Source organism: Panicum hallii, chromosome 1 (genome assembly GCF_002211085.1).
Source record: "Panicum hallii strain FIL2 chromosome 1, PHallii_v3.1, whole genome shotgun sequence".
Lineage (NCBI taxonomy): Eukaryota > Viridiplantae > Streptophyta > Magnoliopsida > Poales > Poaceae > Panicum > Panicum hallii.
The window spans coordinates 52771195-52838912 of NC_038042.1; the positions used below are offsets into that span (position 1 = coordinate 52771195).

General features: G+C 52.6%; 7 protein-coding genes and 2 long non-coding RNA genes across 11 annotated transcripts in view; 4 read left to right on the top strand and 5 right to left on the bottom strand.

Moving 5' to 3' along the window:
• Positions 1–1265, bottom strand: part of LOC112878768 — a 3436-nt gene extending 2171 nt beyond the window's left edge. The window contains exon 1 of the long non-coding RNA XR_003225864.1: positions 845–1265. This is a non-coding gene — a long non-coding RNA (uncharacterized LOC112878768). The remainder of the gene's footprint in view (positions 1–844) is intronic.
• Positions 1266–15971: 14706 nt separating this feature from the next.
• Positions 15972–17024, top strand: LOC112902850. Its single transcript, XR_003230681.1, has 2 exons — positions 15972–16201; positions 16308–17024. It is a non-coding gene; the product is annotated as an uncharacterized LOC112902850 (long non-coding RNA).
• Positions 17025–21190: 4166 nt separating this feature from the next.
• Positions 21191–22993, bottom strand: LOC112877314. The gene is made up of 4 exons (XM_025941570.1): positions 22774–22993; positions 22462–22665; positions 21931–22146; positions 21191–21805 (listed from the first exon to the last, which is right to left on the bottom strand). The coding sequence occupies exons 1-4, from the start codon at positions 22822–22824 to the stop codon at positions 21530–21532; spliced, it is 747 nt and encodes a 248-aa protein (XP_025797355.1). The 5' UTR covers positions 22825–22993; the 3' UTR covers positions 21191–21529.
• A 6100-nt stretch (positions 22994–29093) lies between these two features.
• LOC112878832 lies at positions 29094–30777 on the top strand. The gene has a single exon (XM_025943064.1). It carries the CDS (start codon positions 29796–29798, stop codon positions 30417–30419), a length of 624 nt encoding a protein of 207 aa, XP_025798849.1. The 5' UTR covers positions 29094–29795; the 3' UTR covers positions 30420–30777.
• A 3111-nt stretch (positions 30778–33888) lies between these two features.
• On the bottom strand, positions 33889–36889 carry LOC112899833 (chaperone protein DnaJ). Its single transcript, XM_025968461.1, has 6 exons — positions 36657–36889; positions 34834–34911; positions 34657–34732; positions 34432–34505; positions 34267–34337; positions 33889–34142 (listed from the first exon to the last, which is right to left on the bottom strand). Exons 1-6 carry the CDS (start codon positions 36687–36689, stop codon positions 34109–34111), a joined length of 366 nt encoding a protein of 121 aa, XP_025824246.1. The 5' UTR covers positions 36690–36889; the 3' UTR covers positions 33889–34108.
• Positions 36890–37093: 204 nt separating this feature from the next.
• Positions 37094–39931, bottom strand: LOC112899823 (UDP-N-acetylglucosamine transferase subunit ALG14 homolog). Of its 2 annotated transcripts, none has more exons than XM_025968439.1 (5): positions 39484–39931; positions 38126–38268; positions 37896–38045; positions 37759–37818; positions 37094–37549 (listed from the first exon to the last, which is right to left on the bottom strand). In XM_025968439.1, the coding sequence occupies exons 1-5, from the start codon at positions 39641–39643 to the stop codon at positions 37373–37375; spliced, it is 690 nt and encodes a 229-aa protein (XP_025824224.1). In that variant the 5' UTR covers positions 39644–39931; the 3' UTR covers positions 37094–37372. The 2 variants fall into 2 exon arrangements, with proteins under 2 accessions (XP_025824224.1, XP_025824233.1); XM_025968448.1 differs by having other exon boundaries at positions 38132–38268; positions 39484–39929.
• Positions 39932–43302: 3371 nt separating this feature from the next.
• Positions 43303–48849, top strand: LOC112872748 (ubiquitin carboxyl-terminal hydrolase 21-like). 2 transcript variants are annotated; one of them, XM_025935812.1, is made up of 15 exons: positions 43303–43662; positions 44249–44329; positions 44431–44490; positions 44576–44653; positions 44760–44864; positions 45343–45417; positions 45624–45698; positions 45789–45863; positions 45953–46079; positions 46177–46287; positions 46447–46619; positions 46693–47028; positions 47185–47304; positions 47383–47890; positions 48202–48849. In XM_025935812.1, the coding sequence occupies exons 1-15, from the start codon at positions 43612–43614 to the stop codon at positions 48468–48470; spliced, it is 2244 nt and encodes a 747-aa protein (XP_025791597.1). In that variant the 5' UTR covers positions 43303–43611; the 3' UTR covers positions 48471–48849. The 2 variants fall into 2 exon arrangements, with proteins under 2 accessions (XP_025791597.1, XP_025791602.1); XM_025935817.1 differs by having other exon boundaries at positions 43304–43662; positions 45953–46073.
• Positions 48850–50058: 1209 nt separating this feature from the next.
• Positions 50059–52082, bottom strand: LOC112877177 (SWI/SNF complex component SNF12 homolog). Its single transcript, XM_025941396.1, has 2 exons — positions 50451–52082; positions 50059–50362 (listed from the first exon to the last, which is right to left on the bottom strand). The coding sequence occupies exons 1-2, from the start codon at positions 51977–51979 to the stop codon at positions 50284–50286; spliced, it is 1608 nt and encodes a 535-aa protein (XP_025797181.1). The 5' UTR covers positions 51980–52082; the 3' UTR covers positions 50059–50283.
• A 5043-nt stretch (positions 52083–57125) lies between these two features.
• On the top strand, positions 57126–59444 carry LOC112898525 (translation initiation factor IF-2-like). Its single transcript, XM_025966867.1, has 4 exons — positions 57126–57360; positions 57952–58334; positions 58494–58895; positions 58974–59444. The coding sequence occupies exons 1-4, from the start codon at positions 57126–57128 to the stop codon at positions 59442–59444; spliced, it is 1491 nt and encodes a 496-aa protein (XP_025822652.1).
• Positions 59445–67718: the final 8274 nt, after the last annotated feature.

The following is a 67718-nucleotide window of genomic DNA, read 5'->3' on the forward strand; positions in this document are numbered from 1 at the left end:
CTCAACACAAAGCAGATTTTTCCTTCTATATTTGATATTACCATGAGAGTCTCTGTTCACACAATCATATAAATGCATAAATTGTTGATGAGCTGATAACAGAAGAATCTACCCTTCAGTAATCCAACATTGTCAGGCCACGTCAAAAAATAGCTTCAGTAAAGCAGAGGAAGTTGTCAGCTCAGCTACCCTAAGCTTAAAGTAGCTAGGAACAAAAGCTGGATAGAATCAATTCTTCAGCTCTATCGAGCATAATCAAGCCACATGGAAGTTATGCTTCCAGTAAAGCCGAGCATATGTGCCTATGCGGCTCCCATTTGTCTAGCTTTCCACCATCCTTCCTAGTTTTTGGATTCAAGTTTGCTAAGTTGTGGTGTGGATGCATTTCCTTTGGTACTACTTTTAGTGTGTGTATACTCAATTGCAGACTAAAGCGCAGATATTAATTTCTTTTGTCAGTTGTGAACCTCCAGTTAGCAGTCTAATTGCCTGCACATGTTTTAGTCAGACTGGTATTGTAAAATTTGGAGTCCTAACGATCAGGATAACTGCTATGACTGAAGGCATCATTCAATGATCTTAATTCTTAAAGGACAGTAAAACACCACCAATGGACGTTGTAACCTGTAACTACATTCAGTTTAAGGCAGTAAATCTCAGATTCTCAGGGCGTTTCCTCATCAATCTGAGACGCTCCCACCCCAGGGCGAGCAATTGAGCAATGTGACACAGCCACCCAATTTCTGAAGGCCTCTACACGTTCAATCTAAGCCCTGGTATGCATCACCGCACAATACAAAATGCACACTGAATTATCTGGACAGGATAGGGTTTGGCCCCTCACCTCGATTGGCTCTTGACGGCATGCCGCGGTGTCAGGCAAGAGGCGATGGATCTCAGACCGGAAAAGCGACTTCTCCGCGCCGTTAATCCGTGCCCCCTCCTCCCCGCTCGCAGCGTCATTTGTCGGACTGGATTCAGCGGCAGTAGGCACTCGACATTGCGAGAGCCGAGAGAGCAGCCGCCGCGAGCGCCGATGTTTAAAATAGCCTCAGCAAGCGGCCGCCTACGTCGTCCCACCCGCCCAGCCGCTCCGAATTAGCGAATCGATTGGGTAGAAGGAGCCACGAGGAGGCCGACGCCGCCTCGCCGGAGCTGAACGGGAAGCCACGGGGAAGAAGGCGCGCGGCTGCGGAGGGAGTATTATGGAAAATGATAATCTGATACAGGGGGTTTTATGAAAATATTCGGATCGCGATTAGTAATCGCGATCCGATTAAGGGGGTAAGTGAAAATATTTGGATCGCAGTTAGTAATCACGATCCGATTCAGGGGGGTAAGTGAAACTTTAGGGGGTTTTATATAAATAAGCAGGGAATTTTATGTAAATAAAGAAGGATTTTTTTGGAAAATATTATGGGATCGCGATCCGACTAGGGGTCTTTCTGCTAAAATTTTTATCGCCGACGGCTGCCGCCAGGTCCGGCTACGAGCTCTCCCTGCCTCCACTTAAACGCTCCGCCGGCCAGAATCCATCCGCGAACCGACCACGCTTGAAAGTGAGGGGAGCAGACGAGAAAGAAAGTAGGGATAGGCTCGGCGGCGGCGGCAATGGAGCTCCACGCCCGCGAATTCCGATCCGAGAGCCGCTGCGTGCCAACATGACCATAGACGCCATTGCCGAGGCTCGAGGTCCTTGAGCCCGTCCCCTCGGCGGTGAACTGGTGGGTGACGGAACGATTGCGAGAACATTCCCTAGGAGTTTGACAGTTGACACTGCTCGCGCGCAACGGGGATGTGAGCTCGTCCATCCCCACGGCCCGCACGATGCGCACGACGCGCTATGAGCAACAACCTGGCCAACGACCACTACTCGCCATGCACGGCTCGTAAACAATGCTCATGCGTGGCGTTTAACAGAAAGCAAAGAAAAAGAACGAACTGAACTAGGCACAAGGTTATTAACTAACAATTCTCCCCCTAAGCTTGTGCCCCTACTGAAACTACTCCTAACCTGTCTCGCAATCCCTGGAACCGATTCTTTGGCAGCGCCTTGGTCAAGAGATCCGCGAGTTGCCCTGCTGTGCCGATGATGACCGGCCTGATGTCCCCGGTTTCCACAGCTTCCCTGATGAAATGGTACTTGATTTGTATGTGCTTGCTTCTCTCGTGGTGCACCGGGTTCTTCACGAGGGCCACGGCAGTTTTGTTGTCTACCATGAAGTCGACGCCAACAGGTGTTGTTCCCCTGAGGTCGCCGAGCAACCGTGCCAACCATATGCCTTGACAAGCACCTGAGGCGGCTGCAACATATTCAGCTTCACATGACGAGAGGGCCACTACCCTCTGCAACATATTCAGCTTCACATGACGAGAGGGCCACTACCCTCTGCTTCTGAGACTGCCAGCTAACGACGTTGCTGCCGAGGGTATACAGCACTCCAGTCGTGCTCTTCCTTCGATCAACATCCCCGGCCCAATCACTGTCGTTGTATCCTTGCAATCTCCAGCTGTTGTCCTTTGCATACCGGCATCCGTAGTGGGTCGTGCCCACCACGTACCGTACAATGGTCTTCACAGCAGCACGATGCTCCTCCGTTGGTTTCTGCATAAAGCGGCTCACATAGCCCACGGCGTAGGCCAAGTCCGGCCTGGTATTCACTAAATACCTGAGGCTCCCCACCAAGCTCCTGTACTCGGTGCCATCAACTGGAGGTGATGTACTGTTCTCACTCAGCTGGGTTCTAGGCTCCAATGGTGTTGCACAAGGATTGCATCCTGTTAGACCAGCCTTCTCAACTATCCTCTCTGCATAGGCTCCTTGTCTCAGGGTGATCACCCCTTCTGCCTGCTGAACTTCAATCCCCGAGTAGAAACTCAATGGCCCGAGATCACTCATCTTGAACTCTTTCTTCATCTGCCACTTGAATTCTTCTACTTTCTGGCAGCTGCTTCCAACAATGATCAAGTCATCTACATAGACACCCACCAAGGTCCTTGCATCAATGCCACGAGCATACAGACCATGCTCAAGGGGACTCTGAACAAAACCGAGATTTTTTAGTGTACTGTCCAGCTTGATATTCCAGGCTCTTGGTGCCTGTCGAAGTCCATACAGAGCTTTATCCAGCTTGTAGACCTTGTTCTCCTGTCCTTCAACAACAAAGCCAGGAGGTTGCAAAACATAAACTTCCTCTTCTAGCTCACCATTCAAGAATGCAGATTTGACATCCATGTGATGTACTGTCCATCCCTCTTGTGCAGCGAGAGCAAGCAGCAACCTGACTGAATCAAGTCGAGCCACAGGTGCGAACACTTCATCAAAATCCACTCCCTCTCTCTGCACGTAGCCTTTAGCTACCAGGCACCCCTTGTGCTTAACAACGCGTCCTGCTGCATCCTTCTTGAGCTTGAACACCCATTTCAATCCTATGGGTTTGTGCCTTGGTGGCGGATCCACCAGCTTCCAGGTCCTGTTCTCCTCGATCGAATCGATCTCATCCTGCATTGCACGACGCCACACTTCTTGTTCAGCCTGTGCAAATGTTGCAGGTTCCTCTCCTTCCACCAGCAACAGCTCTTCATGCAGCTCTCGTGCTGCCAGTCCCGACGGTGTGCCTAGGCCCAGCAAGCTCCCGACGCGACGGTACCGCAGTGGCGCGTCATCACGGTCTGCATCCAGCTCGGCGTCTGCTCTAGAGGGAGGTAATGCGAGCTGGGTTGGTGTAGGGGCTGCTGCAGGTGTTGGTGGAGTTGTGGCAGCACTGGGTGTGCCATGCACCTGCAGTGGGCTCGCCGGCGCCACTGTAGATGCAGCCTCCGATCGGCTTGATGGTGTTGATGAAGTTGTCCACGCAGGGGCTGCTCCTGAAGCGCTTGGGGTAGAGCTTGCCGCAGCCGACGCACTTGGCGTGCTTGATGCTGTGCTTGCCGCGGCTTGCAAGTACTCAATGACGAACTCGCTGTCGACCGGCTCCTGCTGCTCACCATGCCACTCCCACTTCGCCTGCTCGTCGAAGATCACATCACAGCTGATGTGAACACGTCTCGTCGCCAGATCGTAGACCCGGTAGGCCGCTGACCCCGGCTCATAGCCGACGAAGATCATGTGGCGACTCCGATCATCCAGCTTCTTCAGGTTCGGCGTGGTGATCTTCACGTGCGCCACACACCCGAACGTGCATAGGTGGTGCACAGCCGGCACAGCTCCCGTCCAGAGCTCGTACAGTGTCTTTCCCCCAGTGCTCTTGGATGTCGATCTGTTGAGCAAGTACACGACGCAATTTACAGCCTCCCCCCAAAACATTCCAGGCAGGTTCTTGTCCTTCAGGAGGCAGCGTGCCATGGCCACCACCGACTGATTGCGTCGCTCCACAACCTCATTTTGCTGGGGGCTGTAGGGTGCCGTCAGCTCGCGGTGCACGCCGAGCTCGGCGCAGTAGTCCTTGAAGTGCGCCGTGGTGAACTCACCGCCCTGATCGGTACGGAGGGCGCCCAGCTGGTTGCCGCTCTTCCTTTCCGCTGCTGCCTGGATGTGCTTGATCGCGGTCGCCGCCTCGTCCTTGGAACGCAGCAGCGTGAGCCACATGTAGCGGCTGTAGTCATCGACGAGCAGCAGGAAGAACCGGTTGCCGCTTGGTGTGGCCGGCGTGACAGGGCCGCAGAGGTCCCCGTGGATGAGCTCCAGGGACCGCGTCGCGCACCGCTGCGCTTGCTGCGGGAACGGCGCACGCCGATGCTTACCGGCGAGGCATGCGTCGCACAGTTGGTCGACGTGCTCAAGCACTGGCATCCCTCGCACCAGCGCTTCCTTGCCCATCTTCCGCAGCGAGCCAAAGTTGATATGCCCGAATCGAGCATTACAGCGCCACGCATCCTCCCCTACACGCGCGGCCAGACAGACCGGACGCGCGATCCTGAGCTCGAGGTAGTAGAGGCGCCCGGGCTGCGATGCACCTTAGCCAGCAGGCGTTGCTGGTCATCACGAATCTGCATCACTCCGTGCCTGATGTGTACGCTGTACTCCTCCTCATCCAGCTGCCCGATGCTGATGATGTTTGTGGTGAGCCGAGGCAGGTAGTAGACGTTTTTGAGGGCGCGGTGCTCGCCGTTCTTGCATTCGTAGAGGATGGTGCCGCACCCCGCGATGCAAATGACGGAGCCGTCGTCGAATCTCACGGTCCCCGTCGTCGCCGTGTCGATGCTGGCGAACGCCGCTCGGGACCCCGTCATGTGATTTGAGGCCCCGGTGTCCAGCACCCAATGGCAGGGATCTTGCTCCTCTTCCTCACCAAGGGCAGCGTGTACCTTCTCCTCGATGAAGTGGACCTCGCCAGCGCCGCCGGATCCCGCCGCTGGAGCTCCCACGGCCGGCGCCAGCACCGCCGGAGCCAGGACAGAGCCCAGCGCGTCGTCTCCTGGGGCTGCGACAGGCCCGGCCGCCTGGCCGTTGCGGGAGCCATCGCAAGATGCGCCGCCACAGTTGGAGAGGTCGACTTGAGCCACCAGGAGAGTCTGCTCGTCATCCACGGCCACATGGGCCTGCTCGTCCCTCTTCTTTGACCTGCATTCAGAGGCCCAATGGCCCAGCTTGCCGCAATAGCGGCACTTGTCTCCCTTCCGGGCCGAGCCTGATCCCGAGCTTGATCTGCTCTGCCCGTCCGAGTCTCCACCGCCATGCCCGCGGCCTTTTCTGCCGCGTCCCCGGCCACGGCCGCCGGAGTTGCCGCCGCGAGAGCTTTCCGGCTTCTTGTTTTGCTCCTTCCAATAATCCTCGGTGTAGTACAACTTCCCGCCGATGGTGATCGACTGAGCAGGCGCGTCAGGCTCGTCGTCCTCGGCGGCCTTCAGCCGTCCCGTGACCTCTTCCACAGTGAGAGTGCAGAGATCGAGCAGGGTCTCAATTGAAAGCACGAGTTGCTTGTACCTGCACCTACTTCAGGACTACCTTGGGGTCGGGCTCAGGGTCGTCGAGAGTCGCCAGTTGGTTGACGACCCCGGTGAGGCGCATGGCGAAGTCCTCGATAGCCTCGCCGTCGCGGAATGCGAGTGACTCGTACTCACGCCTCAGCTTCTGCGCCGTGGTCTTCCTAATGCGCTCATCTCCAACGCGCATCGTCTTCACACACTCCCATGCCGCCTTCGCCGATGGCTTGGTCGCGACAGCGGAGATCATCTCAGGCGGCACGGCGCTACAGATAGCGTCCAGTGCCGTCCTGTCCACGTGCCGCTCGACGTCGCCCGGATCGATCGCCATCCAGAGGCTCCTCGCCTCCAGCTTGATCTTCATCAGGAGCGCCCAATCGTTGTAATTGGACTTGGTGAGAACCGGATAGCTGGTCGTTCCTGCCGCCGCCGTCCGCTCGATGATCCGCTCCACCACGACGCCATGGTCTCGACTGCGCGGCCTGCGCGACGGAGACCTCCCCTGGTGCGGGGTCGGCGAGCGTCTCGGTTGTGCCGACATGGCCTCTCGATCGGATGGCTCTGATACCAATTGTGAGCTCGACGCCCGGCGACTTGCACCAGCGACGATGAACTCGGCAAGAACAGAGTACACAACGCGAGCATAGTGGACACAGAGTTTTGGTGCAGTGAAGTGACTGCTGCATTTTCTGGTTTAGTATTAAGTAGTAAGATACATGCGCATAAGCGCGCTTCTCACGCCACGCCTCAGCCGCGTCCATCCCCATGGCCCGAACGACGCGCACTACGCCACGCGCGACTTGCCCACGCTGAGCTATTCTTGCGCTATGAGCAACAACCTGGCCAACGGCCACTACTCGCCGTGCACGGCTCATAAACAATGCTCATGCATGGCGCTTAACAGAAAGCAAAGAAAAAGAACGAACTGAACTAGGCACAAGGTTATTAACTAACAGGGGAGAAGCTGGTTGCGATAAAGGCGCGGGGTTAGGATGAGACAGCGGCTCTCCGAGCGAGGGGCAGGGCCTGCGGAAATCGAACGCAGGGCTGGATGGAGGAGAGCTGAGGTTGCACTTTCCCGGTGTGCAGAGCAGGAGCAGGTTCCTGATGAAAGGAGAGGCGCTTGCTCTGCTATGAGTCAGTCTCCTTTTAGATGCTTTGGATCGTTTCGATTGGTTGAATCTTTGGCTAATCGACAATGGCGTGATCCATCTCAGGATGGTGACCTCTTATGAGCAAATTTTGCTCACTGGTATTACAGCATTGCATCAGTATACGTTTTGATTTGCTCCAGGTAGAGTGCAGGTGCGTGCGTGCAAAGAAGAGGAAAGATGGATAGACAATGCGGGGATCAGAAGATCGCTTCGTTTTGCTTTGCTTTCCTTCTAATTCACAAATACCTAGTCTAGGAGAGATCAGAAGTACTCAGACTTTTCTTTTTTTGAGAGAGAGAGTGGAAGAAGTACTCAACTAGCAACAATCCTGCCTGCTGCTACTGATACAACCATTACCAGCTACAGATGGAACCTCGAATGTCTCATCATGGAATGCCAGCAACAAGCTGTAAATTGTTTTTGACACCTGGTCATGGTCAATCTAACGAGATATTCAGGTGGAGCCTTGAGCTCCCCCGATGATTCCTAAAAAAAAAAGTGCGCTTGCTCGCTTGGGTGAACGTATTTGCTAGTAAATATGGCAGGCAGATGTAAATTATCTCAGATAGTGCACAAATAGACTAATGGACCAATCACTCATAAGCATCAAGACATCATGCGCATCAAAATCCTAGGCACGCTTCAGTGGCTTCATGATGCTGATGCTCCTTCACTGCAGAAGTGCCTGAAAAACTTAATTGTCTGTTGTCTGTTGGCATCTCCTCTGGACTCACTCTGTCTGGCAGTGCAATTTGAACATACTTGCGGAGCCCTATGGCTTCTCCAAACTCACTGTCCGTTGCATTTTTACTGTGAACATCTCCAGCAACAGAATTCCATAGCTGTACACATCGCCATGGGTGGTCACTTTGTCGCCCAGTCCATACTCTGAAACCAACAAAAATGAGTTATTTCTTAAATCATGACTCTTGTTTAGATATGCTGACAGCCTGATGCAATGATTATTTGTAATGTTCTCTTCCAAAACATTATGTTGTAGTTAATCTAATTTCATGTATGTTTTTGAAGTTCAGATTTAATTGAGTTTCCTTCAGCAGTGCATATCCAAGTGAGTGACACACCAATGAAGTCTTAAATTCTGATGGAGGACAGTGCTAAGAAGCATGTTAGAAGAGGATGAGTTACAAAATAGAAGCGTTCCTGGAGTTGCATAGCCAATTGATCCTCTCATTGATGCACACCCATTTGATTTCTCTGTGTCTTCATACAGAAACCTCGCAACCCCAAAATCACCAACAGCTTCTTGTATCGCAGGTTGTAATCAAACTATTTCTTTCTCTACTTAATACAATGATTGTAAGAACCGTCCAATTTAACATCATTTTAAACGAAGAGCCGGTCATTTACATTAAGACGAGAGCTAACACACGCTCGCGCTAAGAGCGTGCCACGTGTTAAACCACATCTAAGTCGTAAATGACCAACTCATCATTCACCCAAAATAATATCAAATCCGGTAGTCCCGGTATGTACTCCACCGTATGCCCAAGATCATGCATACACACATACCGTTTACAATCTCATATATCGCCGATGGACCATAAAGAGTAAATTTTTAAGCAATAAAGGTTACAATTAAACATTATCAGTTCAACAAAGGGATGGATTCAAATCTGAAATTTAAGGTTCAACAACAAAATACAAGCCTCGGGCTCACTACTTAACATTAGAAAGGGACATAGATCATCAAGTTAAAAGTTGAACATGTCATCTCTAAAACAACGATTTCACAGTGCATAACTAAATAACGATAAAATGATGGGGTCTTGCTCAAGGACACCATCAAGGCCACATCGACCTACTCCTCGCCCGCACCGGGGTCGGCAGGGTAGAAGTGGCCAAACACAACCTTCGGCTCACCTGCAATTTAGTTAACAAAGCAACATGAGTACAAAGGTACTCGCAAGACTTAAGCAATTTAATTAATAATCAAGAATTATGCAAATGAAGGCTCACAAGATGAGGCTTTAGGGTTAAGTAATTTGCATAAGCATGAGATCTCTAATCCAACACCTAGCTTCCTAGCATTTTAATTTTCTTGCCCAAACCACCTCAACTTTTAGTTAATAAATTACAAAGCAAATGAGTATCAAGAGTTGACATAAACCAATTCCGAACAAAACGATACTTCTACAAAGAATTTATTGGATATTGCGCTTGCTCATAACCGAGAGCACGGCAATTCGAATTGATTAATTAACCTTGCAAGGGTGTACTTCTTTACCCACACGACACAAGGACCATGCGACTCATCCAACTGATCACGTTGAGCAAGGAGGTACTCGCATCAACCTTTCCCAACAAGTCTTAACCGTTGAACATCACGCCTAACTTGCGCGGAGAGTTACTCAGATCCACCGGGGATACCCCTAAGCCTCTCTACAAAGCCCTATGGCCACGCATTTAGGACCGTGCATCAAAGATTAATACTTACAAGGTAATAGGCTTATCCATACCATGATTGGATATGTGGTAGTACGATAATATGCTCAAAACCGAGATCATCCACGGACAGTCCTTAACCGATTCAAGCGGACTATGCCTATGAGACTCCTTTCTCGGGGCCCTACATTCCGCCCAAACCACGAAACCATTTCTTTTCCAACTAGACCAATATAAACTTTCAACATCCCAAACCCAGACAATCGCGAGCAAGGTAAAAGTTGTGTAGTGTGCAAGTGATCCTATTCCCAACAATTTCTTCCAAGTTAAGGATTAATTCTGAGCATGACTAAGCATTTATTAAATTGATTAGTTACTAACTATAAGTGTCAAGACATCAGTATATAAAAGCAAGGGAGGTCAATGTATAAAAATAGGATCGGCGATGCAATAGATAATATTTAGCATAAACATATTTACTCGAGTGAGATAACTAAATCCAAATTAAGTTAAGTGGATCTAGAAATCATGCTTAGCTACTTGCCTTGGTTTTCTTCTAGCTCGACAACGAATTCCACTCCCGGCTCGGTTTCGACGATCTCGGCAGGCTCAACGGGATCGTTCTCCGGCGTTTCTGTCACTATAATGCATGAATGGAAAGTATGCATTACCATGATGTCGATGATATAAAAATGACATGATAAAAAGAGAAATGAACATCACACTAAACAAAGAAACACACGAACGCTAGATAAAGGAGTTCGCCGATTACGTTCGCAAACATAAGGACCAAAACGAGGATTGCTCAAAACAATTCATATAGCAACCATAAATTAAGAGTTAATGTTTGCATATATATATATAGGACATTACAAGGAACTCATGGGAGTTGGATTTGCAGCAAAATTATTTTATTAGAATTATTTATGAAATCCATAATTTTTAACTACTTTAAACAAGTTAAATCTCAAAAGATAGGTTAAACATTTCTATGAATTCTCAGGAAATTAACAGGGAAAATAAACATAACAGCAAAGCTAACAGAAGTGGTTTGGACATTTTACCACCTTTTAAACAAAATTTATAAATTAGACAAGCTTGCAGGCAGAAAATCATTTAACACACCAAAATCCTATTAAGCAGCATAAATTCATTTGCACAAGTCGTACCCCTAGATAGAAATTTTCACCATGATTCCAACAAGATTTAATTTGACATTTTTAGAGCATCCCAATATTTATCAAGCAATTTATTCACTTTGGAAAAAATAAATCATAACTAAGTGTACAGGATATTAACATGCACAACAACAATTTTGCTAAATAGACTTATCATCTAGGAATCAAACAAATGAAGTTTCACAATTTTTGGAGACCTACATAATTTATTATGCAATTTACAAATTCACAACATAATTAAACAAAAATAAAAACTCTGAAAAGCGCTACGGCCACACGGATCTGGTGCTCCCAGGCGCCAACAGGTGGGCCCAGGAGGCCAGACCAGCCCAGGCCGAGTCAAGGCCGGCCGCTGGCCTTGACTCGCCGCGGGGCGCGGCCAGAGCACGCCCACGACGCGGCCCGCTCGCGAACGCGCGACGTCGCGGCGGCCGGCAAGGGGCCACAGCCCAGGGGCGCGAACGGGCGAGGGCGGAGCGCGCAGGAGGAGCCTGGCGCGGCGAGGGTGCTCACCCGCGGCACAGACGGGCGGCGCAAGGCAGCGGGCGGCGGCGCGGCGAAGAGCGGTGGTGGCGGACGGGGGCGAGCGTCGGGGAGTTGCTGCGAGGGAGGAGGGAGGCGGTTGAGGGCCGGGGTCGAGCGAAGAGGTGCAAGGGGTGCTATGTACGCAAGGGATTGGGTGGAGGCTCGCCGACGGTGACGAATCACGGCGGCCGGCGGGAGGAGGAGGAAGTGGCGGCGGGGTTGGGGTGATGCTAGGGTTTCTCGGAGGAAAAGAAATGCGCCCGAGAGAGAGAGAGGAGGGGAAGAAGGGAGAGCAGCCGGGGTGGCGTCGCCCCGCGGCCACGCTGGCCCAGCTAGTGGCCGAGGGTGTGGCGACGCCGCCGCGGCTGGCCAACGGGCGACGCCGGGACACGTCGACGCGACGGTGAGGATGAGGGGCTGACGAGTGGGCCCGGGTGAGTGAGAAATAAAGAAAAATGGTAATTCAAATTCAAAATTCAAAATCTTGTACTTCCCGGTCTCAAAAAATTACTTAGCAGAATTTAAACTTCCTTCACAACCCTCTCTTAAACAAGGCAAGAAATTCAATTAACTCAAACAATCACATGCACATGATGCTCCATTATGCTTGGATGATGCTTATGATAATGTTGTTTAATTTTTGATCATGTTCATTAGTTTTGGGTCGTGACAATGATACACCGCTCTCTTGCGTATTCGAGAAGAAAAAAAAAATCACCAACATGAGCAAACATGTCATTGTCCAGGAGAATATTTGCTTGGCTTAGGATCACAGCAAGTAGTGGGTGTTGGCTTGTATTCGTGTACATAATTCAGTGAGGATGCCACCCATTGCAATGCTTAGCCTTGCAATCAGATCTAGTGCCTTTTGTTCAACATCTTCCATGATGTGTTGGTGCAGCAGCTTGTCTGAATTTCCATTTGGTAGAAACCCATATACAAGGGCCTTGAAGTCACAGCCATAAAAATCAATACTGGAGCAGATCGTTAAGATCTTCACAAGGTTTCGATGCCAAGTACATCTTAAAGTCTCACATTCTGCATAAAACTTTGCTTTGCGACGCATTGCATGAGGTTGAGAACCTTAACAGGGACAACTATGGCAGTATGTTGAAGCAAATGTATAGTAATTACAGCAAGTTGGTGGTAACTAGTGGAAAATGGGCACTACGATTGGATTGATCTAAAGGTAAAGCTTAAAGTAGCTGGGAACAAAATCTGGGTGGAATTATCCTTCAGCTGTATCTAACATCAAGGAACATGAAAGTTATGCTTTCAGTAAAGCCAAGCATATGTCGCTACCATTTTTCTAGCTTTCTACCATCCTTCCTAGTTTTTGGATTAAAGTTAGCTAAGTGATGATGTGAATGCATTTCTTTTGGTACTAATTTTTTTGGGTACTCACATTGCGGACTAAAGCGTGTGTTTTTGTCAGTTGTGAACTTCCTGCTACCTTTCTAAATGCCTGTGCAGGTGTTAGTCAGACTGTACTGTAAAATGCTGAGTTTTGACGATCAGGCTAACTGCCATGACCCAAGGCTTCATCCAACGACTTTAAAAGACAGCAAACACCACCAATGGATGCTGTCCTGCTGTAACTTGTTACTACATTCAAATTACGGCTGTAAATCTCAGATTCTCAGGGCATTTGACAGTAAATATCAGATTCTGGTACTCTGCATCAGCACCTTGACAATGTACCCTGTACTGTACACATGACATAGCCCAGCCAGAAGAAACAACCGTGCGCCTCTGGACGTGGAGGCCGGCCAGCCGGCGGCGTAAACGCCGGCGAAGGGCGGGAGCGGTAAGAACAGCAACGTACTAAGTTTTGAAGCCTTGTACTTTGTAATATACCGGAACTTACTCTCCATATGCTAGATATGTGCTATCAACAATGTGGGGGCGAGGTGGTCGAATGTTCATCATCAGCACTGTAAAATAAATACGAAATGGTGCTCATCTGAATCATGGCGGGATGGGAATGGCCCAGTTTGTTGCTGCTGCCAATGCTGCTGCTGGAGCAGGATAGCTCTAGTCTGCTAGTGTGGCACATCATTCAGAGCCGAGCAGCGCCCAGCAGCACCTGACATTCTGTGGCGAACCCCCGATCCAGATGCCGCCGCGGCATTGCCCCTGCGTGGCAGCTGGTACGATGCGCAACCAACCCATGGAGGACACTTCGTCCCAAGCGATTCCAGCGAGCGCGCACACATGCGAGATGCGTCATGCCGGTGCGCCTGGAGCGGTGGAGCCCTGGCGCCCCGCCCTGGCCAGCCCTGCGGCTGCGCGCAATCGGGGATCGGCGGGCGGGGATTACGTGTGTGCACACGCCCCACGCGCGGGTGCGGAAGGGCCGCGAGGCGGGGGTCACGCGGCGCCGGGCGCCGATCTTCTGGACGCAGCGACGAGTCACGCGGCGCCGGGCGGGGCGGTTCCGTCCGCCTCGCCGGAGCTGAACGGGAAGCCACGGGGGAGAAAGCGGTCGCTGCAGAAGGGGTATTATGGAAAATGATAATCCGCTATAGGGGGGTAAGTGTAAATATTAGGATCGCGATTAATAATTGCGATCCGATATAGGGGAATAAGTCAAAATATTCGGATCGCGATTATCAACCGCGATCCAACTTGGGGGTTTTGTATAAATAAGTAGGGGCCTTTATGTAAATAGAAAAGGACTTTATCAGAAATTATGAGGTAAAAGCTGCATCGCCGGCGGCGGCCGCCACGGCCGGTTCCGAGCTCCCCAAATCCGCCTCGGTGCTCAGGCTGCCTCCACTTCACGCCCTTCCGTCCAGAATCCATCCCCAGAACTGACCACACTGGTAGGTGAGGGCAGCAGACGGGAAAGAATGGATAGATCGGCTCGTCGTCGGCGACGGCGACGGCCATGGAGCTCGACAGCCGCGAACTCCAAACCGAGCACAGCTGCGCGCCAAAATGACCAGCAGCGCCACTGCTGAGGCCCGAGTCCTGTGAGCTCGCGCCCTCGGTGGTGAGCTGGTGGCTGACAGAGCGATTGCTGGAACGCCCCCTGGAAGCTTGACGGTTGACACCGCCCCGCGCGCGCCGGGGAGAAGCTGCATGCGATGAAGAAGTGGGTGAAGGACTAGGCGGCGGGCTCTCCAAAGTGGGGGCGAGGGTCAGCGCGTTTGGGAAGTTGAACGCCGGGCTGGATGGAGGAGTGGAGGAGAGCTATGCAGAGCCGGAGCAGGTTACTGATGAAAGCAGAGAGGCTCCTGCTCTGCTTTTCCTCTACTTAGAATCAGTCTCCTCTTGATGCTTTGGATCGTTTCGATTGATAATGAACCTTTTTCGGATCGAGAACGCCGTGATCTATGTCAGGATTGCCTGGTATTTCAGCACTGCATCGGCATACGGGCTTCAGCATCTCGATACATTCAGGTAGGATGCTGGTGCCTTTCATGGAAGAGGAAAGATGAATATGCAGAGCTCACTACGTTCTGCTTTGCTTTGCTTCTGTAACGTCACAAGTTCAAAATTTTCTGGAGAAACCAGAAGTACTCCTCAGCTGTTTTAGAGAGAAATGAAGTACTCCTCAACTAGTATAACAATCCTGCCTGCTGATGGTGTTCGGGTGTTGCAATCCTGCGAGGCTGCAACCAGTACCAGCGCCTGAAGCCCTGTAAACTGCTGTCAAAGTCTGACCTTGTTGCGTTGGGCGAAGAGGATGTTGCTTCATACTACACAACTGTGCTTCGGCCCGCGTGGATCGGGCCGTCAGCGGATAAATCACTGGAATCAGTCCACACATCGATTGCTGCTTACCAGGAGCATGAACTACTCCCGTAAAAAGATCTGGAAATGTGAGCTCTGCTTCGTTCATTATGGGCTATATGGGATATGGCACACCTCGGTTCGGCTTGATATCATAGCAAGGCCGAATCGGCTCACTCGTTAAGGAGTCGAGGTAAAAGTTCAACTCGACTCGTCTGGTAACAGCTCGACCAGCTCGTTTTGCTCACGAGCCAGTGCTTTACATGGTAGAGGAGAGAAATGGCACTTACCGGAGCATGAATGAGTTGAAATGTGAAGCTCAGCTTGGGTGGTCTGGCATCACTAATAGCTTATGCAAAATAGTGACGTGTAGCAGATCCCAGTGGTCTCCTTATCAGTTTTTCGCTAACAGGGAGGCAAAAATGTTTAGCCCTTTTAATCTTTGTTTTTTTAGATTGACAGGCGCAACAAACGCCCTGCACCATTTCATCATAGACAAAACAAAGCACTCTGTTTAGAGCAGTCTACAGCCTACTCCCTCCGAACCCTTTTGTAAGGCGTGTCAGCTTCTATTCCAAAATAATTAACTTCAGCACCATTTTATCAATTGGCATGTGGAGTCATCATCAATTTGCATGCATGCAGTCATAAACTTTGTGCGTGACTAAATTGGAAGAACAATGAGAGCCAAGACCCATACAACTAGACTTTAATTACCTAGACCTATGCAAAATATTTTGGCTTCCATGTAAGTTGAATGACCGGCATCAAAATGCATCGGCATCAGCATCAAGATCTTACATATCGATCAAAATAAAAAACGAAAACATGCCTTGCAACAGGGTCCGGAGGGAGTATTTAAAAGAAGGAGCAGCACACCTTGGGAAAAGAAACAGCTCCTACAGAAACTGAAACAAACGCTAGGTAGCTGTGTTGGAATTGATCGTGGCTTGTTCCAAAGAACCATGTCTTAAAGCGCTTACTGTCATCCTTAAGAATAGGACAACGGTTGACTAATTAGATACCCATGATCGGTGGATCATAACTAAAGGTGTGGGCCTGGTCCCAAGTTGCACGAGCTATAAGAAGGAGGCCTCCCACCTCTCTGCGAACTGACGAGATCAGCAAAACCCCATATCCTTCCGATTAGAAGGTGCTCGGTAGCAACTTGAAGACCAGGTGCGTCCATCACTACAGCGAGCTGATCTTCCTCTACGCCTGCCTCCTCAAGGAGGCAATGGGTCGTCGGCGCCCTCAAAGGGATCTTCTGATCCACATGTAAGTGATGTTAAGTTCGCTCTTAGTTGTTCATACAATTAGACTACCAGATTCTAAGTTTTAGAGATGCTATTTTCGAACAAGCTGAAACAAAGCACGCGCACAGGTTGAGAAAAGGAGACACTCAGAAAAAATGAAAAGCCCAGCTCGAGAACAGAAAAGCAGGTTAGCATCGGGGGCTCCATCTTCAGGCAGGTCACATCTTCTCGGACGCCAGCTTGATCTTCTTCAAACGCCAATTGCCAAGGGGGTAGCTGCACCATCGGGCCATGTCCTCCTTCAAGGGTGTTGGGCAAATGAGCATCCACTCATTTATGATACTCCACAGCTTTCCGAGCACCAGTTTGATACTTGACCACTTCTGTCCAGGGAAAACAAGATCATTTTGGGTTAGCCATAAACATTAAACAACTCCTGCAGATATAGTGTTTATAGCTTTATATCTTTTCTCAGCAATCCATTTACCAGCCATGTCACGGTAAGAATTTATACAGGTACCATTAAAATCAAACAAGCATATGCCCACAACTGCTTGGCAACAATACATTCAAAGAATAAGTATTACAAAATTGACATTCTGGAGGTTTAACTATTCCCCTGCCTGCCAAATTATCCACTGTAATAAGTTTTTATGGAAAATATTTTTTTACGAGTCCACTTTGTTCTTTGTTGATACCTGAAGAAGGCAACTTTCGGGAAATCTGAGGGTTGCCATCCTGGGGCCTAGTTTTGCCATGTGCCCTTGTAGCCCTATAGGGTGCGGTCTACTTTCATATCAATTATATCATTGATGGATCGCAAGGGGTCAAAAGAAAAATCTCAATTTGAGCTCAGACTCATGTCCAAGCTTTTCCACACTTGAAAATAAACAAGAGCGTCTTTCCCCCATATTCTTCCCTGGTGAAAGGCAGAAAGGGAACAAAATATCTCCTCTGACGCCTGTGCAGGTTTCTATACCTTGCAAGGCTCGCCCCGTTTCGCCGTTGGACCGTTTCTTCTCGCGTTCAAGCCGCTCGTCTAGTTTCCCTGAGATTGCTTAAAATCAGTGCTAGGCAAGCAAGAACCGTTCGTGTATCTTTTACGTTTTCCCGTCAGGTCAAAAGCGCCAGCTTGACATGGCAGTGCTCCTGAGTCCTGCCTTCCTTTCAACAAGAAAAAAACGGCTGATCAAACTGGCAAGCTGCCCCCCCCCCAAGCCAACGGTATTTGTGTCCCGCTCTCAAACATGGCAAAAGGTCGAAACACAACCGCTACTAGCAATAACCTGCTGCATCATCAACGTACTGTCCATATCTTCACGCAGCTACGGGCTCAGCGGTTCCGGTCCGTGATCCTCTGTCATAAGACAAGAACAAGATCAAGACAGCAAATCCAGATCCTCAACATTTGGGTTCTATTTCTATTTCTATGCCATGCAGCAGTCCTACATCGAATCTTTTTAAGGCCAGACACGGAATTTCTCAAGTCGACGTGCGCTCTAGGCACGGAAACTGTGCCGCAGGGGCTGGATGTTTTTTAAGCAAAATGCACCAGCGGTCCTTGAATTTAGCTTCTAATATCATCTAGATCACCAAACTTTCAAAATGCACATTCAGCTCTACAAACTTACTAATCGGATCATGTGACATCCAAATTACTATTTTAAATTATAAATCGGAAGTATTTATACTGATTTGGAGCTTATATGTGACATTTTAAATTTTTACGCTCAACTTTTATATATGTGAAATTCTCTACAAGATATTGTTTCAAAACTTTATATCCGAATATTTTTTCCAATATTTCCCCCAAATTTTTTTATTTCCTGATTTCTTATATTTTTTGGCATATGAGTTTCATTTTCCTACAAAATTTTTATACAAAACATTTGTATTTGAATATTATTGTACAAGTAAATTATTTTTTTGCATGTATATGTTTTATATATAATTTTGTATTGAACAATTATATAACATTGAAGTTATCTTAAATAATTGTGATTTGGATCTCACGTGATACGATTAGCAAGTTTAAAGATGTGAATATGCATTTTGAAAGTTTGAGAATCTAGATGACACCCCGAGCGGAATTTAAGATCCGGCGGTGTATTTTACTTTTTCTTTTTTTTTATCGTGGCACCACTTCGTTTGTTACTAGCCGCGATCATTTTCTCTTCATTGGTTTCGTGCCTAATCAGTGGTCATGTGGGGCCTTGCCTGGTGTGGCCTGATTATCTTGATGATACCTGAAGAAGGCGCACGATTTTTGGATATCTGCGGGTCGCAATCCCGGGGCCTAGTCTGGCTTTCCTGTACCGCGGTCTCTTCCCGCAGTCTCGTATCACAAGGGAACAGACAGAGATCAGAGTTGAGATGAACTAGTCATAGCAGGTCTCGCAACGTTTCCACACTACAGAACAAACAAAGCTCGTTTTCTTCCCGTATTCTTCCATCGCGATACTCATTTCGATGACCCGGAAGGAGGAGGCAGAAAGGAGCAAAGAAAAGGCTCCGCTCCTGTGTCAGAAAGGTAGCTCACTCGATATCTTCTCTGAACTGCTACTTCCATGCTCAGACTACCACCCCAGAGATAGCTTGGAATCTGTCCCCAATGAACATTTCCGTCATTTCGTGCATCACCATATAATTAAGCATGTCATCGTCGTTTTCAAATGTACCTGCGCAGCTGCGCTGTTGATCAAACAGCCAATTTATCCCACGAGCCAACGGGTACACTCGCTTGGAGTTACTCTCGTCAGTATACCACCATGCTATATCCACGTATTTATTTATTACTTTGAGTATATTCATATAATAATTTTAAAAGGATATGTACGAAAATTTTTAAAAGCATCCTTATTTTTTAAATATATCATGAGTACTAGTATATAAAAATAAATATATCTATATACTTCATGTATAATTACATACTTAAAGTATATACCATTACAGATGGTCATCATATACACCTCATACATACCTCTCGTTGGGTCAGATACGTTCTACATCATGAAATATACATGTAGGAGTAGCTATAAACGCGGGTAGAGTAAATTTTTTTCTATATATAAGCCTAGCATCATCGGCGTATCATTCATGTCTTGTCTACATGATGTGATCTCAGGTGTTATAATCCGATCCGTGATCCTCAGCGTAAGACAATATAACGAAATATAGCCCCAAAACGCGAAAAGGACTCGCATGACGATCCACCATTAACCCCGCCTCCTCCCGTCCTCTAGCAACGGGCCGGGCGGGGCTGTGCGAGTGCAGGTACAATGCATCGCCGTCGCTTTCCTTATCGAAAGCAAGCGATCCGTCCACGGCGGGAGCGATCCGAATCAAGCATGGGCAGCGAGTGACCGGCGGCCCGATGCAATGCACAGTCACACCACACTCTGGCCGGGCACGAAGGGCCTAACGGAAGGTTAATGGAGACGAAAGGCAAAACCTGCCGTCCAATCAACCCAGGGCCGGCCGGCCGATGTGAGGCAACGACCCGCGCCCGCGTGCACGACGTGCCACGACCGACCCCGACGCCGGGACTAGTGGTCCGCCCTCCTGGCCCGCGAGGTGGGGGATGTTGGGTATATGGGTGCTGCCATGCTGGGAGCTGGGAGCTTGGGACACGGCCGCACGGGGTCGGCGAGGTCGGTCTACCCGGTGTCCACGTCACGGAGGCGACCGATGGGCCAGCCAGACCTTTGCGGGGCCGGCGGATGACGTCACCGCTCACGCCGGCCGGTGGACGGCTTACAGGCGGCGCGGCGGGGGGCGGTGGGTGGTTGGTGGCAACGTCAACATGCCATGGCATGGCATGGCGTTGGCGTTCTGGTGGAGGCGGTTCCCGGGCTTCAATCGAGCCGGGGCCATGCATGATTGTGCCTGCGAGTGCGCGCGAAATCCTGTCGATGGTGCCTCTGCCTCTGCGCATGCACGTTGACGAACATGGCGTTGCCGTCAGAGACGGAGGCACCGACTCGATCCCTGCAGGCTGCAGCGAAGCCCCGTGAACGGGCAGTAGCGGCACGGACGGCGCATTTGAGCCGGCCACCGGAGGCCGCCAGTCCGGACAGTAGTCCACGCAGGGGAAGAGCACTGTCCAAGCAGCAGCAAGCGCATGGCACCTTGTCCCGCCTGCCAGCAGCAGAACCCGTCGCTGGTGGAGAGGGGAGCCGTGCGGACACGGCCTTGCGCTCCGATAAATGCGCGACGTCGACCGCGGGCACGGCCGCTTCTGGACGGACGGGAACGGGTGCGCGTGAAAAAGGAAAATTTAAGGCGGTCGACGCCGGGCCGGCTGGGGGCGGCGTCCACGTCGGGCCCCGCCGCTTTCGGGGACAAATGGCGGGTCAAGCAAGTTAGGCGGCGTCGCCCGGCACGGCACGGCTCGGCGTCGAGGCTCCCTCCAGCCCAGCGCCTAGCTAGTCCACTCCACGCCGGGCGGCCGGAACCGCGCCGGCCGGCGCCGCATGACTCGTCGCTGTGTCCAGAAGATACCGACCCCCCGCCGCGCGGCGCTTCCGCACCCGCGCGCCGGGCGTGTCCACACACGTGCCCCCCCCCCCCCCCCCCCGTGCCGCCGATCCCGATTCCCATCCCATCCTATGGTGGCGCGCGGGGGTCGCCGGGGCTCCAGCCGCGCCGGCATGACGCATCTCGCATGTGCGCGCGCTCGCCGCCGGAACAGCTTTGGACGTGCGGTTGAAGTGTCCTCCACGGGTTGGTCGCGCACCGTGCCAGCGGCCGCGCGGGGGCAATGCCACGGCGGCATCTGGATCGGGGGTTCGCCACAGAATGTCAGGTGCTGCTGGGTGACGACACGGGCGCTGCTCGGCTCTGAATGATGTGCCACTCTATTGGGCCAATCTTATCCTGCATAGCAGTCTGCTACTAGCAGACTAGAGCAGTCCTGTCCAGCAGCGGCATTGGCGGTAGCAACGAACTGGGCCATTCCCATCCCGGCATGATTCAGAGGAGCAGCATTTTCTTATTTCTTTTACAGTGCTGATGATGAACACACGAACACCTCACCTCACATCAATATATACATCTAGCATTTGGGGAGTAAGTACCGGTATATTACAATGTACAAGGCTGCAAAACTCAGTATGTTGCTGTAAGTAGCAGCTACCTTACTGCCTAGCGACTAACAACTGTAACTGTAAAATAAACCTGAAAAGAAGCAAACTACAGCACCGCTAGGTGTGTTCTTACCGCTCCCGCCCTTCGCCGGCGTTTGCGCCGCCGGCCGGCCTCCACGTCCAGAGAGGCGCACTGTTATTCCTTCTGGATGGGCTATGTCCTGTGTACAGTACAAGGTGCATTGTCAAGGTGATGATGGAGCGTACTAGAACTCGACGATGAGGCTGCCGAAGGGCGACCGGTGCGGGACGCCCTTGCGGCGCTTGTTCCAGGGGCGGCAGCTGGCAGCGGTCGGCGGCGGGGTGGACGGCGAGAAGCTCTGCACGACGCTGCTCTTGTCGCTGCTGCCGCCGCTGCTGCCGGTGCACGAGTCCTCCGAGTCGCAGCGCACGTCCTTGAGCGCCGCCCTCTTCCTGTTCCTGTTGCCGCCGCCGCCGGCGTGCTTCTTCCTCGGGCGGTATCCGCGGGACGTGCCGACAATCTGCGCGGTAAAAATCGAAAGGTGATGCCAGGTTGGGCGCGAGCCGTCTACGAACGCGCAATGCAAGAGAGCTTTTTTTTTTTTTGGACAAGGAATGGGAGAGAGTTTGGGCGCGCGACACGGACCTTGCATCCGAGGGAGCAGAATCGGAAGCAGTCGAGGAGGCTGCGCTCGCAGACCTCGCAGGTGTTGGTGACGCCCTTCCCGGGGCGGGGCTGCGGCCGCTCGTTGAGAAACACCACGCGCGCGCTGTTGATGATGTACGTCTGCACGCCGGCGATGTCCAGCACCTTCTGTATCTCCGACACCCGGATCACGTCGTGGTACGACGACCTCCGAATCTGCACCAAAAGCAAAAAACAGAGCATGCGTCGCCGTCAGCAAGAAGCCGCAGAGAGAACGTGAGCATTTGCTATCGGTTCAAGCAAGCAAGCTACTCTCTGATCTTTGGATTTTTTTCCCCCAACGCGTCAATCTTGGATTGGATGCAACTAACAACTGTAATCCTAAGCGTAGGAGGAGAGACCGAGACAGCCATTAGATTGAAGCAGCCAGGGCCGCCGGAGCTGAAGTTTCCTTCGAATCCAGAGAGAAAGGGCCCGTCGCCGGCTGCTCCAATCCGACGACAAGAAATGCATACAGAGCGGTCAGCTCACCTGGATGGCGTGGTGGTCGCGGTGGTGCGCGAGGCAGAGGGAGCAGAGCGCGCCGTTCATGCAGTCGAGGCAGTACATGTTGCACTCGCTCTTGTGCGCGTCCGCGTGGATCCTGCATTGGACGAAGAAGCTCGTGGACAGCAGCGGCTTTAGCCACGGCGGCCACCGCTGGTTCTCCGCTCCGTCGTCGCACTCACCGCCGCCCTGCATGCAGATGCCACACACACACACACATTCAATCCAACATCGCCATTGAAACCAATCGTCAGCCAAGAAACAGAGCAACTGAACAACCACCAGCCAGTCAATTACCATGGCGCCTCTGCTCTTCAGTCCGAGAGGGGTCGCGTGATCGATGGCCATCTCGCCGCCGGCGAACCGAGGCGCTCGAATGCGGGTGGAAGCGAGAGGGAGGAGCAGCCTTCGCGGCGAAGCACTCTGCCGGGGCCGCGAGTGTTGAAGTCTTTGTAGGCAGACAGGGGAAAAGACGAAAGGTTTTGGAGAGCAGGCGGCAAGTAAACTAATATAGCCGCCGGGGTGGTGACTCGCGAGCGCTTGACGGAGGCCTCTGGGCCGTTCTTATCGCCTCGCCGCGGGTCCGGGCTGCCCCGGGACCCGGTAGGCGTTGCATATGGCCGGATTAAAAATCCAACGCAGCAACAAGTTGAGGTCCAGCACAGTTCAAGTCGTCTCGTACCGCCTTGTCTTTGTCGTGTAGGCCTACACGCCAGCAGTTGGTTGGTTTCAACTGGGATGTGGTGTGCTTGTGCCCATCTCATCGACAGCAACGTGTAATTGTTTTTTCTCCGATCCTTAACTTTAAACCGGGCACCGGATCCGAAACCAATACAGATGCGAAAGAAAATATCGCATCTTTTTTTAATTGCAGAGGAATACAAAATATCAACATAGTTTATTTCTCAGTCGCACCCTTTTCCCACTTTATTTTCGTTGCACACACATTCCGCTCTGCTCATTTGTTTTATCCGTAGTGCTCCATGTTGAATTCGCCATCCCACGCCACACCATTTCTCCTCCAGGAGGAGATTCCATCCCGTCGCACGCGTGCGTTTCAGCTCCCCACAGGAACGGTGGGAGAACAGTAACCCCACGTTTTTCCCCGCACAAAGGTGGAAAAAAAAAAGAGGCCAAGCAGAAAGGAAGGCCCAAAAAAGTGGCCACTAACACGGCATTACCGCGGTCATGTGCGTCCCCTTCGGCCTCCATTAGCGCCCCCTCCCCTCCACCAGCGGATCAAAAGGAGGATCGGATGCATCCTTAGCCGCGCGTGCGTCCGGTCCGTCCACACCCTGCCATGTAAACTAGGGCGCCTTTTCTGGTACGAGATGCCAGACACACGTTCTGGAAGGCTGGAAGGGGGAGCCCGGGCGGATCACCCTTTTGGCTAGTGGCCGGGCTCGCGCCCCGCCCGTGCATCGTGCGCGCGCGGCTCATGATCCGGACCTGCCGTGCCGAGCGAGCCCCGGCCCCCTATCGACGCGATTCCGTTCTGCACTGCGAGCCCGCATCTCACCCGATCGGGCAAGTGACGCGACAGGGTTCTCTTTCTTTTTTTCCCTGGACGTCGTACGCTGTCTGGTGGCGGTTCGGCCGCCCACTCCTGTAACGTCCCGATGGCGCTTCCCTGGTCGGTGCGTCCACCGATCCGCGCGAGTTGTACCGTCGCGGCAATGGCTGTCGGGGTACTGCACGTAACATGTTTGTGGAGGCGCATTTCCCATGAGCGTGTGCGGTCGTTTCGTTTGGACCTCGATGCCTCGCTGCACATCGGTGTAGACTGCTGTGGCAGACGGATCGATGGACGACAGGTTACACACTTACACTAAAAGTCAGAGCACCGTATGGGTTAGTCGCCCGGCGGTTACACGTCGCGTCATCGCGCTAGAAGAGAAGTAACCAGCCGGCCGGCCGTCCTGAGCGACAGCGACGGACGAGAATTTTGCATTCACCGGCCAATTAGCGGACGGGATCAGTCGTCAGTGCACAAGCACACGCTGACATGCTGAAACGAGCAGGCAAGCGTTGACATGAAGCCTTGTTTCGCTAGTATCTTTTGGTAGCCCCGGCCGAGCGCGACGCGTTGAACTTAGCAGTCAAGATGCCGGCGTTGCTTGTAGTATCACGGCACAGGTTCAGTAATCAGCGTGCCTTAAACTTCGCATCAAGAAATCCGCGCGCGACCGGGCTTACGGCTCCGATAATCTGGGTCCAGGTATTGACAAATTGGTGCGCGCGAGCCGTTCGCGATCCAAGTTTCTGAAAGCCCAGCTCCAGCTTGTCTTGTAGCTACGGCCACTGAGCCCGCGCGCACCGCGTAGTGCGGCGCGGCAGGGCGCGGGATCAGGGCGGCCGTCCACTGCCCCGATCTGATTCCGGTGGGGATGCCGCATTGGCATGGCATCTCCGGTACGGTTCTGGAGACGCCTCGCGAGGGCGGGGCAAAGCCGCCGGCTGGCGGCTGCACTGCCGCATCTGCTGGCCGAATGTGCACCCTCGTGGCTTGCGGCTGCAGCTCCTGTTTCCTCCCTCCGGCGCCAGGTCACTCCGCAATCATCTAGAGACGAGAAAGGTGCGGTATCCCCATCCGTCCTGCATCTAATCTAACCTACCCATTCTCTGGAGGCACCCATCCCTGGAGGATCCGTGGGCTCTCGGGGCTCTTCTGTGGTCTCTGATACACGGAGGCGCGTCACTTTACCTTATCGTGTTGGGACACCGCGACGGCAACCTGCAGGTCCCGCCCCCTCCTTCGTCAGGTTACAAGAAACATGGCACTGTGCGAGCCTTGCCGTTTTCACACAGCGCAGCGCCATCAGCTCAGCTAGCTCGTCTCGTCTGCAATACAATATTCGAAGCTAAGATTTTGTAGGCGCTGCGTGCGGCTGCTTTTCCCCGGCGGCTCCCGGGCAACGCGGAACCGGTCGCGCACGGGCGACAGAAAAGAAAAAAAAAGAGAGGATCGCGGCGTTGTTTAAAGCATCTCAGATTGTTCGCGTCCTGCAGCTCGGTCAGCAGCACCGTATTTTACTAGCACCATGCGATCAGTGAACGCGATAGGCTTCAGAGAGATCGAGCGGGGATCCCCTGGACGATTGTTTAGTGCCGCCTGGCTGCTGTGGACGGCTGGGCCTGACGCGAAGATAAGCTGAAAGCGGCCGCCGAGGTGACGGCAGGCGCGAGCATGATGGATCGGGAAATGGCCATTCTGGATCATTGGTTCTGCCGGCGCTTGACACGTTCGCGGCTGCCTTTGGGCCTGTACCTCGCGACCCTTTTCCAGCTAGCCCCTTTTGGGTTTCGTAAAGTAGGCTGTCGCCATGCGGAACGTCTGCGTGGCGGACTCCAGCGGCGGCGGCGCTAGAGACGCGCGGCTTTGCTTCTCTTGGTGGTACTACTTCCTTGGGTCATTCATTTCCTTGCCACCCTGCTGCTGTCATCTTTGTTTGCCATTCTGAAGATGCCTGGGAATAATTATATAAAAAAGGTGCCTGAGAACAGTATCGTCTGCTAAACTTCTGTGTTCATCGCGTGCCACTGTGTCCGCATCGCATCACTTCCTTGCAGCTGCGAGCGATTTCCCGGGCAGCTTCGACTTCGCTCGCCTCGTCGGCCGTCGAGCGGATTGCCGACCGCACATGCGGCTGCGGCCTTGGGACCCGACGACTCCCCAATCCCGATGCCACCTGCCGCGCTTGTCTCTACGCTCGCAAGGTCAGATATGCGATAGACCATGTCAAGTCATGTCAGTCGCGGAACCAGTAGAGTTCAGCTGCGGTACGGAAAGTTGATCGCGGCGACATCGTGAGGGGACAGGCCCGTGCGTGGATCAGGCACGCCCATCGTCGGACGCATGGGCGTGCAGAGACGTGTCGGCTTGCAGAGCTCCAAGCGACCAAGCCATGAACAGTTGGAAGCTAGACGGGATGGGCTGTGACCGTGGTGGCATCGGCGAGTACGTGGTCCATGGCCCAAAAGGCATGATGTGGACGCGCACATCTTTTTGGGCCGGTGAGTGCATGGTCCATGGCCCAAAAGGCAGCCCTGCTCCAAACAGCAAATTTTCGCCGTATCAATTATTCTGGTCCTCCGTCTAAAAAAGGAATTTCGAAAAAAAAAACCATGGTCCCCTGACTCACAAAAAAAAACTGCTCCAAACAGCGAATTTTTGCCATCGATCCAGGGCAGTTTTGTCTACGCGTCCACGGCTAATCGCCTACCGCACCTATTTTTGACAAGCTGGAGTCCACGACCTGTTCCATCGCGCACCTTATCGCGAAACTGGCAAGGCATATGCAAAGGCACAGCGCTACTGTAGTACTGTTACGCGTACATCCATCCATCATCCGGTGTCCAAGCCGCTCCTGGAGTTTTGCATGCGGCGCCAGTGTCCCGTATGGCCGTATCCGGGGTCCAGAACGAAAGCTTCTTGTCCGCATCTGCTTGCCTCGCAGCGGCAGACGCACTGGAATGTCTCGAGCTGAGCTGGTGTTCCACCCGCTTTGGCACAGTCAGCCGGACCCTCGAGTCGGTTCACGTAACAGGCGCGGTTTTGGAACGGGCATGTTCAGCTGCAACCGGCCGCTGTTCAAAAGCTTCCGGCCATTAGCTTTTCTTCCCTGACAGTGACAGCGGAGACGAAAGGTTGTGTCAGTGACCGGCCACCAAACTAAACATTCCAGATTGTTCCTCACCAGAGCAGCGCTAATGCCTCTGCCATGTGCCCATGTTGATCAGCATCGGTATGTCCGTGCTCAGCTCCATAGAAGGCCATAAGCTCAAGGCCAGGATTTTACTTAATCTAAAAAAAAAGAAGGCCATAAGCTGACACCAGGAAGGTACCACACATGATCTAGCCAGCGTAAACGATGTTCGCTTATGAAAAAACAAAGCTACTGCACCTAATTGTCCGTTGCAGTCAGTCAGTTAAGCGGGTAACCTACCTTGTTCGTCCACGCGAGCTCGATCAACGCGGAGCGCAACGTGACGGCGAGACCAAGACCTCCGCTAAAGTATTGGCCGTCGAGCGGGAGCCGGGATTAGATTACACTACTATACTAATTGATCCCCGTCGCCGTCCGCGGGGATACTCCCCCGCTCGACGCCGCGCGCCTGGGCGTTGCGGTTGCGCCGTCTCGCGAATCAACCCGTCGCCCATGTGCCGCGCGGCACCTACCGGGACGTGGACGACGGGCCCCGTACCGTACGTGCCCGTGTGCCGCCGCGCACCAGCTTCTAGACCCCCGGAGGGGTGGCGTACGTGTTGCCTGGCTTCCGCCGCTTTGCTGGTAGTTGGTGGCTGGGCCCATAGTGTGGCGCGGCAGCGGTTTCTTCCTTTCGTTTTTTGGGCAACGCAGCGGGGTTCGGTTGATGAACGAACAAAATTATAGTACAGGGGTTGCTCGGTCTTGTTGGTATCGTTTAGCTACAAACATCTCTATGACACGTCCGGGAAGAAATATTTTGCTTATTGATTTTTTTTTTCACCCTGCCGACGTTCGAAAACAAGTGATGGAGCCTTCAACACCAGTAAGCCGGCACTTGAAGCTGTGTTTCGTAGACTGATGCGTGGAGGGAGGTTTGACGCTGGTCTCTTTCGGAACAAAATTGGACGGTTTCGGAGGCAGCATCCCAATCATGACGAGCACGTTGATGGTTCACTCGACGGCGAGATCCTCCGCGCGCGCACTCCCTCGGAACAAACCGCGCGACTCGAAGTCCATGGCTGTACGTGGTTTTGCTTTGGCTGGACAAGCGTGCCCTTTGGTTTGGTGACTGGTACGCGCCACGGAATCTGTTCTAGGCTGTCTGGTTTGGCACTTGCCAGTGTCGTTTAGAGCCCCAGATGATCGTTTAGCGTGCCGTTTGTCCGGACGCAGAGCGAAAAATTATCCTGCGAGAAATGCAGTTACGTGCACTCCTCGTTACGGACGCGCACGGCTTTGCACGGGGCGCGCGTGCACGCATGCGGGGCCGCCCGCGGCCGCCGAAAGAAGCACCGCTGCTGTCATAGCTCGACGCCATCAGACCTGGGGCTACCACTCCTGATCGCCACGCTACGGAGGACGTGGAGTTATTAGAATTTAGAAGCAAAGGACCTTGGGCAAAGCTCAGACAAAATGGAGAAAAGAAAATAAAACATGGCAATTTCATTAAAAAGTCGGAGAAAAACATGGCAAACGAGACAGACGTCGCACGGCTCGTGCCGGCCGGGAATTGTCAAGCACACGTGCGGTACGCCCGTTGACATGGCGTCGCACCGCGCGGCTCGCGTACACACGTGCGTGTGGAAGCAGGCACGGCACGGTACGATACCTACGAGGAAACCAGCCTGCTAGCTGCTCGGTAGGAGTACGTCTGCCACCCGCAATCCACACGGGCAGCTGATAATTTAGGCCTCCTCCAAAGGCTGACTCTTAGCTAGTTCATAGAATTTTTTTAATCGATGAAACAGTGCCAAAAGTGAAGAGCTATCTCTCCCTCTTCTCTTGTGTTTAAGAGAGAGTCTTATAGATAAACTTTGAGATTGCAACTGATGACGTTTGAAATCATTCATATTATGAGCTATATGCTATGCTAAGAGTGAGTTTGATTCTTGGAAGGGTAAATACCAGCTCGTACCTTCGGAGGAAGCCTCACCATCAAAGTGAGATGGAAAAAGGGGTGCAGTGCAGCCGTCTCGGTCACGGCGTCGTGACCGACATGCGGGGCCCATGTTGCTGACCCCCGCACGGCTATCCCCGCCCCGCACGTGCGGCGGCAGCCTTATCTTTCAACCCCGCGCCGGGATCCTCTGCGACCATCACCACCGTGGTGTTCCCAGCTGGGAAAAAATTTGACCATGGCTGCTTATCTGCTGTGTGCAGTGCTCAGTTTGTTGGTTGTTGGCTTGCGGCACACTTGCTTTGGTTCGTTCGGTTGCTTCTGCTGATGCTTCACAGTTAGAGCACGTAAGGAAAGAAGGTAAAATGAGTCAAATTAACTGTTCAGAGTGAACAAAATTTTGAACAATTCCAGGACGGTTTATGCAGTTGCGGTTCAGCCGCAGAAGATCCCCGGGCAACAACTCGCCCGCTCCGCCAATGGCACTCCCGTAGATACCTCCAAAGTCCATGCCCGTTACACGCGCCACGAAACCACACGCCGTTAGCCTCTTATTATAGACTCCGTGCCGTTCGCTCCGCTCTTTTTCAACAGCGACGCCGCGAGCTCGTAACGCCCGTCCCCTCGCACGCGCGCAGAGAGAGCAAGTGAGCAGAGAAGAGGAATCAGCGAAGAGAAGCCTGGGAAGGGAGAGGGAGAGCAACCGAATCGATATGAAGGCGGAGAAGGCAGCGGTGGCCGTGGCAGCCGGCGGCGGCGGTGGAGGAGGAGGCGAGGAGTGGCGGTGCCGGAAGCACCCGGCCGCGAGATCCGGAGGCGGGGTGTGCCCGTGCTGCCTCCGCGACCGGCTCCTCCGCCTGTGCCCCAACTGCGCACACGTGCGGCCCTGCGCCTGCGCCGCGTCGTGCGCCTCCCCGTCCTCCTCCTCCTCGGCGTCCGGCGACGCGGTGGGCCGCGTGCACAGCCTCATCGAGCGGGAGCACCGGATCGCGCGCTCCCGGTCCGTGGCCGCGGGCTCCTCCGCCGCGTTCGCCGCCGCCGCGGGCGCCCCCTCCGCGGCGGCGCCCGCCGCCTCCGGAGCCGGCAGGCGGAGGGCGCGCGTCTGGGGGTGGCCGCCGTTCTGGAAGCCCGCGGCGGCGCGGGACAGTGACGCGGGGCTGGGGGAGGACGAGGAGGAGGGGCTGGGCCTGCCGCGCTCGAGCTCCGTGTCCGCGACGGCCGTGGAGGCCAAGGCCGCGGCGGCGGCGGCGCGGGCGCGGCGGGGGTGGCACTTCCCGAGCCCGCTCAAGGCGTTCCGGCACCGGAGGTCGTCGGCGAGCGTGGCCGGGCGGGCGTGAGCGCCAAGGTACCACTACCACCCCCTCCTGGAGATGGCCGGAAAAGCGATCAGCGGGTGGGCGGCATGTGGCCGGGGATGGTTAATTATTAATTTTAACTGTGTAAGGCGGTGGATTAGAGGAGGAGCGCTCGATCTCCTTTTTCCCCCTTTTGTGGTGGCGTGCCGCTAATTCCATGATTAAGTTAGACGGGAACGCGAAAGCCTGCGATCTGGGCGGGATGTGTGCATATGCTAGTGGGTGATCTCCTCATGGCTTCCCTTCACCTTTTGTAGTGTGCTTGTACCCCACTCTGTAACACACCACTCTTGCGTCGGCCGTTGGCAGATGGAATTCAGGCAATGCAGCAGTAACTACAGAAGCGCAGGGCAATACAGTAGGATAGGGAAGCGCACGCTCGGCTGATGGATCAACCATGCGTGCTTGTCTTTTGGCGGCATATGCGTCGTTAGTGTAACGTTTCAGAGTTAGCATTAGCTTTAGAGTGGGAGAAACATCATTAGACCCATCTCAAAGCGTGCAAGTTATAGGCGTGCTCGTCTGATCTCTGGTAGCGCTCTGAATGGAGCAGGAGCAGGGTAGATGTGTAACGCCCTCCGGCCACCGACAGGCTCGGCCCACCCAGGCGGATGCAGCGGCGCAGGGCCTCTGCGCCTGCGCCTGCTCTGCTTGCTTCTAGGCCTCTAGCGCGCCGCCTGCCTGCCCTGTCTCCCGCCGCTGCGTCTGCCTCCCCAGGCTCCGCAGGCGCAGGCCAGAGGCCACGCAGCTGCGAGCTGCGATGAACAGTCACTACCGGGCTACTGGCTCATGGTTTTCTCCTCTCTTCTAGCCATCATCATCCTACGGCACCGCACGCTCCATACCGGTTCATTGCTCGACGCAAATCCCTGTTGGAAATTCCTTTCTAGGTCGCGTCCACTGTTCGCACCTGTGCCGTAATCATTTACCCACAGCCACAGCCACAGCCCCAGCCCGGATTTCGTCGTGTCGAATCCTCCGCGAGACGCGGACAGGAGCTCGCTGCAGCGGCGCCAGCGGGGATCTCGGCCTTGTCCATCAAACGATCAAGCGGTAGCTTGCGACTCAAGCATGGCCCCCCGCCCAGATCCGCTGCGGAAACGAAACGTAGGTGCCCAGATCCGAGGCTAGGGTCGCGTCAGCCGCTCGGCTCGGGTCGTCCGGATGCGGGGGGCCGCCGCGCGGTAGGCGCCCCGTCCTCGTCCCGTCATCTCCGGCCGGGGGCGGATCCGCGACGAGACAGGAGCACGGCGACGCGCCGTCCCCCGAGACGAATATCGTGATGTGCCGCGTCGGCTCGGGTCGGCGCGGCACCGAGCCGCTCACGCGAGCGAAGCGCCAAGGCCAGGCGGCCAGGCCGGCCATCAGCTCATCACCGCAACAGCTTCCTTCTCGTCCCCGAGCGGGGCCAGCTGTACGTCCGGCAGTCCGGCCGTTTCAGCTGGGGGGAAGAGGAAAAAGGGGCCAGAAGCTTGATGCTTCACTTCCTGGTGAACAACAGTCCGGCGAGGTTAACGTCTCGCCCGCTCGTCGGGGCTGCACCGGCGGCCGGCCCGACCGAACCTCGTCCTCGAAACATGAAGCTTGAACCTGATCCGTCAGCAGCGCAACGAAACAATGGGAACTGCCGAACTGGGAAGCCGAGAAAGGAGCACGCCACCCGCTGCCCCTAGGCGAGTACCGCTAGTATGGGTTGTCCACGGTAGAGCGCATGGAGTGGCCGCTGACCGAAGCCTGAGGCAGCCGCCTGGCTGGTCCTGGGTGGAGTGGACCGGCGCAGCTTTTGTCCGCCGCGTGCGGGAGAGCATTCAATTTTACCACGCACCGGTCACCAGTTCACCACCCACCCACCCGGCCACCCGAGCGGCCGAGCCCGAGGGGAGAAACGGGACGGCGGGTGGGGCTTGGGAGGGGACGGCCCCCGTCTGACACCAGCATGATGCTGCCTTGCTCATCAAGCCTGCCGTCCGATCCCTATCGGCCGTCCGCCTCACTCCACTCGATTCCGAGCCGAGGCCCTACGGAAACCGTGGGCCGTGGACGCGGGTACTGTTGCTTGCCAACTTGAGATCTGGAATCAAATCCGTGGCACAGGGCTAGTCTACACGGAACACTGAGGCTACGCTGCTGCGGATTGATTGTCGCACACCTGACAAAAGCTGAGATGGCAGAAGCAGCTTCCGCCCGCTCTACAGGTCAATACACATTGAAATCTTTTCTGGACGAAAAATGCATTGAGATTGCAGCGAACTAAAGGATACGAGTAGCATTTGGATGTACGTACACCTACGGAAGGAATTCAGGCACCGGAAAGAAGAAAATAAGGAATGGATTTTCAGTAACGGCGCCTCTGGTCCGTTACCTCAGAACGACAGGAGCAGACCTCAGGAGGTTTCAGGCTTTCAGCATTGCGCGCTGATGTTCAGTTCCTGTTTCCGGTTGGGTCCATTACTCGTAGCGACTGACCTACCGGGTACAAAACGACACGCTAACAAATCGCCCTTCATGAAACAGCGAGGATATTTATGATTCGCTGCGATCTGAAGAAGGTCACGCCTGTGCGGCTGTGCGCGCATCATTGAGACACAAGGCTGACATGGCATTACTAGGTTCAAACTTTACAGGTCATGAGTCAAGACACTGCACTTGGGGATCAGGGTGCATTGATGGTTCAGAAGCGAGCCACTTGCTGATTTTATAGTATCACACAGATAACGAAGGACGCGCTGATCTGAAAAGAGACGGAGTGATTTCCAGTAATGATGCATATCTTGCCCAACCAAAGACTGCCGGTAGCGATGTCGGCTCAGAAGTCGGGAGGTTTCGGTAATGCAAGCTGGTTTTAACTTTTACCGTTTTAGCTTCCATTTGGGTTAAAAATAGGGCACCTTCCTAGCTACCTACTACAAACTCGATGCAGCGTGAAGCGTACCGACCAATTCACCCTTCTTGTGCAAATCTTTTAACATCAAAATCCACGATTTTGTCTCGGTTTAAGGCTGTCTCCAACGGGAGACTAAACCGTTCTCTACCCTATATATAGAGAAGATTCCGTTCTCCAGCAGTGTTCTCTAATTGGTCCTCTAAAATAGAGAATGCTACAGGTTTTCTCTATATATAAAGATTCTCTCTCCTCTTCTTTATTTTTTCTTTACATTTTAAACACTGGATTAAATAAAAATAAAATATGTCCATAGCATTTGAAGTATGATAAATACGTACGTACAAAAAATTGAAACAAAATACGTTTCTAATATAGGATTTAATGTATAGAGAACGAGATTTAGAGAACGTTGTTGGAGAGAAATGAGATATAGAGGAGAGAATCTTGTAGAAAAGTTTGTAAATGACGGATATAGAGAACGATACAGAGAACGACGGTTGGAGATAGCCTAAAGAGGGGAACAATGTACTTTGCAAACACCAAGTGTTGTGAGGTTAAAATAGTCCATCCCAGTATTTAGCTTCTTTTGGGCTGCGCTTATATTGAGAAAGGAGCTAATTCTGTATTCACGACCAGTCAGTCACCAATAAGAGAACTGGAAATTGTATACATGCATCTCTTTTGGCAGAAAGGGGCCAAGTGCCATTGTATGTGACACTACACAGCGTGTTTAACAAAGTACAGTAAATCTGATGAGCATCAGTCATGGTACATCTGTACCTGTTGATCAATGGGGCTTCAATTCCCTCAAATGTCGAGCCCTGGAAATGATAAATATTTAACATCATCATACAGCTTTATACAGAATCTCCAACATGTGTGGTTCCAAAGATAATCAAGAGTAGAAAACATAACATTATATCAAAAGAAACTAGTTGTCTATACCATTTTGAGTTGTGATCTATGCCAAGGCCATTGCAGGTAAGTATCATGCCCTTAAATCTTGTAAGGTACTCCTGAAATGCAAGAGAGGACAGAGACTATAAGCCGAAGTGCCAAAATGATAATGTGAAGTGACTGCTGTCTGGCTAAAGAACAAGAAAATCTTACACGCAAAGTATATTGATTGATCTCATAACAGCCTGAAAGGTCGTATTCTAGTCGCTTAGCTGGATCACTTAAAACTGAAAAAACAAGAGCATCAAAATATAAATTAGTAAAGATTGTGAACGGTTCACAATTGGTGCATAGCAGTGAGGTCATCCATTCTTATTTCTGGGGACTAAGAAGGATTGTAAAGGCTAAGTGTCTAAGTACTATGGACAGGAAGAATACCCTTGTATGCTTCATTAATCTCCTGAAATTTAGCTGTGACATCGTTATCTCCCTTATGCTTATCTGGATGCCACATCTGCAGAGGAAGTATGGATTGCAATGAGTTAATCTATAAATGTCTTTGCACAGATGATACTTAATATTTGCTTGAAGAATAGAGGTCGAACAGCATCTTACCAAAGCTAATCTTCTATAACTCAATTTGATTGTGTCATCAGATGCATCATAGTCAACCTCCAGAACTTTGTAGTAGTCCTGCAATCACAATGTTCATGAAATATATGTAGTGGATAAGACAGAATGTCTTTTTCAGAAAAAAAAGGTAAGACAGAATGAATAAGCAGATGAATTACTATAACTGTGTGTTGCAATGGACATTGTTCAGAATATGAATGGCATTAGGTACACTGTACAGGTGAAATTGCAGTAGCAGGATATGTAAATCATGTTATAAATATATAAAAAAGCTAACAAACACATAATAAAACAAATCAGCTAAACCTAGGAGTGTAGTACCAAGAAAAATAGTGAGTGACTGACTATATAATGGTACAAAATGAGCCTTTAATATATAGATCAAAGGTAACTAGCACGGGTTTAGAATGAGACAGCTCTTGAGCACTTCACATTAGAAATTCGGAAGGCTACAATCGCATGACAAGTTGTTTCTTGACTTGCACACCATATTGAGAACCAGCAAACCATTAAAACATATATCAACATGAGTTAAATTCGCATAGCAGATAGCATTTGCTAGAAAAAGAATTCAGTCGAAGTGTCACACTTTACAAGGAATAACTAAGTACGAACTACACAAGTATCTGTGCACTTTCTGAAAGCAACAACTCAGAAGTCGCAACACATGTGGCGGGAGGTAGGAGGCCGTATGGCAGTCAAATTGATTTGCGCAAAGTAAACATCAAGTAGGAATTTATGTCAAGAACCCATTTAAAAGATGATGAGCTCAACTTCTGTACCAAATTTAGCTCTTCAGAGAACCAATGCAAACAAAATCATGCAGAGTCCTGCCACAGAATGAAATCATCATGCAGTTTAAAAGCCTGAGCAACGGTTCGCAAAGGTGAACACTGTGCCAGGAGCGAATGGAAGTATTATTTCAACAAGTGAGCATTACTAAACAGGACATGTTCCATCAAAGCATGGAAGCTTTTATTTGTGCAAGGCTGAGGATTTTCTTGCTATTATGATCCGAATGTGCCCTACAGAAAGAACCAAATTGGCTCTCCTCCACTATGAAGTATTTTCTTGCCTGCTAGAAAGGCTAGGAAAGGGAACCAAACAAACCCAGAATGACAGGTCAAGCTTGCAACAATTAGGAACCATAGACAATTCAGAAATAAAAACAACATTCAGTTCATATAGCAGATACAAGGCCGGGCCAGCATCCTAACTGAGTTCTCATGGTTGTCAATACTATGAGTCTATGACAGCCATGGTCTGGTTCACGAGTCATGACCAAACTCCCTCTGAATAGGGATCATTATGGCTGCTGCATCTCTGATCAGCACAAAATTGGCAACTGCAGATATTGTGAAGAAAGTTGAAATGGAATTACTTGTGCGGCAGACGCAAACCGGAATGCGACCTACAACTCAGCAGAATAAACAAGCCACTCGCTACGGTTGAGCTGGGCAAGCCTAATTTTGGCCACTTCGAAAGGAACCATACAGCCCTGCGCACTCCACTAGAGAGACCGCAGCAAAGCAAAACTACAGTGCACCCAAAACTATTTTTGAGTTGTTACACTCACGCATACGCTAAAGGCAGCTCGAAAATAAACCAATCAAAAAAATTGCGCAGACTCCATCCGCCTTTTCAGGCGAAAGAAGGAAGCAGCTCTCAACCCAAAACTTCCAAATCCGGTGCTGTCCGCATGGTCGAACTGAGGCTGAACGTCCGCGAATCGAAGCTGAATGGCCTAGGGCACCCGATCTCTGGAAACAACCGGGGATTGAAGGGGAATCGCGTGTGGTGGTTACCTTGTGGAGAGGCTCCTTGCTTGCTCCGTCCATAAACCGTAACAATTCATCACCTCGAGCTCGCCTGGCGCCGCGGGGTTCCCTTCATCCGCTCGCGCGTTGGGATTCCCGGGCTCGTCACGGCGGATTTGGGAGTCGATCGATCGATGGGTAGCTGGGATCGGAGCTCTTGACGACTTCCCCCACCTTTTCCGTTTTCTTCTGTTTATTCTATTTTGCGTGATGGATATGGGATAACTGGGAAAGGTGATGACGTGGATCTGACCCGCACACCTGTCCTTTCGTGTCCCGGAGGGCTCCGCGCCGCTCCGTGAGGCCGTGACCACTTGCTTACTGGGCCGGCTGAGAAAAAAATGTGCAAAAACTAGCCTTCCTTGTTGGGCCGAGACTGTATCTGATGCAGACAACTTCACTTTTTTTCCGTGGAACACATCAAAGAATGCTGAATTCATGGTGTATATTATATTAGAATCGTCAAACGGGGGGTTGGCACAATTGAGAACATGGATGGAAGAGGTAACTTCTATGGGCCTACATTGATTCACTTTCATCCACAAACATTATCTTAAAGTAACATGCCCCATGTATGAAGTATGAATGTCTGTAAAGCCTTTCTTTTCTAAGTCAACGACGATTCTGTGTGTCAGTGATTGTCAGCATCATCTGACTTTCAAGTTGAAAAAACGCAGCATCCAAATGCCAGATATGGATGAGAGTCACATCAAACGGCCAGCGTAGCATGCTCGAGGGTACTTTTGCTGCAGCTGGGGCCACTGCACGGAAAACTGGTCAGCTATCCGTAGCTTGTACAACAGTAAACCGCTCAGCGAAAGCTTCTTCACTCTTGCAATACTTTCAATGTAGAAAATACAGGACCATCCCAAACCAAGCGCCTACAGAAAGACAGTGATCGAAAATTAGTTAGATACTGGAAAGTACAGCATCTGACTTGAAATCTGGGATGAAGAAATTAGCAGTTGTCATCAGATCGATGGCAATATGAACCTCTAAGGTAATTTTCTATAAGGCTAAGAAAAACAAAGGCAGAAGTAATAGGCGAGTTGCGAGTATATAAAGCTAGGGTGTGACTTGTGAGTAGTACCTTCAGAAGGAAAGCCGAGACGCATAGAGGAAAGCATGTCCCTGGACCATTGCAAAATATCTGCAGGAGTATTACAAAAGTTAAGTATTCTGAGCTCATGTTGCAAATAGTTGCCATAATTTGAACAGGGTACAAACCACTTGTGGTCTGATTCTTATTACTAGCCACATAGCATGCAATGTGGCTAGCAATGTTGTCGCGATGGAGGTGATATAAGATTGGCCTACTTCACGACTACGATATATCTGCACGAAATGGGCATTCTCGACAGTCTTATTTCCGCCACTCTGAAAAGGAAATAACTATAATCATATTCCAGATAACAGTTACCAGCATACATTTGGTTCAAGGCAACATGATAATTGACCTCCACCTCAATCAGCGATTCTTCATAGACCTGTGCCTTCTGAAGACTCATGTTGTCAGTAAGTGCAGCTACATAGTATCTTGGTGTGAACCTATCCTTCTGAAGCGTTGTTACAATATTCATCATTTCTGCTGTATGCCCTCCTAAAAACCAAATCACAAAAAATACATGTCATGCATATATCTCTTACAACTTCACTTGATTACTCAAAGAAGCTACAAGTTTTTCCTTTTTTAACGAAAAGCTACCAAATGTTATTCCAAGAATGTGCACAAGAGTCCTCAAATAGTAATAATGCTAGTGATGTGCTATTTGATAGCCATTCAATGTGTCAAAACAGAACAGAATTTCCATATGAAAAAAAAGAGCTGAGAGAAATTAGCATAAATACTATGAGATATAGGACTGCTTTGTAATTGAAAATCAGAAAATGATAAGATCCTGGCAGTTTTAGCACTACTCTTAAACAAGCCAATACATACCAAATAAGGCGAGAATGAATATGTGACTAGGAAAAGACATTGTGATACTAGCAAATTGGCAACTATGATTTCATTTGTACATGAACAGAAAAAATGAAGGAAGCCAACCAAAGCGCAAATAGATTAATAAAAAGAATGTGACCTGCTTAGAATTTGCTGGAGCTTAAAAATGTTCAGCAGAGGCAACAAAAGGGGGACTCCTAAGTCCAGGGTCATCAAAGTTGCACAAGGAGCATGATGATTCCTAGAGTTGTAATAAACATCATATATAAGCTATCTTAGTTAACAATCATCTTTAGTATGAACTTTGCACATAGACCATTCTCTCTAACGCAAAGATACGTAGATCTCCTATGTGTTCGAGAAAAAAAAAAACTTTGCACATAGCAACGGATAATAGAACCTCAGGTTAATCCTAAACCAAGTTTGTATAAATTATGCTCTGGTACTCCTACAAAGTAACAAATGTGGTTTTATTGACCATTTTTGCAATAAGAATTCCTTTGCCAAGACAGATGTGCCATACTAAGCTCGCTGTGACAATGCACTCTAGAAGGAACTGTTGTGGCATCAATGGCATGGTTGACTGGAAGCTATAGCGTTTCTGGACGAAACAATAATGTCCTATGATCAAGATCGTGAGATTCGATCATGATTAAGTCAGTCAAAAAGACATTCCCATATACGGAAGCCAGGAGTTGTGCTTTCATTATCTTAAAGGAAAGCAGTTCGCGTATGAACTTGCAGCTACCAACAATTATTCAGCGTTGTCGTCTCTTGGAACTCATGCATGTAAGTGTTTTTTGATATACCAGATAACCGTATCTAACAATTCGCGATAAGGTATTTCATGCTTGACGGGCAACACGTACTCACCGGAGCCGAGGACGATGAGACACCGCAATCCGGCGGCGCGCGGCCTCGACGATGGTTGGCCGTTGCGCCACAGCACGTAGAAGAAGCGGATAGTGAGCAAAGAGACGAGTACCGGAAGGGCGTAGCAGGCGGCCGGCAGGACGTCGACACCCATCTGCATCGAAGCAGCAGAGCGTGGGAACAAGAGATCCGCGCTGCCGTCTGTTTCAAAATCGATAAGGGGGTAGATCCCTCAGGGGGCGGCGCACACAGCAAAGAGGCCACAGCGCGGAGGTACCAGGCGAGGCGCGGTCGCGCGGGGTGGGAGCGAAACAGCAAGCGGGCGGCGGCGCGCGGGGAGGCAGCGTCGGGCGTCGCAGCGAGCCAGCGACAAGCAGCGGGCGGCGGCCGCCAGGGGCCAAGGGGGGTGAGCGTGAGTCGTCTGGGCAGTGGGCCTGAGGGTTATGGTTCGAGGGACATGTAATGCAACGTGGATGGGTCTCGGACCTGTTCGAGTGACGAGGTCTAAGGGTTGTTTGTTTTCGAGGTCTAAATCCTGTAACATCTGAGGCTTAGAGGTCCGGCACCGAACCGGCCTCTAATCCGATCTCTAGTCGTGCGAGGATCCTTTATTTAGAGGCCGCGATTCTTTAGAGGGAGCGAGCACTCTAGAGTTTTCAGAGCCCTCTAAGGGGAAACGAACCCACCCTAAGTGTATAAGGGTGCAGCTTATTCGTGAGACGAATTTATTAATCCTATATATAATTAGTACATATTTACTGTAGCATTATATAAATTAATTAAACTTAATAGATTCATCTCGAAAAAAGTCTAGAGGTTATGGAATTTATTTTATCATTAACCTATATTTAATACTCCTAATTAGCATCAAACATCCGATGTGACGGGACTTGTAATAAACCGTGTAGTAATCAAACCTAACCTAAAATTATGGTTGGTTGGATCTATAAACCCCTAGCTAGGTTTCAGGAGTGCAGGTTAGATATATTTAGTTGCCTAGTTAGCTCTTTAGGCAGGCTTTAGGCTATCTCCAGCGCTATACCGGAAAAGGATCTGTTCTCTATTATAGAGAACACTGTAGCTTCTGTATCCCTCCATCGGTAAACTCTACACGATACGGTAAAATGGGGGACGCGCTCTGCGTCCCGCACAGAGGCGGGCAACGACCGACGTCCTCCATCCGGTCGCGCGGGAGATGCGGCGGGAGGCGGGGCACGGGGCGCGGTGGGGCGCGCGAGGCGCGGGAGCGGCGGCAGCGGGGCGCGGAGGGGCGGCGGCGGGCGCGGAGGAGCGGCGGCGGGCGCGGAGGGGCGGCAGCGGGGCGCGGAGGAGCGGCGGACGGCGGAGGAGGAGGGGGGCGCGAGGGGGGGCGGGCGGCGGGGCAGGGGCGGCGCGCGCGCGGCGGGGCGGGGCGGGGCGGCGGGGCAGGGGCGCGGAGGAGGGGCGGCCGCGGCGGGGCAGGGGCGCGGAGGAGGGGGCGGCCGCGGAGGAGGGGGCGGCGCGCGGCGGGCGCGGGAGGCGGGGCGGCGCGCGGCGGGGCAGGGGCGCGGGAGGAGGGAGGAGGGGCCGGCACGGCGCGGAGGAGGCGGCGGGCGCGGAGGAAGGGGCGGGCGCGGGAGGCGGCGGGCGGCGGAGGAGGAGGAGGGGGGCGGGCGGCGGCGGAGGAGGAGGGGGGGCGGGGCGGCGGAGGAGGAGGAGGGCGGGCGGAGGGCGGGCGGCGGAGGAGGAGGGCGGGCGGCGGAGGAGGAGGAGGGGGGCGGGCGGCGGCGGAGGAGGAGGGGGGCGGGGCGGCGGCGGAGGAGGAGGAGGGCGGGCGGAGGGCGGGCGGAGGCAGAGGAGGAGGGCGGGCGGCGGAGGAGGAGGAGGGGGGGCGGCGGCGGAGGAGGAGGAGGGCGGGCGGAGGGCGGGCGGAGGCAGAGGAGGGGGGGCGGGCGGCGGCGGAGGAGGAGGGGGGGCGGGCGGCGGGGGGCAGGCGGCGGAGGAGGAGGAGGGCGGGCGGTGGAGGAGGAGGAGGGGGGGCGGGCGGCGGCGGAGGAGGAGGGGGGGCGGGCGGAGGCAGAGGGGCGGGCGGAGGAGGAGGAGGGGAGGAGGGCGGGCGGTTGGAAAAAAAAAGAAAAAAATTGAGATTGTGGGGTATAGAGGATGGAAATAGAGGATATTGTTGGAGTAAAGTTTAGTATAGAGAATGAAGTTGATGTGGAGGAAAAGGATAGGGGATGAGATTTAGAGGATATCGCTGGAGATAGCCTTAGAAATGCAATGTGGATGGATCTTGGATATATTTGAGTGATAGGCTGGGTTGGTAGGTTAATGTTGTAATTGGTTAGGTGCATAAACCTCTAGCCAGATTTGTGGAGTGCAGATTAGATATGTTTAGTTCCCTAGTTAGCTATTTAGTCAGGCTTCGGAAATGCAAAAACTCTCTAGCCTAATTTTCTCGAAAGGTAAATGAGTTTCACTTCCCACTATGCAGATTGCACAAGGTAAAAATAACATACTTGACTATCTTAAACCACCCAACCAAATACGAGTACCTTGCATTGATTTAGCCTGATTAAGATTAGTCTAGGTTAGTCTTTAGGGCTAGCCTGACTGGTAACTAGTGCAACCAACCAATCACAATCTAAATTACTTTATCCATACTGTATAAATAAATATGTAAACAAAAAGGAATGCGTTGAAAATGGCATTCTGAAAATATGGGTAGGATCTCTCCATTCTGTTCCCGGTTACTTCCGGCATATTTTCTGTTTCATTTCCATTTAGCTATTAGCTAAATACGGAACAAATATAGAAATATGGACGGATGGTAACGGGATCTTTTTCGTCCGTTTTCATCGTTAGATCCATATGCTACGGGGAAGGTGGGAGATGGGTCGCAGCTCGCATGTGCAGGTGGCGAGACAACTGTGAGACAGGCAGAAAAGGCTTGGCGCGTGGGGTTTGTTCGGCCGGCGGCAAGGCCCGACTGCGGTTAGAGGGGAAGAGAACATACGGCGGGTGCCACCCAAGGTGACGACAGAAGCAGTGAGCCATTGGATATTTCAATCGATCGTCTAGATTAACCAATGGCTGTGATCGCGATGTGTCTTCGGGGATTGGTTTTATTTTTACTATATTGGAGCGTTGAGTAGGTGAACCTATAGTCCCATACATTATTACATGTTAGCAATTTTGTAAATCAACTTTTGCAATGTTATCTACTCCCTTTGCTCTAGAATAAGCTATGTTTAGTTTTGTCGAAAGATAGACATTTTAAATTTTGTTAATGTAGAGAAAAATTATAAAAATTTACAACATAAAACGATATTAGATGATTTCATCTTGAAACTATAGATTGCTTGATGATATTATATTGTGTCACAGATTTTGATGTAATTTTATGTAAATTTGACCAAACCTAAGATAATAATCTAAACTCTATTGTGAAACAAAGAAAGTACTAGAATACATAAACGACAAAAGAAGACAAGAAACATGAATACAAACGGTTAGTATGGTCAGTTATGGGACGGAAAGTATGTCAGTATCTACAAAAATCATTGATATATTTCTTTGTACTTTTCCATACGAGGATGATGCTTTACAAGAAAATTCAGAAAACAACGAAACGCTTGGCCGGGTCCACAAACCACTGGCCACATAGGCACCGGGGTAGTAGGTTTGACTTTGACCCACAAGTCGGCTCGACGCGGGCAACGCGCGGCGTGGTGGAAAAAATATCCCGCGCCCGCACGCCACGACCCCACGCGCCGCGAGCGGGAAACGCGAAACCCACTTGCTCTCTTCCTAGCCGCCCGCCCTCGTCCGTTTCCCCTCTTTTCCATTCCGCCCACCTCCGCGCTCCGCTCGCCGCAGCGTCAGGTGAACCGAAACGCGCCGCGCCCGCCTCCGTTTCAAACCCGAAATTTTCCCCAAAAAATTTCCCTCGCCTTCGCTACCGCCCAAACCAACAAATCCCCTTCCATTTTGCTTCCCCTCCGCCCGATTAGTCTCGCCCCCAACCAAACCAACCTTCCCTCTCCCCCGAATCTCAGGTCTCCCGCCCGCCCGCCCGCACCCACCGGCCGGCTCACCTAACCCGCCGGCGCGGAACCCTAATCGGCGGCCGCCTCCCTCTTCATCCCCATGGCGGAGCAGGACGGCGCCGCGGGGCTGAGCCCGCTCGACTCCGCTCCGGTGAGATTCGCTGCCTTTTGATTGGGTGATGGATCGGCCTGGGGTTGCGAAGTTTCTAGGTCCTGCCGGAAGCAGCAGCTTGCGAGGTACGCTTGGGGTTGGGGACTTGGAGGAGTGGTTTCTGTTGGGGCGGCTGACTTGCTGGGTGGTGCTTGCGTCAGGGCTTTGGCGTTCTAGGCCGTTTTTTCGCCTGGGTTGTTGCGGTTGCTTCCGCTCGAGTCTCGTTAATTTTGGGCACGAGGAGTTCGTGCGGGTTGGTATCCCGATTTGGTTAATTCGGGACCGACGCGGCGGCGCCCCCGTCGTCACTGGCTACAGCAGTGATCGCTATTACCGCCTGTAATGTAGAAATGCCCGTGATGCAGTGATCCTTTCCTTTTTGCTCAAATCGTTATGAACTTTCAGTGCAACGGTACACCATGTTCAAACGAAATTAAATGGTGATAGTTCCGATATGCCTTTGTCCTAACCTTCTGTTTCACTCTATTTGCATTTACCTGGCAATTGCTGTCATAGAAAGTACTACTCTGTACTCTTTGTATCATGATGAAAATAAGGATCTAACTGTGAGGATCCCTTCTGTTAGGGGGTCAGTGCTGAAAATGGGGATGAGAATACTGAGCAGCGTCAACCATTTTTCTCCATGTGCCAGCCAATTCGCTCTGTTGTAAGCTCCTAACTCATGCTCCTATCCAAAATTGTAGTGTCCATGTGTTATTATGCTCCAGTTCATAATTTGTCTCTTTGTGTTCCTGCTTCTGCTTACAGAGCTACTCAAATTCGTGGGAAAGCATTTGTGCTCCTGCTGCCAATGAAACTGACCACAATGTGAGCTTCTAACTCGAGATTTATGTGATATTTTGGTATGTTATATAGCTTGTAATCAGTTTGGGACGACTATTATCTGATATAGAGTGGCCTGAAGTCAATGGCGGATGATGACGTCCTGATCACATCTTCTTCTCTTGGAAGCGAGCAACCTCAACCTGAGGTGTGTCCTTTCACCCAGCCCTATTTAGGAACTGATGGCTCTAGTGAATTTGTTTGGGCTCTTCTTCAGTAATCCTGCTTACGGGTTTGTGGATGTGTTGTTTCAGGGCATATCTGGTACAGTTGATGGGGACGGCAAGTCACATTCACCACATCCAATCAATAAGGAAGCTAGTTTGGTAGAAGATGCCATGGAAATGGAACAATCAGTGGTATGAAGTGTTCGCCTTGCCAGTTTTTTCTTCACACCCCTGTTTTTCTCTCTCTCTTAGACTTCAATAACATAAAAATTGTGCACAATCCTTTCTGACACCAGATTTTTGGAATTGCACATTATGAAGCAAAACTAAGCCTGCCTGTTATGCTAAATCATGTTTTCTTGAGAGATTAATAGTGGGATAGTGATGTAAAACTTTGTTTAATTTTGCATAAAAATTAAAAAAAACTGGGTACAATTCATACTACAGGTAGCTGATCTACAATTATAATTCCATATATAACATGTCTTTAGCAATCCATGCGCTTGAATCATCTCTAGATCACTGCAAATTTGTTTAGGACAACAAAGCTTTATTGTTGTTATATATAACAATAATATCTGAGTTCTTTTTTTGCGAAAAAATAGTATCTGAATTATGTGCCTAGAAGTCAGAAGATCCCTAATTTTTTCCTCTTTGGGTTTCAACTTAGGATGAAATTGATGTGCCACATGGAGAAACAATTGAGCAGCCAGAACCCCTTAGCACAGAGCAGCTCGATTCAATTGTAAGTCCCCCCCTTCTGATATGTACTGCTAAGCCCTTAATGGGCATGCTGCCCAATTTCGTTTGGGGAACTGCAGTTATTTCATGTATAAATATTGATGTCTTTGTGTGTCAGTGTGCATATGCCTGCATAGACAATTACACATGCACAAGTTATTTGGCTTAGGCCTCCAAAGTTTCTAATATTATTTTTGGGTGTTGCTGCAGGATGGATGGAATTTATGGAATGACAAAGATAATCAGAAACTGATTCCCCTCAACAGCGATCTGTGCCACTCGAATGTAAGACTGTTATTGTCTTAGTCACATTGTATGCGCAAGTTTTTCTTACATCACATCACGTCATTTGTATTGATGGGCTTTGTTCAATAGATTGGTGAAACTTGTGATGCTGAAGATAAGCAGTTTTCTTTGTCCTTTTCTTACAGAAGGCAACCCCAATCTGTGGTAATCTTCTGCACTAAGTTATATACATAATTGAAATCCTTAAGGACTTATTGTTTTTCATTATGTTACGAAATTTTTCCCATGTACAGGGAGCAGGTCTTAGCAATATGGGAAACACATGCTTCTTAAATGCAACTCTTCAGTGCATCACTCACACTGTGCCACTTTTTCTCAAGCTTCGCTCAACTGATCATTCCACTCCATGCTCATGTATGGGTAATTTTTTTTTAAAATTACTGTTCAACAATTTTTTTTTCTTCTGACGGTCTATTTCATTTTAGTTTGCATGATTTAGACTGTTGGTAACCTGCAGATAATAAAGATGGATTCTGTTCTTTCTGTGCCCTTAAAGAACATGTCGATGAATCGATTCGAAGGTCTGGATCTGTTATAATGCCAGCGAAGTTCAGAGATAATTTAAGAAGTATCCTTTCCCACATCCTTATGCTTCCTTTCACCATTCAGTTTATCTTACTCTTCAAATAATGTGCTGAGCTAGTGATACTTTTGAACTTTTGCCAGCTTGCTATAGTCCTTTAGTGTGAAGTTAAGTGATGTGTGGTTCCTCAACAATATTTTCCAGAGTTATCTTCAGATTTTAGACCAGGACAGCAAGAGGATGCACATGAATTCCTACGTTGCTTGCTTGATAACTTGCATAAGTGTACCCTTGATCCCATGTCGAAGGGCAAGGGCTCATCCTTTGATGAAGAAAGTATAGTCAAGGAGATTTTTGGAGGCCAACTGAAAAGCCAGGTAATTTAGTATTTCATCGCCTATTTGTTCTCTTGGCACTTGCATCACAGCTAACGCTACTCTTTGTATCTAGTTGTCTTGCTGTGAGTGTGATCACAGCTCAGAGACATTTGAGCCCTTCTTGGATCTAAGCTTGGAGATTGATCAGGTTGATAGCCTGGAAGATGCTTTGAAATCTTTTACCAAGGTAGAGCAGATTGGGGACTCTGAAGACAAGCTCACCTGTGAAGGATGCAATGCTCAAGTTTGTAAGAACAAACAGCTTACACTTCATAGAGCACCAGATGTCATCGCATTTCATCTGAAGCGTTTTACCACCATTGACAACTCTGTTGAGAAGATTGACAAACATGTGTCATACCCTCTGGAGGTTGATTTGAAGCCATTCCACAGTAACCCAGACACAGCGGTAAGCTTTTCTTTCTATTCTAAGTGTCTGTTTAGAAGACAGAAGCTGTTCTAGGAAGTTTTAGATTAAGGATTTGGATCCAAGTCCCTCTGTTCACCGAATCAATAACTTTGCCCCTTAGGTAAATTTAATGCCTTATTATACCTTCAAATGCAGGGGGAGCTGAAATACGATCTTTATGGTGTTGTTGAGCATTCTGGGTTACCCAACTATGGCCATTATGTGTGCAGTATTCGTTCTTCACCAAGCACTTGGTATTTGATGAATGACTCCCATGTATGTGCCACAATTCAGTTGATACTGCTTTGATGACATGAACCTTTTCTCCATTGTAAGATGCCATTCATTTTGCAGGTTGATTCTATTACTGATGAGAGGGAATTAAAGCAGGAAGCATATATTCTCTTCTATGTTAGGCAGGGCAAATTTCCATGGTTCTCTAGTTTGCTAGAGGGCAAGGATGCCCTACATGCCGAGAATACTCGTGGTGCATCTCCTGTGTCAGTTTTGGAAAATATTGATGCAAACTATTCAACTTCTGGAGGAGGCAGTAGCAGTAATTCTGGTGATAAGTTAGAGAAAAATGATGCCAGGCAGTTAGAGGAGTCAGAGAAAGTTGAAACCAGCCAATACAAAGCATCATTCTGTCCTGAGGAGCCATCTAAGAGAAGTTCACTTGTTGCTTCCAACATCAACAACACAAGAGATGAAATCAGTCCATCAAGACCATCTCTCCACGATGATGCCATTAGATGTCCCCGCAGTGTAGAAACTACCAATCTGGATAGGCCGTCTACTCCTCTGCGCTCCAAGCGATTGGTTTGTCATAATGAGTTTGGTGTGTTTGAGTTTGAGGACTATGGTAAGGATGCATTCTAACTATAGTTGTTATGAAGTTCTGGTTTTATTTTTGCAAACCATCTATCTTATTTTCCTTGATAAAATTCTAACCTCAATTTCTTGTCTTGTTACATTATGATTCATTGATTAATGGACCCCTAGACAATGTCATTCTAACCACTTCACCCTTCAATTCTAGAAATCAGATTTGCAGCATTGTACTAGTTATCTTGAATGCATACTTGTTTTTCAATGCTGCTGATCGCCCTACATGTAGAAAACATTGCTCATTCACCTTCTAAAGGCTCATGTTTCTGCCTATCTCATTTACAGATGATGAAGAGACTCCTTTGCTTCCAGATCGGAAATTTCCATCTGAGGCGAAGAAAACTAAGGCTGTATCTGCATCTAAAGCTGTGAAGGGCCCTTGCATTGATCAGAATGCAAGACGTTTGATGAGTGGCATGCCATCCTCAAGAAGAAAAGGTCTCATGGACTGCATGCTCACGCAGCAAAATGCAAATCAGGAGCCTCGTAGTCGCAGATGCCCTGCAAGTGACCCTCTGGACAAAAAGAAAAGAAAGTTGGTTCTTCAATGCTAGGTATTTTCAAGTTTGGGCACCAAAAGTCTTGTATTGCTGTATAGCCTTTTTGTTTTCTTTTGCTACTCTTTTGCTGTATACCTTGGTCTAGTATCTATGCTGTCCTCCATTGCTCCCTAATTTAATTTAGCTGTCATAGACTTCATGGCTGGCTAGATTGATTGCAGGGTGCAGAAGAGCTTAAGAGTTCGTTAATCTACTATTTTTGCTTCTCGTGATGTGTCATCGCACACCTATGCTCTATAGGATTTGCACATGTGCCAACTGCCCATTTTGTTAAGTAGGTAGCCGTACTTGGGCAGAACAGGGCTTATCTTGTATGGAACATAACCAGGGAAAAGAAATTAAATTGAGTTTTATCTGAAGTCTTGTTCAATCCTGTAACATGTCAAACAACAATTTTGTTAGTTGACAGTGATGTTTTCTTGACTAATCGTCTCGTCTGCTGTTGTTATTACCGCTGTTGTGTTTTCCCTGTGGGTTCCGGCTTGATGTTTTGTACTATGGCAAAAGATAGTATGGCATCTAACAACCATTGTATGCTCGTCAAAAGAGGGTCATAGCGCAAGAGACTCCGGAGTGAAAAGGACCATCTAGGTCCCGCTGGGTACTTGGGATACGGGACGAAGATTCATGCAGAGGGTTGCCAATGGCATGGCAGAACAGCATAAACGTGTTGAAGGAAGAACGGCGGGTTTACACCGATTTGTTAAATGATAAACCGGTTTTTTTCCTTTTTCTCCAATGGCTTTGAGAGTTGAGACTCCAGTGAATCCACGATTCGTAGCAAAACCGGGAACAACCTGCCTTTCGTATCATCATATATGCATAAGCATGACCTCTGGCACAGCGTAAAACCTGCTATCCGGCTCCGGATTACGGAGGAGGCGCTTCAGCCTCTCCAATACATCCAAGATAGCTTCGGGGTAGGACTTGCCACGATGGGGGACCTGGCAAGTTCACGGTGCTGTTCAACCGTGTGGAGCGCCTGACCCTGAACACGGCAATGCTGGGAGCTCACAGGTGGGAGGAGTATTAAAAGGGGATGCATCGCGAGCTCAATCCCCCGAGTCCCTGCCGAGCGCGGAGCGCCATCACGGATACTATGCGCGGTTACTTGCTCATGTATCCGCCCCACTTCGTCCTGGCTCTCATGGCAATGCACCAGCGAAAACCTGCTACAGCTGGTGATAAGGATCTTAGCAAAGAAGACCAAGCGCTGCTGGTAGTTACATGAAGTCATGAAATCATATTCAGTTTATTGTCATTACCAACTTGTTTGGACTTTGAGCGGTGGAGTTGTTCAGGCTACTATCACCTGGTTGTTCACAGAAGAGTGTGTCCAAGAAAGAAACACAAGTGGGACAGGGCATGCAAAAAGTGGACTAATATCGGAATGAAACCTACACTTCTTTGTACATTTCCACGTGACAGCACCGGCACAACACGTACAAAATGGCACGTGCCAACAAACATACGCATTCATTTTTATGCAAACGAAGCAACATGGGTAAGAAGCTCAGATGACCTCTCTTTTTACCCAATTCAACATCTTAATTTTCCAGATAAGATCACGACCAAGACAAAAAGAATTGGTAACATGGGTCCTCACAGCATCATAGGCTCAGTTGATCGCTTGGCTTTTATACTTCCACAATAGTTAGGCAATATAGAACACAACATACAGTGACTAGCCCGAACATCCTTTCACAACACTGAACAAATCTCCTCGCTAACACCGCTGGATTTTACTACTAATACATAAAAGATAATTTGTTTCTACACCAAAAGGGCACTAGAGGAAATCCTGTCCTCAAGAACCACCAGCACCACCGCCTGGGCCCTCATTAGCTGGCTTGCGATTCAGATATCTTATAACAGCATCCTCAACCCTATTTCATCGTGGAACCAAAATCACGTTGTCAGCACATGGATACATGATGTTCAAGAAAAAAAGGGTAAATCGTAACTTGAGCTTACCATGGTTGGTTGTAGAAGTCTGCACGCCTTTCCTTATCAATGTTCCTATTCGCTTCGCCGGCGACCAGCTTCAAATCTTTGCTCTGAGAAGCTATCAAAGCGTTGATGAACTCCACCGGGGACTGACTGAAACCCAGGAAGAAAGCCCTCCTCCTGCGGTGCTCATGGATCTTCTTGATCGAGGCAGATATCACGTCATCGCAGGCCTCAATGTCCTTGTGCTTCTCCGTGTTGGCGAGGAATGCCATCATCTCCTTCTGCAGAGGGAAAGGCACGTCCACCAGCACGTCATAGCAAGCACTTCCAGAAGCTCCATTGCCTGATAGCTTAATCTTGTGCTCCAAGTTGATGGGCGGTGGGGCAGTCAGATGCTGTGATATCTTCTGCGACAGCATTGCGAACTTAAGCTTATCCTCCCCAAACACTTTCTTCAATTGAGGGTCGCACATGAAGAAGGAAGGGTCGTTTGGGTTCTGAAGCTTCTTCGCCTTGATGTATTGCCACAGGGCAGCAATCACCCGCGCGCGAGTGTCCACCTCAACCCCAAGCACCTCCATCAGCGGCTGTGACAGCTTAAACTTCTCAGGGTTGTAGTTCATCTCCAGGCGGATGTTCGCAACAAACTCCTTATCCCCTTTCCTCTTCACCTCGAACCCTTCCTGCTGGGCGGCAGAACGCGCATTTTCCCAGATGATCAATGGATTTTCAGGGTACAGCTGTGGGTCCAGCGCAATGGTCACCCTCTTGAAGAATTGGGAGAACTTCGGGTACACCGGGTTGTGCTTGGGCACCACGCTGGCAGGGTCCAGCTCGGCGCCATCCTCGAGCACCCGACCGATGATCTTGAGCGACCAGGTGGGCGGGTCGGCGTTCTTGGGCGGCGGGATGGTGCGCGGGCCCTGGTTGGCGAAGGTGTTGAAGACATAGATGCGGAGCGTACGCTGGAGCGAGGGCGGCGTCTTGAGGGCCTCCTGGATGTCCACCTTCTTCCGCGTCAGCGCAGCGTCCACGCGGGCCTCGAACTCGAGCAGCTGCGTGTAGAGTGCGGACTCCGGGAACAGCGCGGCGACGCGATCCGGGAGCTGCTTCTCCGGGAGCTTGCGTTTCTTGTTGCGTCGCGCGGCGGGGGTGAGGTCGACGCCTCCGGAGTTCGCCACGGCGGCCGCCGCCGCAGCAGCCTTGTACGCGGCAGCTGCCGAAGCCGCCGCGGCGGCCGAGGTAGACCCGGGAGCCGGAGGCCGTACGGGGGGCTTCTGCGGGGGGCGCTTGGCCGATTGCGCCGCCGCGGCGGCGGCGGCCGCCATGAGCGGGGTCTGGGGCGAGGAGGCGCCCATGTGGATCTGGAAGGCGGGGTTGTGGGACGGCGGCGTGTGGAAGACGCCCTGGAACGGGGAGCCGGCGAGGGAGGGTGGCCGGAGGTGGGTCATGGGCGTCGCCGGGGAGCCGCCCGGCGGCTGCTGCTGCTGGGGATGCGACGGGCGCGGCTGGGGCGGGCCGCCAGTGGGGTTGGGGTTGCCGCCGGAGGCCATGGCGGCGACCGCGGCGGCAAGCGAGATCGGATCTCGGTCGGGGTGGGGATGGGGGGATTGAGGGAGCTAGGGTTTGGAGACCCTTGCATATCCAGTGCTACGGCACATTTTAGGTGCTGCCATGCCACGAGCAAACCGCAGCCATCGGATCGGTACTGGACGGATTGGATCTGTGCGTGAGCATCCCAATTGGCACATGTTTAGAAAACCCCCTAGTTGAAGTGAAATATTACGAAGTAAGTCCTTTCCGATGTCACATCCACGACCACATTCCTAGATTTGTTTCCTTCCTATGGCAGATCCTTTCCCCTTCCAATTCCTTCTACCAGCAGTGGTGGAGCCAATATGGTGAGTCATGGCGGCCGTCGTACCTGCCTCTGCGGCTTACGAACACCCCAGCCACCTTCATAATTTATCACGTATGATTATACATTAGGCACGTAATATATTCATCATAGGTAAATTTTAACCATAACTCCGCCACTATCTACCAGAGTACCGTACTAGACTTCTCCTCTCTCGGAACGACGGCGAGCAAGAGCGAGCCACTATCTACCAAAGTACCGTACCAGACTCCTCTTACAGAACGACGGCGAGCAAGAGCGAGTCAGCGACCGCCGTATCAACCGCCGTATCAACCAGGGTGTGCAATGCACAGGTACAACCCAACCCAAGTTATTTACTTCCGTTTTGGTCCAAATTGGGTTATCTTTCACCCTTGATTTCTCGATCGTGCTCCTCACTGTCCATGTTACTCCATTAAGCGTGCGGGCGACAGGGATAATCTACAGCATCCAGCTACCAAGGGTTATCTTTGCTTGAAAAATGTACGACTTTTTTATTTATCATGCTTTTCTTTGCGGTCCTTGTTTCTGTCCTGTTGATCATAAGGATTATCGGTTACCATTCAGCATTGATCAGCGGATCCCACTTATCCCTGATTTTTTTTATGCTTTGATTATTGAACTGACAAGCGCCTAACAACATGATTGCAGGAGTGTCTTCAACTGCAATTGCTGTTCAGTCACCCTACATTGCTCAAGCGTAATTGTTAAGAGAGAAGCTAGAAGAATATCCAGAGCTTTCTGCTATAGGGTTTCTCTGGGCGACAGCAGGCGCATCAATGTGGCTACTACTAGAGGCGCACAAGCACATCACTGTGGTTTCTGATACCTCCACCATGTCCCTATTGGGGGCCACGCAAGCACATCACTGTGGTTCACACTGTGGTTTGTGATACCTCCAGTATTTGTAGCAGCACCTTCCTGGCCAGTGGCCAGGCTCCTTTGCCGTATCAAGCGGTATGGGCAAGTAAAGCAAGTTGTGTGGCAAAATGGGTAGGCTGCGCTAGCATCACTGCCGCATATACCCAAGATACTTGCGAGTAGAAGATCATAGATCGTTACCACTAGACGCGCAGCGCAGCGGATAAAGTCGCGCGTCGATGTAGAGGAAGTAGTCGATCACGTCCCACGAACCGATATCCTCGTCCTTGATCCCAGCAGCCGATCAGCGCAGCAGTCGCAGCAGCGCCTCCACGGAGTCCACAGGTACGGGGATAAAACGCCGGGCGTCGGTGTGCTAGCACCGCACACACGGCAAGGGCGGCGGCCGAGAGAGGGGGGGCGACGGCTAGGGAGGTGGCGCGGCTCACAGGTTGTGTCGCCCCCCTAGCCCCTCCCTCGTATATATAGGGCGTACTAATGGGCTTCTATCTCATAGGTCTATTAGTAACCCTAATCCCTCTTGGATCAATATCCTCTTGGGCCTTTAAACCGTATTGTGATGATGGGCTCTTGGCCATATCACCAACAATCTCCCACTTACACTAGAGACAATCATACAGGCAAGTTTTCCAACATTCCAAACCCCTTAAATATGTAACCCGTTAGGTTCATGTGTAGGTGGTCGTGATCGGAAATCATTTCCGAATCACAAGTCAATAGCGGCACCTAGCAGGGCACACTGACTCACAAATACACATAAAGATCATATCGGCCGAATCTTAGATATACTCATACACCGATCCCTTTGCCACACGATACCAGTCAAGCTCAAGGCGAGATGCGTGCCACCTTTATGATAGCTCGACCATTCTCTCGATCTAATAGTGGATTCTATTAATAATTAACCTTTAGTCATAATGATTAAATCTTTAATCACTTTGGCATGGCCATGCATTTTCAAATCCAACTATCTCGAGGGGCCTAGAGATATCTCTCCCGTTATCTAGGAGGGGCAAATTCCATCTTGATCCGTTCACATCCCATTCCATGTTTCATGACACACCTATAGGCTACTTTTTTAACTACCCAGTTACGGAGTAGCGTTTAGCAGCCCCAAGATGCACCACTACACACAGTGAGAAACAATGGCGATCTCAGGTCTAAGGATCCAGTAGGTATAACACTCAAGAACAATTGATGGCACATACAAAATAACAATCCCAACATTTTCTTGGAGTGGGTTAATCCAACACCATGTTCACCAACATGTGTCCACATCATTAATCCGATATCTCCATATCCATGATCCGTGAAACATGATCATCAATTAATGCATGTGCTAGTCTCAACGTCGTTGTTGTCCCACATAATGACATAAACTAGGGATAATTTAGAATCGTATCTGTCGGAGGAATTCTCCAGCCGGGTGGCGAAAAGCACCCGCCTAATCCTAGTTAAGGATGGGTTCGGAGGAGACTTAGGGGCGCTCGATCGGTGGACAGATGAGTGCAGGAAGGACACAAAGATTTAGAGTGGTTCGGGCCGCCGGAGCGTAATACCCTATGTCCACTTTGGTGTTGTATTGATTGTGTAAGCATGCCTGGAACTTAGCCTGGACTTGTGCTTGTGTATCCGAATCCCCTTTCTAGCGAGTGCACTCTCCCTTTTATAGTCCAAGGGGAGTGCTTACACCGAGCGGGGCCCCGACATGTGGGTCCGGCCAACAGGAGCCTGTTCTACGAGAGATATGGAGGTCATCTCCTCGAGCTCCTCTCCGTAGTCCTCTTCGATCGAGAAGTTGATGTGCGTATCCACAGCCAGGATATGGCCGTGTACAGCCTTATCTTGCACAGTGTCCGGTGACAGCGTTGCCCAACAGTGAAGTCGTGCTGTCACTGTTGGGATGGAACCTCCTGCCAGGCGGTGAAACAGCACTGACCCGTTGCGTGCGTACTGTTACAGCGCACGCCTTGGCTCGCCTATTACAGGCCATCATCATGCGCGCAGCGTCGTGATGGGACTGTACACAGTCCGCGCACTGTGCACGGTGATACGACGCGCCGCCTTGGAAATAGGCGGTCTTACCGTAGTGTCAGCCTACCTGCCCCGTGTGTCAGTGGCAGGCTGCTCTTTTTGACTTGGGCGCGCCCGGCCCAGCTACCGCATTAAATGCTGGTAGGTGGAGAGGTGATCCGTAAGGGGCCTCCAGCCGTAGGCACGCGGCAGGGCCAGCCCCGTTCCCTCCGCAGGACGGCACATGGCAGCGCCGGACCCCTTCCCGGGGGAAGGGGGGTCCGGGCCCCTAAGGCCGGTCGGAGCGGGCTGGCCTGTGATGGGCGGACCATCACACGTGGCGCCCTCGGACCTCCCTGAGGAGATTGGGTCCACAGGAGCTACCCGAGGGCTCTTCCAACCTTCCTGGGGACGCGGAGACCCCTGACCCGGGGCAGCTCGGGGAGGGTCCGGAGACCACAGTCCCAGCTGTCAGGCCCTGGTCGTATGCCACGTCCCCCAGAAGCCGAGGGTAGATTACGTATTTGTGAGTTCTTAAGGACCTGGACACCCTAGCAGGAGGTACCCCTGTCTGTATGTACCGACAGAGGTCTCCGGGCCCACCTCGGGAGAGGGACGAACCCGTAGGTGGGGTCAGATCCCAGCATCGCGCCCGGTGGACAGCTTGTTCTCGCGGAGAAAGGGCATGGAGGTCTTTTTGCTCAAAGCGGGATCCCCGAGAGGCCCGTCCCCTGCCCGCGCCGTGCGCGACAAGCGGTTCAGATTCTTGTCTTATTCGAGCCCATCCTGCGACCTGGGCGGTTCGGATTCCGCCTTTCCCCCTTTCCTCCAGTAGTCACGCCTTTGACTGGCGGGCCCGAGCCCACCAGTCATTGGGTGTAGGAGGAAGGGGCCTGGTGTAGACAACCGTTCAACTTCTCCTCGGTCGCCGCGGGCGCGAGAAGGCAGCAGCCTTTTGCATAAAAGGTATGCGCCGAAGGGAACGGCTACCTTTTCGCTCTTGCCAACAACAGACGCCGCAGCGGCCCTTCGTCTCCGCATCCCTTCTGCGATCAGCCCCTTTGCGCTCGGCTTCCTTCTCTTCTCTGTTCCATTGCAATCCATCCCCAGCATTCACCATGTCTTCGCTTCCTTTCCCACGCCGCTTCCAGAGCCAGGTTCAGTTGGACGCGGTGCGGCGCCTTCTGGGATGGACCGCGCCGGCGCAAGCCGGGAAGGTCAGGGCCGGCAGAATCCCCCTCGACGACCTTGCTGCCGGGGAGTTCGTCCTTTTCAACTCGTACATTATGTGCGGGTTGGTTCCTCCGATCTTCTCCTTCTTTCTTCTGCTCTTGGAGGAGTTCGGCCTCCAACTTCATCATCTCACCCCCCACTCCGTCCTCCTTATGGCGGTCTTCGCCCACTTTATGGAGATGTTTGTGGGGGTGCGCTCCTGCACCACCATCTTCAAACACTTCTACTCTCTAGTCGGGACCGGGAAGTCTAAGCGCGGCGAGATCGGCGCCTATTATTTCCAGCTCCGGCACGGGATGGCCAGCTCCTACATTCCCGCCTTCTCCAGCTCCAAGTGGGAGGACTGGCGTGAAGGCTGGGTCATCGCGGCAACCGACCCCCACGACCGCCTGGAACTGCCGGCAGAGGGTCCCCAGAGCGACTGGAGCACATGGAAGGCCAGGCCAACGATACCAGCGGAGCTCGACCCGGTGCTGTACCGGATCAAGAAGCTGGCAAGGAGCGGCCTGACTTCTATGATGGTGCTGGGCGACTTCCTGAAGCGGCGAATCGCCCCCCTGCAGCAGCGGTCCCGAATGGCCTACGTGTACACGGGGCTAAACGACTGCTGCAGGATCGCGCGCGGGCCTGGTGGCGACTTCACCAGGACGGAGCTGGAGGCGGCGGTCCGAGCGATGACCGGCGAGATGTTCATTCCAGAGTCTCTGGTCCTCCCGAGCGGGGTGAAGGCCCTGTGCGAGGACCAGGCGTTGCGGTCATCAGTCCTGGCGTCAATGCCGACCCTGGACGAGGGCGGCCTGGCGGTCCGGCAGCTGGGGGGCGACCCCAACCGCAGGCTCCAGATCCCTAGCGTCTCACCGGTCCGCCAGCAATGCACCAACGAGGGTCCCGGGGAGCCGGAGCCCAGAGGTCCGGCCCCCAGCGGGAAAGGGAAGGAGAAGGTGCCGCTGCCAGAGCACCGGCAGAAAGACAATGCGGGTGCTGCCCCGGCCCGAGGGAGCGACAAGGCTCAGGGGGCAGTACCCGCACGAAGCAGCCAAGCCGAAGGGAGCAAATCCCGGAGACTCCAGCGAGGCGACGGCTCCTTGGTCGGGGAGCCGGCGCCCAAACGCCAGAAAACGGCGGGGGCGGAGGAGCAGAACGGGGCTCCACCACCTCCGCCACAACATAGGCAGACGGAGAGGAGACCGGAGGAAGCGCAACGGCCTCCTCCGAGACAACAGACTCCTCCGCCACCACCACCGCCCGAGGCTAGGCCATAGTCCCCACCGCCACCACCAGAAGCGCCGGTGGCCGAGGACTCCCAGCAGAGGTCTGGGGGCTCCTCGGCAGGGAGGAAACTCCCTCGAGCCGCCTGAGCCAGATGGGAGTGGTACGACTATACGTAAGCAGTCTTCTAAGAGCTTTTCTTTATCTCTCTTGGTTTCCGGTCCTTAACCATATTGGTGATATGGCAGGCCCCTTAACCATATTGGTGATATGGCAGGCCCCAATCTTCAGATGATCCGTCAGGGGGACCCGGCCCCCAGCCAGCACCGGGACCCGCCGCGCCGACCCCAGGAGGACCCCCGCCCGAAGCTGCTCCAGAAACTACCGGGCCCATGGGTCCGGAGCCGGAGGCCTCCACTCTGCCACGACCCGAAGCTGCCGCCCAGGAGGAGGCCGCCAAAGCCGCTGCAGCGATGGAGACAGCGGCAGCAGCTTCAGACGACGAGGCCGGGCCCTCACCAGCTGAGCCAGCAGCTGAAGGGGCCACTGCCATGGCGAAGGCTGCAGCGCCAGAGGCAGCAGAGGTGGCGGAGATCACAGCTCCGGAGGCCGCAGAGGCGGCGGCACCGGAGGCAGCGGAAGCGGCGGAGGCGACGGCACCAGGGGTCGCCGAGGTTGCCAGCAGCTCCGCACCACCGGCGGAGGAGGAGGAGGAGACAGAGGTGGTGCTGGGAAGGCGCCTCCTCCCAAGCACGGCGGAGATCCGTCTTCCCCGGCTCATAGCCAAATGCCACCAAGCTCAGCAGGAGCTGGAGGCTGGCATGCGCCGGGAGTGGGAGAAGCTGGAGGCCGAGCGCCACCGACTCTCCGACTGGGAGGTCCGTCTGGGCGACCGCATCAACTCTGTCTCCACCCGCTACACCGAGGAGCGCGCCAAGCTCGTGCAGGGGCGCGAGCTTCTGCAGGAAGAGCTGGAGCAAGCTCGCATCCGGGAGGCGGCAGCGCTCCAACGGGAGAAGGAGGCCGCGCGGCGGGAAGCGGAAGCCCTTAAGGGGTTGATCGTCGTGGAGGAGAGGATGGAGGCGGTAGCGGACAGGGAGCGGACCGCCCGAGAGCTGGCGGCCGAAGTCAGGAGGGCGTCGGCAATCATCGAGGCGGAAAAGTCCACCCTCGCAGATTTGGCGGCGGCGGTGGCAAAGAGAGAGGAAGGGCTGGCGGCCCGCGAGGCCGAGGAGGTGGCCCGGCTCCAGGAGCTCCAGAAGCGGGAAGAGGCCGTGGAGGACGAGCTGGCAGCCGGGACCCAAAGACTCCAGGAGCGCGAGGCGGCCCTCCGAGAGAGGGAGGCCAAGGTGGAGGAGCTCCTAGCGGAGCGGGGCGCCAGCACCGATCGGATTACGAGATGGGTTGGCGTGGTGAACCCTCTGCTCGAATCGCTCGGGGCCAACCCCATCTGGGTGTCAGGGGCTCCTTCACCCCTCGGCGCCGCACTCCAGGTCCTGGACACCACTGCCGAGCGGGTTCGGGACGTGGAGGCCAACATCCAGGACCTCCTGGAGACGGAAGGGCGCGAAGTTGCTCGGGGGGTGGCGGAGTACATTCTCACCAGCTTCCGGAGCCACGACCCCGCCATCCAGCTGACTCCTGTTCTGGTCGGACCCCTCCGGGCGACGGCGGCCGTCGCGCGGGAAGGAGTCCTAGAAGCGGCGGGCATGGTCGCAGCTCACCTCCGGCGCCGCCCCGAACCTGCAGAAGGTGGGAGTGCCTCCGGACCGCCAGGGCAGTAGTGCCAGTATCTTTTTAGTTATTTTTGTAACATAACTTCGTAATGTTGTACATATTATCAGTAATGCATTGAGTGTTTTAAGTATTTTGAGCGAAAAACTTAGCTGTTTTCCCGGTTATCGATCTGTAAGGTGCTCTTGAGTAAACCGAGGTCTGAGGTCTCGTGGCCCCCTGGGAGGTAGTCGCGATAGATCGGGACTGGCTGCCATAAGAGCGAGGTCCTGCACATGACTCAGATCAACGCTTAGTACACGTCCCCATGAGGTCCCGGTCCGGCCAGCGAAGGCCTACTAAGTTGCGTAACGGGTCAGAGCACCGGAGCCACAGTTCAGGAATCTAAGGGGTCCCGGCCCCCGGGTCCATTGTTCGAGGTACAACGGTACTCGTCCTAAGGAGGCTGGGTGTATAGGCTTAGGGTACGGAACCAGGCTAAGCGGCTACACAGCCTTGGACCTCAGCAAAGAACGAGAACGTCTCCGTAAAGCCAGTTCCCGGGCGGTCGGTTCCTTTTCTTCCGCGAGACAGGGGTCCCGGGCGCAGACGCAGTGTAGCAGCTTTGGTAGGGCCTTCGAGCAACAGACACGAAAAAACCTCGTGGGGGGTTAGCGTGAGGGAAAACAGGGATAACCAAAATTGCGTAGATATTAAGGACACATCGAGAAACAAATTTTCCCTTAATGAATTGGTACAGAAAAGTTATGCGATGTACACCAGGGGCCGGGTTTACGAGGGCAGACCTCCACCGCCCTGGTCCGCACGCTGGGGCTACCAATTATAAAGGAAAAATTTTCCTCTCAACTAGGTCCTAGGGGTAGAACTTACGGAGGTGTTCAATGTTCCATGGATTGGGTAGTTGCATACCATCCTCCGCAGCCAGACGAACAGACCCGGGTCGGCACACCTTTGTTACCTTAAAAAGCCCCTCCCAACTGGGGGAGAGCTTGTGCATGCCCTCTCGGTTCAGGATTCGCCTTAGGACTAGGTCCCCGACCCGGAGCTCTCTACTACGCACGAACCGTTGGTGGTAGCGCCGGAGCGCTTGGTTGTAACGTGCGTTTCGGACTGCTGCTCGCCATCTGCGCGCGTCGACGAGGTCCACATCTTGGCGACGCTGCTGTTCCTGCAAATCCTCGTCAAAAGACTGGACTCGTAGTGAGCCCATGGTGATCTCCGGGGGAAGGCACGCTTCGGCCCCGTAGACCAGGAAGAAAGGGGTTTCCCCTGTTGCCCGGCTAGGTGTGGTCCGGTTTCCCCACAGCACACTTGGAAGCTCATCAATCCACCTTGCGCCATGTTTTTCAAGATCACAGTAGGTCCGAATCTTGAGTCCTTTGAGGATCTCAGCGTTGGCCCTCTCTACTTGGCCATTGCTCCTGGGATGCGCCACTGAGGCGAAACAGAGCTGGATGGCGATGTCTTCACAGTACTCCTGGAAGTATTGGCTTGTGAACTGAGTCCCATTGTCGGTGATGACCTGGTTCGGGACCCCGAACCGGCACACAATTGATCTAAGAAAAACAGTTGCTGACGCCTTGGTGATATTGACCACTGGGGTTGCCTCCGGCCACTTGGTGAACTTGTCAATGGCGACATAGAGGTATCGGTACCCGCCGACGGCCCTAGGGAAAGGTCCCAAGATATCCAACCCCCATACGGCAAAGGGCCAAGAGGGAGGAATCATCTGCAGTGCTTGAGCTGGAGTGTATATCTGCTTTGCATGGAATTGACACGCTTTGCAGGTCCTTACTAACTCAGCTGCATCCTGGAGCGTTGTCGGCCAGTAAAAGCCATGCCGAAAGGCTTTACCAACCAGCGTGCGGGATGAAGAGTGACTTCCGCACTCGCCTCCATGGATCTCCGCGAGCAAGTCGCGGCCCTCTTCCTGGGTGATGCACCGCATGAGGATGCCGTTGGCGCCACGTCGGTAGAGATCCCCTTCTACCATCGTGTATCGTTTAGCCATCCGGACAATGCGCTCAGCAGATGCTTGGTCTTCAGGAAGGTAATTATCCTTCAGGTAGTTTCGGACCTTAGAGATCCATGCATCGGTACCTTCCTGAGTAACTGGGTGCGGCTCCCTGAGGCCTTCAGGACCCTCAAGGGAGCACACAACCTTTGGCGGGCTCCACGGATGGAGCACCGCCGGGACCGCTAGCTTCGAGGTGCTAGTCCGACCCTCGTTGCCCAGGTCGGCAGGCTGGGCGGAAGGCTTCAGCAGACGTCTCTGGAAGACGCCCTCAGGCATAGGTGCCTAAGTCGATGCGCTCACGGAGAGGGCATCAGCTGCTGAATTGCCCTTGCGTGGAACATGTTGCAGTTCCAGCATATCGAAGTCTTTTTTCAGCTTTTTTACATGAATGAGTTAGGCTGCGAGTTGAGGGTTGTTGCAGCAACACTCCCCCGGACTTGCCTGATTACGAGCTGGGAGTCCCCTATGACCAGGAGCTCCCGGACCCCAGGGACAGAGCCGCTGTGAGCCCAAAGATTAAGGCCTCATACTCCGCCATGTTGTTGGTGGCTTCAAAATCGAGGTGCACCATGTACTTCAATTGCTCGCCATGTGGGTCGATGAGGACCACGCCAGCCCCTGCCCTCTTGCTGCGAGCGGACCCGTCAAAGAAGAGGGTCCAGTGAGGTCCGGTGAACACCGAGGCCCTGACTTCCGGACGCGGGGGGTCCGTCCCTTGGTCCGGACCCCCAGAGGCACTTGGTGCTGGTGTCCACTCAGCCACGAAGTCAGCTAGGACCTGACTTTTGACGGCATGGCGCGGCTGGAAGTCGAGTTGGAAACCAGCGAGCTCAGCTGCCCACTTGGCGATATTGCCTGTGGCATTGGAGTTGTGGAGAATGGCCCTCAAAGGATAGGAGGTCACCACCACAACCTTGTGGGCCTGAAAGTAATGGCGGAGTTTCCTGGACGCAACGAGTATGGCATAAAGAAGCTTATGCGTTTCAGGATACCTGGCCTTTGCCTCGTGAAGGACCTCACTGACGTAGTAAACCGGTTTCTGGACAGTCCTGTGCCTGCCAGGCGGACTGGATCCTTCAACTTGAGTTGGGGTCTCACCGGACCCCTGGTCGCTTTGTGACTCCCCGCGTCGGGACCCGGCTGGACCCTCCGAAGTAGGGTCAGTTGTTGGAGTGGTGGAGGCCGGACCTTCCTCTCCTGCAGGAGGGTCCGTGGAGGCCCCCTGCGGGAGAAGTTCGGACCTCTCGGTGACCAGCACCATGCTGATCACCTCGGCCATCGCTGCAAGATAAAGAAACAGTGTTTCACCTGGGTCCGGTGCAACCAGGACCGGCAAGGAGGTGAGGTACTGCTTCATCTCCTGGAAGGCACGTTCTGCCTCTTCAGTCCATGTGAACGGACCGGACCCCCTCATTAGCTTGAAGAAGGGGAGCGCCCTTTCCGCCAACCTCGAGATGAAACGGCTGAGGGCGGCGAGGGACCCCGTCAACCTCTGGACGTCCTTGAGGCGCGCAGGGGGCCTCATTGCATCGATCGCCCGGACCTTATCCGGGTTGGCCTCGATCCCCCGGTGGGAGACTAGGAAGCCAAGGAGCTTCCCCGCCGATACGCCGAAGACGCATTTCTCGGGGTTAAGCTTGGTAGAAGTCGCTCGTAACTTGTCGAAGACCTGAGCTAAATTTTCTAATAGGGATTGTGACTCTCTGGTCTTGACAACGATGTCATCTACATACACCTCAACTATATCTCTAACCAAATCACCTAAAGTGATGTTCATTGCACGAGCAAAGGTGGGCAGAGCATTAAGCAATCCATAAGGCATCACTATATAACAATAGAGACCATCCACTGTTACAAAAGCTGTATGCTTCCTATCATCACTAGCCATTTTGATTTGGTGAAAACCAGAATAGGCATCTATAAAAGACAGCAAGTCACACCCGGAGGTGGAGTCTACAATTTGATCTATACGTGGGAGTGGATAGGGGTCTTTTGGACATGCCTTATTAAGATTGGTGTAGTCGATGCACATCCGAAGCTTCCCGTTTGCCTTCGGGACCACGACAGGGTTGGCCAACCACACCGGGTGGCAGACCTCCTCGATGAAGCCAGCCTGTAGCAGTTTGCGGACTTCCTCACGGATGAAGTTTTGCCTCTCGATGGACTGCTTGCGTGGCTTTTGCCGGACCGGCCTGGCGTTAGGGTGGATCTTCAGATGGTGCTCGATCACCTCCCTAGGGATCCCGGGCATCTGTGACGGTTCCCAGGCGAACACGTCAACATTTGCCTGGAGGAAGGCGATGAGCGTGCTTTCCTATTTCTCTCCCAGATTGCCACCAATGCGAATCGTCTGGGAGGCCTCCGCTCCGACCTGGACGGTCTTCACGCGAACATCATCCGTGTCGGACGGTCGGACCTTCGGCGCCTTGGGCAGAGCCTTGGCACGTGAGGTCGAGGGGTCGGACCCCTGGGCGCCAGCTGCAGGGGCGAATCCTGTTGCCAACGCGTGGAGTTTTTCAACCGCAAATACGGCAGCGGCCCGGTCGCTCTGGACGGTGAGCACGCCTACCGGAGAAGGCATTTTCAAGACCAAATACCCGTAATGGGCAATGGCCATGAACCGGTACAGGGCCGGTCTGCCAATGATGGCGTTGAAGGGAAGGTTAACCTCCGCAACCTCGAACTGCACGTTCTCGGTGCGGAAGTTGTCCTCCGTCCCAAACATAACCGGTAGGGTGATGGCCCCTACCGGGTACACCGGGTCAGGGCCCACTCCGGAGAATGGGCGTGAAGGAGTCAGCTTGGACTCCGGGATCTGCAGGTGTTTGAACGCTGCATAGCTGATGACGCTGAGGCCTGCACCCCCGTCAATCAGCACGTGGTGAAGGCGGACGTTGGCAACGGTGGGTGCCGTGACAAGCGGTAGCACGCCAGCACCCGCCATGTTCTCCGGGCAATCCGACGGCCCGAAGGAAATGGTGGTGTTCCTCCACCGCTGGTGCGGCGCCGCCTTTGGTGTCGCCGGCTTCACCGAGAGGACCTCTCGGCGAAGGGTCTTGACGTCCCGCCGGGAGATAAGCTCCGAGCTGCCGCCGTACATCACGTACAGCTTCTTGCGGCGCTCGTCACCCCCGGACTCGGAGTCGGACTGATGGAAAAGACCCTTAAGGTCTTTGTTGGGGGTTTGATACCCCAGTTCCCTCTCCGTCGCGGCTGCGTCGGCGTCGGAGACCTTCTCCTTGCCAGACCGCCGCGGAGGGGAGGAGCCTTCCCTGGAGGCTTGGTCACGCCTCTTGCTGAGGCGCTCCGCGAGCTTCTGGATCTCGCGGCACTCAGTGGCGCTGTGGCGAGCCCCAGGATGGACAGGGCACGACCCAGGGTCGGTGCGCTGTTGTCGTGGGCGCTTGCCGCGGGGGTTCTGGCCCCTGGTCGTTGCTGCTGCAACAGCCGGGCCCCCGATCCGTGACTTGTCAGAGCCACGGGTCTTCTTGTTCTTTTTCTTGCCGCTGCCAGGAGCGGCGACGCTGGGCCCACTCTTCTGGGCGGGCCCTGCTTGGGTTGCAGAGTGCCATGCACGGCTCTCTGCAGCTCTGGCACATTTGTCCGCCAAAGCGAACAAGGTGGTGACGGTTTCCACCTGGTGGGTCGCCAGTTTCTCCAGCATCTTCTCGTCTCGGACCCCCTGTCGGAAGGCCGTGATGATAGATGCATCGGAGATACGTGGGATTGTTCCACGTACCTTGGTGAAGCGAGAAATGAAGGCCCGGAGGGTTTCTCCAGGTTGCTGCCTCACGGCGTGGAGGTGTGCCTCCACTCCGTGCTGCTGGTATGCACTGGCAAAGTTTGCCGTGAACTGTGCGCATAGCTCACCCCAGGATCGGATAGATCCCGGGGTAAGGTTCATGAGCCAGGTCCGGGCTGGCCCGGTCAAGGCTACATGGAAGTAACTTGCCATGACGGCGTCGTTACCCCCGGCTGCCGTGATGGCGGTGATGTAGACCTGCAGGAATTCTGACGGGTTGGAGGACCCGTCGTACTTCTCCGGCAGGTGTGGCCGAAACTTGGATGGCCAGGCGACCGCACGAAGGTGGTCTGCTAGCGCGGCGCAGCCCACCCCGGACACCGGTGCCTGGGCAGGTCCCTGCGGGGTCGGAACCACCGCAGCGAATTCGGCATCGAGGTCGCGTCACTCGATACTGAGCCGGTGGCCACACGTCCGCTCGATGGAGACACGGGCGTCCTCCCCCGCACGTCTGCGGTTGAGCTCCGCCCAGAGATCTTCGGTCCGTGCACTCCTCACTGAGGGTGAGTGCACAGAGCCGGATGCGCCGCCCTGATGACGGCGTTGTCTAGGGGCAGACCCCCCCCCCCCCCCCCCCCCCCGCGGAAGACGGGGAAGCCTGTGCCAGGTTGAGGAGGCGATCGACGTCATCACGCCACTGCCTCAGGGCATCGGGTGAGGCCGCCTCACCGGGGGGATTGCGGAGCAACTCCCTGGCCGCCATGAGTGGCCCATTTGGTGCGGGCACCGATTGGGCCACTGAGGCCCGCGCCGCAGCGCGTTGCGGAGCTGCTCGCGCCGCCCTGGATGTTGGACGACGGGAAACATGTGGCGTCATGGACGCCACCTCCTCGCCTAACAGGAGATCGTTGTGACCACCTTCCAGCGCCATTGTGGTCTTGAAGGTTGACCGAGCGCAAACCAAACCTAAACCCCTATCTGGCGCGCCAAATGTCGGAGGAATTCTTCAGCCGGGTGGCGGAAAGCACCCGCCTAATCCTAGTTAAGGATGGGTTTGGAGGAGACTTAGGGCTCTCGATTGGTGGACAGATGAGCGCAGGAAGGACACAAAGATTTAGAGTGGTTCGGGCCGCCGGAGCGTAATACCCTACGTCCACTTTGGTGTTGTATTGATTGTGTAAGCCTGCCTGAAACTTAGCCTGGACTTGTGCTTGTGTATCCGAATCCCCTTTCTAGCGAGTGCACTCTCCTTTTTATAGTCCAAGGGGAGTGCTTACACCGAGCGGGGCCCCGACATGTGGGTCCGGCCAACAGGAGCCTGTTCTACGAGAGATATGGAGGTCATCTCCTCGAGCTCCTCTCCGTAGTCCTCTTCGATCGAGAAGTTGATATGCGTATCCACAGCCAGGATATGGCCGTGTACAACCTTATCTTGCACAGTGTCTGGTGACAGCGTTGCCCAACAGTGAAGTCGTGTTGTCACTGTTGGGATGGAACCTCCTGCCAGGCGGTGAAACAGCACTGACCCGTTGCGTGCATACTGTTACAGCGCACGCCTTGGCTCGCCTATTACAGGCCATCATCACGCGCGCAGCGTCGTGACGGGACTGTACACAGTCCGCGCACTGTGCACGGTGATACGACGCGCCGCCTTGGAAACAGGCGGTCTTACCGTAGTGTCAGCCTACCTGCCCCGTGTGTCAGTGGCAGGCTGCTCTTTTTGACTTGGGCGCGCCCGGCCCAGCTACCGCATTAAATGCTGGTAGGTGGAGAGGTGATCCGTAAGGGGCCTCCAGCCGCAGGCACGCGGCAGGGCCAGCCCCGTTCCCTCCGCAGGATGGCACATGGCAGCGCCGGACCCCTTCCCTGGGGAAGGGGGTCCGGGCCCCTAAGGCCGGTCGGAGCGGGCTGGCCTGTGATGGGCGGACCATCACACGTGGCGCCCCCGGACCTCCCTGAGGAGACTGGGTCCACAGGAGCTACCCGAGGGCTCTTCCAACCTTCCTGGGGACGCGGAGACCCCTGATCCGGGGCAGCTCGGGGAGGGTCCGGAGACCACGGTCCCAGCTGTCAGGCCATGGTCGTATGCCACGTCCCCCAGAAGCCGAGGGAGAGATTACGTATTTGTGAGTTCTTAAGGATCTGGACACCCTAGCAGGAGGTACCCCTATCTGTATGTACCGACAGTATCATTGTCAACAAAGAGTTTCACGAACAAGTCACGTACTTGATAATCAATGTAAAAATAATCATCCATGGAACAAATAATAATTATTCATCATTACATAAACATACTCATGACACAAAAATCTCCCATGCACACTAGAATTACTGATGTAAGTATCTAATACCCATAGATCTTATGTGCGCCTCATGCTTTGGTTGTGGGAGAGGCTTCGTCAACGGATCAGCAACGTTTGAATCCGTGTGCACCTTGCAAACCTTCACATCACCTCTCTCAACAAAGTTACGGATGAGGTGATACTTCCGCAGTATATGTCTGGACTTCTTAGTTGTTCTAGGCTCCTTTGCTAGTGCAACGGCACCACTATTATCACAATAGAG

Coding starts and splice junctions, on each gene's coding strand:
- LOC112899833 (XM_025968461.1), bottom strand. CDS start 36,689: ATGGACGGAGCAAGCAAGGAGCCTCTCCACAAG. Junction 34,733..34,833: donor GTTATAGAAGATTAGCTTTG/GTAAGATGCTGT, acceptor CTTCCTCTGCAG/ATGTGGCATCCAGATAAGCA. Junction 34,338..34,431: donor TCAATCAATATACTTTGCGT/GTAAGATTTTCT, acceptor CTTGCATTTCAG/GAGTACCTTACAAGATTTAA.
- LOC112899823 (XM_025968439.1), bottom strand. CDS start 39,643: ATGCAGATGGGTGTCGACGTCCTGCCGGCCGCCTGCTACGCCCTTCCG. Junction 38,269..39,483: donor TCTCATCGTCCTCGGCTCCG/GTGAGTACGTGT, acceptor TTTGGTTTTTAG/GAGGGCATACAGCAGAAATG. Junction 37,819..37,895: donor TAAGAATCAGACCACAAGTG/GTTTGTACCCTG, acceptor ATACTCCTGCAG/ATATTTTGCAATGGTCCAGG.
- LOC112877314 (XM_025941570.1), bottom strand. CDS start 22,824: ATGGCCATCGATCACGCGACCCCTCTCGGACTGAAGAGCAGAGGCGCC. Junction 22,666..22,773: donor TGAAGAGCAGAGGCGCCATG/GTAATTGACTGG, acceptor ATCTGCATGCAG/GGCGGCGGTGAGTGCGACGA. Junction 22,147..22,461: donor GCGACCACCACGCCATCCAG/GTGAGCTGACCG, acceptor CTTTTGGTGCAG/ATTCGGAGGTCGTCGTACCA.
- LOC112898525 (XM_025966867.1), top strand. CDS start 57,126: ATGACCGGCGAGATGTTCATTCCAGAGTCTCTGGTCCTCCCGAGCGGG. Junction 57,361..57,951: donor CGGGGAGCCGGAGCCCAGAG/GTCCGGCCCCCA, acceptor CCCAATCTTCAG/ATGATCCGTCAGGGGGACCC. Junction 58,896..58,973: donor CGGCCCGCGAGGCCGAGGAG/GTGGCCCGGCTC, acceptor CAAAGACTCCAG/GAGCGCGAGGCGGCCCTCCG.
- LOC112878832 (XM_025943064.1), top strand. CDS start 29,796: ATGAAGGCGGAGAAGGCAGCGGTGGCCGTGGCAGCCGGCGGCGGCGGT.
- LOC112872748 (XM_025935812.1), top strand. CDS start 43,612: ATGGCGGAGCAGGACGGCGCCGCGGGGCTGAGCCCGCTCGACTCCGCT. Junction 45,699..45,788: donor GCGATCTGTGCCACTCGAAT/GTAAGACTGTTA, acceptor TTTGTTCAATAG/ATTGGTGAAACTTGTGATGC. Junction 47,029..47,184: donor ACAGTAACCCAGACACAGCG/GTAAGCTTTTCT, acceptor CTTCAAATGCAG/GGGGAGCTGAAATACGATCT.
- LOC112877177 (XM_025941396.1), bottom strand. CDS start 51,979: ATGGCCTCCGGCGGCAACCCCAACCCCACTGGCGGCCCGCCCCAGCCG. Junction 50,363..50,450: donor GACTTCTACAACCAACCATG/GTAAGCTCAAGT, acceptor ACGATGAAATAG/GGTTGAGGATGCTGTTATAA.